The sequence below is a fragment of the Schistocerca piceifrons genome, chromosome X (assembly GCF_021461385.2).
Source record: "Schistocerca piceifrons isolate TAMUIC-IGC-003096 chromosome X, iqSchPice1.1, whole genome shotgun sequence".
Taxonomy (NCBI): Eukaryota; Metazoa; Arthropoda; class Insecta; order Orthoptera; family Acrididae; genus Schistocerca; species Schistocerca piceifrons.
This window is the reverse complement of record NC_060149.1, coordinates 790,348,290-790,420,378: the sequence shown is the minus strand read 5'-3', so window position 1 is coordinate 790,420,378 and position 72,089 is coordinate 790,348,290.

The following is a 72,089-nucleotide window of genomic DNA, read 5'->3' as shown; positions in this document are numbered from 1 at the left end:
AAAAACCAACCAACCATAAATAACCTTGTGGATAACATCGGAAGTTCACTAAGGCTTTTTGCGGATGATGCTGTAGTATATCGAGAGGTTGTAACAATGGAAAATTATACTGAAATGGAGGAGGATCTGCAACGAATTGACGCATGGTGCTCGGAATGGCAATTGAATCTCAATCTAGACAAGTGTACTGTGCTGCGATGACATAGAGAGAAAGATCCTTTATCATTTAGCTACGATATAGCAGGTCAGCAACTGGAAGCAGTTAATTCCATAAATTATCTGGGAGTACGCATTAGGAGTGATTTAAAATAGAATGACCCTATAAAATTAATCGTCGGTAAAGCAGATGCCAGACTGAGATTCATTGGAAGAATCCTAAGGAAATGCAGTCCGAAAACAAAGGAATATGTTACGGTACACTTGTTCGCCCACTGATTTAATACTGCTCACCGGTGTGGCATCCGTACCAGATAGGGTTGATACAAGAGATAGAGAAGATCCAACGGAGAGCAGCGCGCTTCGTTACAGGATCATTTAGTAATCGCGAAAGCGTTACGGAGATGATAGATAAACTCCAGTGGAAGACTCTGCAAGAGAGACGCTCAGTAGCTCGGTATGGGCTTTTGTTGAAGTTTCGAGAACATACCTTCACCGAGGAGTCAAGCAGTATATTGCTCCCTCGTACGTATATCTCGCGAAGAGACCATGAAGGTAAAATCAGAGAGATTAGAGCCCACACAGAGGCATACCGACAATCTTTCTGTTCACGGACAATATGAGACTGAAATAAAAGGGAGAACCAGTAGAGGTACTCAAGGTACCCTCTGCCACACACCACCAGTTGGCTTCCGGAGTATGGATGTAGATGTAGATTTAAATGTAGAACTGACTAGTGAAGCGCACAATAGTGCTGCACTCGTTTCAGAATTCAGCAGCTTCAATGTCTCTAAACAGTCATAGCAATCTCAAAGAGAGGAGTAGTAGTTTAAATTCTCCGCTACGCCGAAGCACTCGACATACAGGATAACGAGAGCAGTATGACAAAGATGAGGGAGAGTTTCGGCTGCGGTTGCGAACTTCTCGAATAAGCGATCAGTGCCTGAGCAACTGGAAGTCAACGTTCTGAAAGTGGCAACTACAAAGAGGATGATGGAAGATTGGCGCTTAACGTACCATAGACGGCGAGGTCAGTAGCGATGTAGCAGAAGCTCGAATTGGGGAAGGGTCGCGAAACAGGTCGATCGTGTCGTGTTGACAGGAGCCGTGCCGACGTATGCCTGGAATGATTCGAGGAAACCTCAGAAAATCTAAATTTGTGTGCCAGGCCGAAGATAGAATCCTCCTCTGAGAGAGAAGACAGGGAGTATCTGTTAGGTCAATTACTTGGCACGGTTATAGTGAGGTGGAAGCAGACGACAAGGTGGTGTGGCGAGGGTGAGTCAACGGTCTACTAGACGCAGGGGGGTATGAGCGTCCAAATCTTTTTTAAGGAGTAACACTCTCCACTGCTGGATGAAAATGTGTGACGTGTTCAAAGCCGACACACTGACCGATTTGGCGGCCGGAGGAACCCATTCCACGCTACGACGAGACAAGGGTGCGAGCGGCGTAATGAAAGCTCGCATCCAGGAGGTTCACGTAATACATAACAACAGGAAAACAAATGAAGTGTTTTAATGTAGTAATGATAATTTGTTTACACTAATGCTTATTACATCGCTTTAGTGTAACTTACAATTATAATTATTTATACCATATAAACTTGAAGTGTGCAGTCAGCACTATCAGTATTTTACAATCCGCAGGTCTCCACACTATGGCTATGAGGTCGTGTAAATGACAGGAATGCTGTTTCAGCCTGGGGTCAGACCTGCTTGTGCCTTCCCGATTCCACCTGTGGAATGAATAACCATTCCGGATTTCTTGTTGATTGCAAGCTGTGAATGACCACCTTTACCAGGCTCGAAACAACTCTGCAGGCGATTAAAGCCGTAAGCCCATCCGTGCAGGATAGATCCCAGCGAGCGACTGAAAAGTGACATGAGTCAAAGAAAACAAGGGATATTCGAATGGAATCGATATACTCTACTGGCCATTAAAATTGCTACACCAAGAAGAAATGCAGAAGATAAACGGGTATTCATTGGATGAATATATTATACTAGAACTGACATGAGTTTACAATTTCACGCAATTTGGATGCATAGATCATGCGAAATCAGTACCCAGAACAACCACCTCTGGCCGTAATAACGGCCTCGATGCGCCTGGGCATTGAGTCAAAAAGAGCTTGGATGGCGTGTACATGTACAGCTGCCCATGCAGCTTCAACACGATACCACAGTTCATCAAGAGTAATGAATAGCGTATTGTGACGAGCCAGTTGCTCGGTCACCATTGACCAGACGTTTTCAATTGGTGAGAGATTTGGAGAATGTGCTGGCCAGGGCAGCAGTCGAACATTTTATGTATCCAGAAAGGCCCGTACAGGACCTGTAACATGCGGTCGTGCATTATCCTGCCGAAATGTTGGGTTTCGCAAGGATCGAACAAAGGGTAGAGCCACGGGTCATAACACATCTGAAATGTGACGGCCACTGTTCAAAGTGCCGTCAATGCTAACAAGAGGTGACCGAGACATGTAACCAATGGCACCCCATACCATCACGCCGGGTGATACGCCAGTATGGCGATGACGAATACACGCTTCCAATGAGCGTTCACCGCGATATCGCCAAACACGGATGCGACCCATCATGATTCTGTAAACAGAACCTAGATTCATAAAAAAAAGGACGTTTTGCCATTCGTGCACCCAGGTTCGTCGTTCAGTACACCATCGCAGGCGCTCCTGTCTGTGATGCAGCGTCAAGGGTAACCGCAGCCATGGTCTCCGAGCCGATAGTCCATGCTGCTGAAAACGTCATCGAACTGTTGGTGCAGATGGCTGTTGTCTTCCAAACGTCCCCATCTGCTGACTTAGGGATCGAGGCGTGGCTGCACGATCCGTTACAGCCATGCAGGTAAGATGCCTGCCATCTCGACTGCTGGGGATACGAGGCCGTTGGGATCCAGCACGGCGTTCCGTATTACCCTCCTGAACCCACCGACCCCATATTCTGCTAACAGTTTTTGGATCTCGACCAACGCAAGCTGCAACGTCGCGATACGATAAACCGCAATCGCGATAGGCTACAATGCGCCCTTTATCAAAGTCGGAAACGTGATGGCACGCATTTCTCCTCCTTACACGGGGCATCACAACAATGTTTCACCAGGCAACGCCGGTCAACTGCTGTTTGTGTACGAGATATCGGTTGGAAACTTTCCTCATGTAAGCACGTTGTAGGTGTCCCCACCGTCGCCAACCTTGTGTGAATGCTCTGAAAAGCTAATCATTTGCATATCACAGCATCTTCTTCCCGTCGGTTAAATTTCGCGTCTGTAGCACGTCACCTTCTTGGTGTAGCAATTTTAATGGCCTGCAGTGTATATGGGAAAAAGTAAGTGAACTGTTTATCATTTTAAAGTAGTTGTCATAATTGTTAATAGTCGTACATTTATCCTTCTATGACACAAGACGGCCAGTGTCTTCATGGAATAATGTTTCAGATGCCTACACAGGCGCCCATCGCTTCGTCAAAAACGAATCGACGGCGAAGAATGTCTTTCTTCAGGGTTCCAAAACCATCCAAATCGCATGGGAAGGGATTGGGATTCTATGGAGGATGTGTAAGGGCTTCTAAGCGAAACTTCTGCCGCGTAGTAGAAACTTGTGGGCGGACTCACATGTTCCCAAATTTGTTTCAACTATGCTGCCATTGCAGAAGTTTCGCTGGGAAACATTAACACATCCTCCACGCAGTCACGAACTCTTCCCATATGATTTCCATTTTTTTTTACTGGTGATTTGCCAATTCTTAATGTGTTGGGCTTTCAGGAACATGTTTTCCGCCCAGTTCGTTATGTCACCGACACGAAAACAAAATGACGGATTCTAGGACAAAGTATGCGAGGCGGAGCACCTGATCCGCAACCAAGAGCTCGCGCAGAGAACTTCGTAACAGCGTAGAATCCGATTTTTTAAAGAAAAGGCAGAAGGGGGATTATTGGTTAATATCTCTGAGGTAGAGCACTAACTAATATTAACTACAATGTGGAGACAATCGACAGTAGACGTGCTGAAGGAACCGTTGCGTCATTGGCCAAAAGCGAATTACGCAAATCAGTAGAAACTAAAATCATAATAGCCTGCAAATGATTGGACTCCCACGTCTTCGGTATTTTATGTCAGTCACGTCGACTGTACTACCTCTGTAAAGAATTACATACGAACCTCTAGTGGTTCTAGGCGCTCAGTCTGGAACCGCGCGACTGCTACGGTCGCAGGATCGAATCCTGCCTCGGGCATGGATGTGTGTGATCTCCTTAGGTTGGTTAGGTTTAAGTAGTTCTAAGTTCTAGGGGACTCATGACCACAGATGTTAAGTCCCATAGTGCTCAGAGCCATTTGAACCATTTGAATATAAGAACCATACACAGAATATTCTGAAATTTCGTTTGCAAATTGCTGAAACTTTTATAGGGTACTCAGCACACATAGGAACCCACGCGCAGAAACGTACCATTTCCGTTCTGCAACCATTTCATATCAGTCCCCTTTCGCTGGGAAAAAGAGCAGTCTCCAACTTGCCGCTTGTTGTATGGAGTAGGGTAGATAAGATTAAGGGTACGAGGTCAAATGATTACCTATTCCGAGACATCTCAGCCTATGCTTTGGGATAAGGCAGACAGATCGAGGTGGTAGAACTGCGTGGCCTCCGCGATAGCCCCATTGAATGCCACTGGACTTTCGCTTGTGAGGTCTTATGAAGAATATTTACGAGAGAGCTGTAAAAACTGATCTTCTGGCACGAGTTCTGGTCAATGCAGAGCATACTGACGAGACACCAGGTATCTACATGGATACTCTGCAAATCACATTTAAGTGCCTCGCAGAGGGTTCATCGAACCACCTTCACAATTCTCTATTATTCCAATCTCGTATAGCGCGCATAAAGAATGAACACCTATATCTTTCCGTACGAGCTCTGATTTCCCTACTTTTATCGTGGTAATCGTTCCTCCCTATGTAGGTCGGTGTCAACAAAATATTTTCGCATTCGGAGGAGAAAGCTGGTGACTGGAATTTCGTGAGAAGATTCCGTTGCAACGATAAACGTCTTTCTTTTAACGATTTCCAGCCCAAATCCAGTATCATTTCTGTGACACTCTCTCCCATACAACACTCTCTCCCATATAATGCAAAACGTGCTGCCTTTCATTGAACTTTTTCGATGTACTCTGTCAGTCCTATCTGGTAAGGATCCCAAACCGAGCAGCAGTATTCTAAAAGAGGACGGACAAGCGTAGTGTAAGCAGTCTCCTTAGTAGGTCTGTTACATTTTCAAAGAGTCCTGCCAATAAAGCGCAATCTTTGGTTACCCTTCCCCGCAACATTTTCTATGTATTCCTTCCAATTTAAGTTGTTCGTAATTGTAATACCTAAGTATTTAGTTGAATTTACGGCTTTTAGATTAGACTGATTTATCGAGTAACCGAAGTTTAACGAGTTCCTTTCGCACTCATGTGGATGACCTCACACTTTTCGTTATTTAGGACCAACTGCCACTTTTCGCACCATTCAGATATTTTTTCTAAATCGTTTTGCTGTTTGTTTTGATCTTCTGATGACTTTATTAACCGGTAAATGACAGCGTCATCTGCAAACAATCGAAGACGGCTGCTCAGATTGTCTCCTAAATCGTTTATATAGATAAGGAACAGCAAAGGGCCTATAACACTACCTTGGGAAACGCCAGAAATCACTTCTGTTTCACTCGATGAGTTTCCGTCAGTTACTACGAATTGTGACCTCTCTGACAGGAAATCACAAATCCAGTCACATAAGCATTAGGTATGATCGAGAGAGCGTACAAGAACATGAGTCGTACGTACGATGTCCTTACCGACGTTGATGATCCACACACTGGGCCGCTATTCTAGTTCAGTGGTACCGTATTCTAACCACGGTGTACTAGTTTCTTTTCTCCTTTGGAATAATGTACTCAGATTTTTAGTTGTACTACAGGCAATAATGTAAAACTAATAAATGAATTAGTTTCTTTGTTATTCCTCAGAAATATTAAGTAAATGAGTCACGTTCTTGCAAACGTTATGTACTGAGTCTTAAACAAAATTGGAGAGTGGAAAGCCCAATTTGAAACTGTTTTAATGGAAACAAGGGTTCCTATTCTAAATATTGTTTAGTCATTCCCCTATACATGGGAAAAAATCCGTCATCCGAAATCCCACGTAAGTGTCCCTAATGGTGGCACATATTTCTTGAAAAAGTAAGATTAAGAATAAGGTGAAACACATGTCGTTTCTGAAAAATTTCTCAGTGAGAATCATGGATTTGTTAATTCGAAATATTAAGCTGGAGTTTTTAAATACACTACTGGCCATTAAAATTGCTACACCAAGAAGAAAGGCAGATGATAAAGGGGTCTTCATTGGACAAATATATTATACTAGAACTGACATATGATTACATTTTCACGCAATGTGGGTACATAGATCCTGAGAAATCAGTACCCAGAACAATCACTTCTGGCCGTAATAACGGCCTTGATATGCCTGGGCATTGAGTCAAAAAGAGCTTGGATGGCGTGTACATGTACAGCTGCCCATGCAGCTTCAACACGATACCACAGTTCATCAAGAGTAATGAATGGCGTATTGTGACGAGCCAGTCGCTCGGCCACTATTGACCAGACGTTTTCAATTGGTGAGAGATCTGGAGAATTTACTGGCCAGGGCAGCAGTCGAATATTTTCTGCATCCAGAAAGGCCCGTACAGGACCTGCAACATGCGGTCGTGCATTATCCTGTTGAAATGTAGGGTTTCACAGGTATCGAATGAAGGGTAGAGACACGGATAGTAACACATCTGAAACGGAACGTCCACTGTTCAATGTGCCGTCTATGCGAACAAGAGGTGACCGAGACGTGTAATCAATGGCACCCCATACCATCACGCCGGGTGATACGCCAGTATGGCGATGACGAATACACCCTTCCAATGTGCGTTTACCGCGATGTCGCCAAACACGGATGCGACCATCACGATGCTGTAAACAGAACCTGGATTCATCCGAAAAAACGACGTTTTGCCATTCGTCCACCCAGGTTCGTCGTTGTGTACACCATCGCAGGCGTTCCTGTCTGTGATGCAGCGTCAAGGGTAACCGCAGCCACGGTCTCCGAGCTGATAGTCCATGCTGCTGCAAACGTCGTCGAACTGTTCATGCAGATGTTTGTTGTCTTGCAATGTCCGCATCTGTTGACTCAGGGATCGAGACGTGGCTACACGATCCGTTACAGCCGTGCAGATAAGATGCCTGTCATCTCGACTGCTAGTGATACCACGCCGTTGGGATCCAGCACGGCGTTCCGTATCACCCTCCTGAACCCACCGATTCCATATTCTGCTAACAGTCATTGGATCTCGACCAACGCGAGCAGCAATGTCGCGATACGATAAACCGCAATCGCGATAGGCTACAATCCGACCGTTATCAAAGTCGGAAACGTGACGGTACGCATTTCTGCTCCGTGCACGAGGTATCACAACAACGTTTCACTAGGCAACGCCGGTCAAATGCTGTTTGTGTATGAGAAATCGGTTGGAAACTTTCCTCATGTCAGCACGTTGTAGGTGTCGCCATCGGCGCCAACCTTACGTGAAAGCTCTGAAAAGCTAATGATTTGCATTTCACAGCATTTACTTCCTGCCGGTTAAATTTCGCGTCTGTAGCACGTCATCTTCGCGGTGGCCAGTAGTGTACGTTCCGAATTTTTGTTGCTCCGTTTGAATTTCATACTGCACGTATGAAAAGCCACACCATTACGTAAAGCACTTGAGAAGGAGACGAAGTTATCTAAAACGAACTTCCTCATCAGTTACCGAAACAACAGGGATAGGTATTCGATATGTTGATGACCAACACAAGCTTTATTGCATGTCAGTTAATGTCAGCGGAGACCGAACCAACGCAAGGCGCTACTTAAACATCGGTTTACGATACGTTTTCATTGATGGGAAGGCCCTTTACTGGCCTACTTAGAGATAAGGCAAGCGGTGTAGTGACGCACAATACGGCTGCTGTAAGCTGATCGTTGATCCTATTCGGAAAGCGAGTGTAAAAATACAGTTTTCAAATTGGCACCGTGACAGAGTGGACCGCGCCCCCGGCCGCCGTCGCAGCACTAGCGTCTGCTCCCTCGTCACGTCTATCGCGACAACGAAACTTAAATTTTATCTTTAAGGTAATAAATGAAACTACTACAGAGAATGATGTATTTATGACGGAAATCGTTGATTAGATTTTGAAAATATAAAAGTATGAAAACATTCTAACAGATTATAGATTTTGCCGCCGGGATACGAGCCCGGAAGCTTTGACAAGTGCTCTACAGACAGAGCTATCACATTCTATGCAATCTTTTATTGTGCTGAAATAATATGAATAACAATATTGCACAAACGTTGATGCAATGGAAAATGTTCACCAGCCTGGATTGCATGAAATATTTCTTTGTTTAAGACAACCGGTTTTAACAGACTCCGCTGTCATCTTCAGATCTGTAACAAAGTGCATATACATGGAATATGTCTCTTAACATGAGTTACGTCAACGTAAAATAAACTCTTTTCACAACAATAAGATTTTTAAGGTACGTAAATGTACAGTTCCACTTCCAGTTTTTGTAATGATAAACTGAAACTTTTATTCCTAATATTACGTCTTAACTCTTGTTACGGGACGTGTTCCACGCATATAATCGTTTATTAGATTTTGAAAATATAAAGTTTGCCGCCGGGACACGAACCCGGAAGCTTTGCCTTACGTTGGCAACTGCTCTACAGACAGAGCTAACACATTCTATACAATCTTTTATTGTGCTGAAATAACATGAATAACAATATTGCACAAATGTTGATACAATAGAAGACATTCAATTGCCTGTATTGCATGAAATATTTCTTTGTTTAAGACAACCGGTTTCAACAGACTTTGCTATCATCTTCAGATCTGTACCAAAGTGTATATACATGGAATATGTCTCTTAACATGAGTTACGTCAACGTAAAATAATCTTTTTTCACAACAATAAGACTTTTAAGGTACGTAAATGTACAGTTACACTTCCAGTTTTTGTAATGACAAACTGAAACTTCTATTCCTAATATTACGTCTTAACTCATGTTACGAGACATATTCAATGCATATACATTTTGTTACATACCTGAAGATGACAGCAAAGTCTGTCGAAACAGGTTGTCTTAAATAAAGAAATATTTTATGCGATCTAAGCTGGTGAATTTTTTTAGCAAGTAAAACAGATGGATCCTCCATCACTCCCAAAATGAGAAAATACAGTCAAAGTTGATGCAGTACTTAGGCCCTGCCAACACGTCCTTCAAATTACTACATTAAGGGAATAATTAATAAAATATTAACAAACAAGAAAAGGAAATTGCTGCAGATATTTTTCCAAATTGTTGTTATTTAAACTGTACATATAATAAAGTCAGATGTGAAACGTAAAACGTATCATTCCATGCTTACACCAAACATCACTTTGTAGACTAAAAATATTTGCATTATAATACATTTCTTTTCAGTTTTGCACGATTTTCCCAACTGTCTTGTTCCATCTGTTGAGTTCCTGGTTTGAATGCGAACTCATTCAGACGAGACTCAAAAGCCGTCCTCACAACTTTACTTCCAGCACTACTTCCCTCTTACCTTACAATATTTATGGAGGCTCACCTACACGTCTTCTGGGTTCGAGACCCTGTCCGACAAGCAGGAAGTTTCATATCAGCTCACACTCTTCTGCTGACTGAATATTAATTTTGGATTCCAACATACAGCTCGAAAAGTTTTCCTCGTCCAGAGTAAACACTAAACAGCTATCACTTTCTGAGGAAGAGAGGGCTGTCGTTGTCATTTGTGTTTCCGGAGTGCTCTCTGTTATAATTATATAAGACTGCGTCCCGCTTTCAGCGACTTAATTTCAGTTCTTAGCGTTGTTGTAGAATCACTATAGTTCTCTTCTACATACTTCATTTCTCGCTTCTCCTTTTTGTTGCATGTTTTAACATGGGGTCTCCACCATGTGTCCTAATGTAAAATATTTGAGGGATCTTTGTCAGAGAGTTCTTGACTCACAGTCATTTAATAAGAAATGTTACATGTTTTCTATACTTTCAATTTTCAATTTGGTCCAGGGGCAGATTCCAAGTCACAAGCGAAATGAAACACTTCAAACTACATTTAAAACTGAATTTGCCCATTTCAACGCAGTGAGACTGCTAAAACTAGTACAGGGCTATCCAAATTGTGAAAATTTGTGGTAAGGATGGTCATGACTTACGGACTTGAAGTAGTTTGATTTCATAACATGATGACATGTTTGAGAACCACATAAAGAGTACATTATTTTAAATGTGGGTATGGAAGGAATATAATAACCATTTTGATTCGGAACCGAGTTTATTCGATATCTAAGCATTCTTAAAGTAGCCTCCACAATGTGGTTTTAAACTAAACAAAAATGTTTGCTGTAAAATTCAGATTAAGATAAATCACACAACACTACGTTAGTCGTTTTCTTTGGAACCAACTGGAGGGGGTCTCTTGAATGTGAAAATAAGTCAAATATACACATTTTGATGAAGAGCAATACAACAATGCGGTTGATTATTATGGAATAGTAATATATTGCAGTGCTAGTTTTAACAACACAGCGTAAACAATTTTTTGAATTTCTGCAAAGATTCTGTTCGATGGCGAAAGAGTTACTAAACAGGTTTTAAGCTTTTTTTTTTCAGTCTTCAACTTAACCGCATCATCAATAAAACGTTTTATGTGATCTGGCTTATGATTAAACCAAACAACTTGGGGACAATATGTATATCAAACTTAATATAAGGTAATAACTTTATTTACCTTGAAGGTTGTCAGCATTGTCAAAGCAATAGTCCAGCCCAAGGATCTCAGTCACCATTTTCTTGAATTTGAGTTGTGACAGACAATAAAATTAGCCTTTGACTTTGTAGGCAGGATATGAAAGTTCCTCCCGAACTGCATACGTTGGTCATTAAAAAAAAACTATCTTTGTATGCTAAACTGAGCGCATCAGATTACTGAGTTCCACACAATGCAGATGTGTATCTCTTGTAGATATACCTCCAAGTCACCCAAGTTGCTGTCCTAAAGCTCTTCATAGTAATAAGTGGAAGTTAGAAAATACGTACAGTGGAAGAATTATGGATGTTCGCAAATATCATACAATTGTACCTAAATGCATACACATGGTCGAGCAACCAGTAACCTGTAAGCAGTTAGCTACGACAACAAAAAGGGAAAAAATCAACAAAAAAGGCTTCGTGTCTATCGTAATTAAAGGGCGCAAAACACGAAAAAGATAAACAAAGATGGTTAAAACAAGCTCTATACGGCTTAAAGTGGCGTATGGAGAAGCAAAAACTCTTCACTAGCTAGTTGGTTGGTTGGTTGGTTTGGGGAAGGAGACCAGACAGCGTGGTCATCGGTCTCATCGGATTAGGGAAGGATTGGGAAGGAAGTCGGCCGTGCCCTTTCAGAGGAGTCATCCCGGCATTTGCCTGGAGTGATTTAGGGAAATCACGGAAAACCTAAATCAGGATGGCCGGACGCGGGATTGAACCGTCGTCCTCCCGAATGCGAGTCCAGTGTCTAACCACTGCGCCACCCCGCTCGGTCACTAGCTGGTGCTGTTGTCTATGGAGAGAAGTGGTCTTCATCACTGCCCAAACATTTAGGGCCGTTCAGAATTTAATATGAAGCCCAACGCTCGTTTTAACTTCAGCTTAAAGATCGATATCCGGTTCGCTTTGAACTTTCGTTAGCGGTTCTCTTCCAAGTCGTACCTGCACATCAGACACTTTGTAACAATAACAGAATTCGGTTTTGGACTTTAATATTACAGTACTTAAGGTGATCCTTTCCAAAGCTATTGTAACATAAATAACGTTTCTGTCTCTAGTAATTGGTCATGACTATCTCATCTAATTTAATCTAATCTGTTCTCACAGTATGGTGATAGTGTGTGTCCATCGTCACAGCTATGGAACACACAACTTATCATGCTATTATGTTTCACATGTTGAGTGAACACATATTTGAATAATTTTGTGATAGTTGAAATGGCTTAACACTGTACCTCAAGGCTTATTACTTTTCGAACAGTAACTGAACTCAGATGTTGAATAAGATCTATAAATGTGACCTCCAATTTAGGTTCTTATCAATAAAACCAACTAAGCATTTTGAGTATTCTGTTTCGTTTATTAATTTATACTCATGTATTAATTTTAGTCAGGTGGTCAGTTTCAAAGAAAACTTGAGTCTCTTTTCAAATACTTACCCTCTCATACTTTTATATATGGCGGTGACTGCCACCTATCCTCCATATGACGGCGAAAATACACGTGTAAAGTTGGTGATAGGTTTAAAACACTGTCCGATATCATACTAAATGCTTTCGCCGTAAATTACTTTGAACAATTAGTCCAAAGTGTAAATGGCTGTTAAAACATTCTTGAGCTCTTAGCAACAAATAATCATGGGTAAATATGGAGCATGATGACGGATGCAGCGATTAGTGACGAGCGATTAGGTCGTTGTAGCGAGACTGAATACCGTAACGTCCAAACCCACCTCCCTAAGAGACTGCAAACTTACTATGCAATCGTAGACCACATGTAGCATCTATTCACAGAGCTTTATACCAAAATGAATAGATAAGAGGTTGAACTGATAGTCCATAACACACAAAATCGGTCAGAACACAGGTAAAGAAGGAACAAAAATAAGATGTCAGATTTAAAAGAAAGCAAAATCTCCAAGATCGGCAATGTTTTACTGTAGCTTAGCACTGAAACTTAACACGTACTTCAATGATGGCTGTTTTTAATAGTTGACACAACGAAACGCTGTCTCGAAATATGTATAAAACTCAAAGAGATTCTGTTCGTGTGTAAAGTACACCAACGGCAAGACACAATCAATATTTTCTCTGCACTATAGAAATGATAATGTGACAGATGATAGTGCCACTAAGGCCGAGTTACTAAACACGGTTTTCCGAAATTCCATCCCAAAAGGAGATGTGGGTATCTAAATCAGCATTTGAAACAAGAACGGCTGCCAACATAAGAAATTTAGAGGTAGATACTCTCGGTGTAGCGAAGAGACTTAAGTCATTCAATAAAAGCATGTCCAGGCTGTATACGAGTTAAATTTCTTTCACAGTATGCTGATGAAATAGCTCAATTTTTGTTAGTCGTATACAACCGCTCGCTCGACGAAAGATCAGCACCTAAAGACTGGGAAGTTACACCGGTCACACAAGTGTACAAGAAAAGAAATGGAAATAATGCACTGAATTATAGATCCATATCGCTGACATAGATTTGCAGTAGGAGTTTGGAAAACAGTGAAATACATAATCAGCACGTATTCAGAAAATATTGTTCTTGTGAAACAAAATTGTTTTTTGTTCACACGAGGTATTGCGTGCTATCGACAGGGGCTTTCGAGTTGATTCCATATTCCCAGATTTCCAGACGGTTTCTGACACCGTTCCTCACAAGCGACTTCTAATCAAATAGCCTGTCTATGGAGTATCGTCTCATTTGTTCAACTAGATTCGTGATTTCGCGTCGGAAAGGTGATAGTTCATAATACCTGACGGAAAGTCGTCCAGTAAAACACAAGTGATATCTATGGTCCCCAAATGCAGTGTTACAGACCCTCTGCTGTTCCTAATCTATATAAACGATTTAGGAGACCATATTAGCAGCCCTCTTAGATTGTTTGTAGATGATGCTGTCATTTTCCGTCCAGTAAAGTCATCAGAGGATCAAGACCAATTGCTAAACGATTTAGACAAAATATCTGTTTGGTACGAAATGTGGAAATTGACTCTAAATAAAGAAACATGTAAGGTCATCCACATGAGTACTAAAAGGAATTGTTAAATTTCGGTTGGACGGTAAATCACACAAATGTAAAGCCTGTCAATTTAACAAGATTCCTAGCGATTACAACTATGAAGAATTTAATCCTAGGCGACACAATAGGTAATGGTCTGGAGAAGGTGAACTAAAAAGTGCATTTTATTTGCAGAACATTTGGAAGATTCTAGAGGTCTACTAAGGAGACTGCCTACACTACGCTTGTCCGTCCTCTGCTAGGATATTACTGTGCTTTATGGAATTCTTACACATAGGATTGGCAGAGGACATCGTAAAATTTCAAAGAAATGAAACTCGTTTTGTGCTATCGCGAAATAAGCCATAAGAGAGTGTCACGGATATGTGATAGCCGAGTTCTGGTGGCAATCATTAAAACCAAGGGATACTTACAAGGGAACCTCCCCATCGCATCCCCCTCAGATTTAGTTATAAATTGACACAGTGGATAGGCCTTGAAAAACTGAACACAGATCAATCGAGAAAACAGAAAGAAGTTGTGTGGAACTGTGAAAAAATAAGCAAAATATACAAACTGAGTAGTCCATGTGTAACATAGGCAACATAAAGGAGAACGCTAGCAGATGGGCGCCGTGGTCTCGTGGTTAGAGTGAGCAACTGCGGAACGGAAGGTCCTTGGTTCGAGTCCTCCCTCGAGTGAAAATTTTCGCAAAGTTACGATCTGTCCGTTCATTCATTGACGTCTCTGTTCACTGTAATAAGTTTAGTGTCTGTGTTTTGCGACCGCACCGCAAAACCGTGCGATTAGTAGACGAAAGGACGTGCCTCTCCAATAGGAACCAAAAACATTTGATCGCAAGGTCATAGGTCAACCGATTCCTCCACAGGAAAACACGTCTGATATATTCTATACGACACTGGTGTCGGCATGTGCGTCACACGACAGGAATATGTTGTCGACCCACCTAACTTGTACACTTGGCGAATGGGTAAAAAGATTCTTCTACCTTGCCCGATTTAGGTTTTCTTGTGGATGTGATAATCACTCCAAAAAAAGTGAGGAAAACATAAGAGTTTGTCACATAAACTGCATCAAATGAATGCAACAGTTTCAGAGTCGCACAGTTTTCCCTGTGCTCTGTCAAAACATATGTTTTTTACGTTTTCAAATGTTTCTGTGCGTAGACCATCAAATTCTGTATATGTCCAAGCAAATCTGAACATGTCCTGGAATTTTGGAGAGCGAAGTTGATTATGTGTGAGTGGCTGAACTTTGATAATTATCTGAAAATAAAAAATTAAAATTTTCACCCGAGGGAAGATTTGAACCAAGGACCTGTCATCTCACAGCTGCTCACGCTAACCACGGGACCACGGCGCTCGTGAGCAAACATTCTCCTCGATGTTGCCTACCTTTTGCATGGACTACTCAGTTTGTATATTTTGCTTATTTTTTTCATAGTTCCACACAACTTCTTCCTGTTTCCTCGATTGATCTATGTTCAGTTTTTCAAGGAATATCCCTGTGCCAACTTATAACTAAATCTGAGGGGGGTGCGATGGGGAGGTTCCCTTGTTAGTTTCGGTGAGTTGTTTTCACGAAATTTCAGTTATGAAATTTCTACTCCGAATTCCAAAAGTTGTTGTTGACGCCAACCAGAATGGGTAGAAATGACCATATTAATAAAGTAAGAGAAATCAGAGCCCGCACAGAAAGATTTATGTGTTTGTTTCTCCGCGCGCTGTTCGAGAGTGGAACGCTTGAGAAATGGTCTGAACGTGGTTCGTTGAACCCTCTGTCAGACACGTAAATAGCTGACGCATAGTAGTGATGCTGATGTAGATGTGTGCTGTGTAATTGCATTTATTGTGTTTTGTCTAACTTCAGTGAATGTTCATTTGCAGAGAACGAGGCATTTACTTTGAAGAAAATTTTACTTGCTTTTTCTGATGAAGTTTCGCCACTAGACTCGATTATAATATTGCAGCATCGATAAGAGAGCTAATTATGCTCCTTGGACGTTTGATGGCAGATCACTTATACAGTATGTGACAAGAACATGACCAGATCCAACATCTATCCCTGTGTTAAATCTGCAGTGAAAACGCTGTTTGGTATAACGCAATCCCAGGATTTTTAATGTGTAACTCTGCACGCTTTTAATTACGTAATAGGGAGACCAGTTACCACCAAGAGCTCTTTTTCTCCAGCAGAAGACTGTGAACCGTCTCTAATGACCGCATTGTGGACGGGACGTTAAACTCTATTCTTCCTTTTTTTGACACTGTGAATGGAGAAGGAAATCTTTTCACGAATCAGAGACAATAACAGCTTTGTGTGAGACTTTTAATGGTATCCGTCCGATTCCACACCCTTCAGTGGCGATTGTCAAAAAAATGTTCAAATGTATGTGAAATCTTATGGGACTTAACTGCTAAAGTCATCAGTCCCTAAGCTTGCACACTGCTTAACCTAAATTATCCTAAGGAAAACACACACACCCATGCCCGAGGGAGGACTCGAACCTCTGCCGGGACCAGCCGCACAGTCCATGACTGCAGCGCCCAAGACCGCTCGGCTAATCCCGCGCGGTGGCGATTGTCAGATGTCAGATGTCAGAAAAATCCAGTCAGTGAAGAAAAGTCGACGCATTTGATCCACGTTCCATTCCAGGTGTTTTCTTGCTCACATTCGCTGGGCAGGTTGTAATGTTTTCCGTAATGGACAACCAGCGGCCAGGTTGAATGTGTGGAGGCGGTGCGTACTGTATGGGCCGAAATTGCCGTTCCAGTTGCTTCCAGAAAGGTAGCACACAGCTCTGTTGCGTTCTCTCCGTGATACCTACAAGCCACAATTTGCAGGTATGTGGAATTGTTGATCCGGGTGACCGCTATGATGCAGATCTTCAGTATCTTGATGTTTTATGTCTCACAACAGTGGTTCAACGTTCAAAAGACGTCACTCTGGTGTACGTCAATTTGGCGTGCCACTTGCCATGCTTACAACCCATCTCGCCGCAGACTGGCAGCTGAGGCACGGTCTAAGTCAGAAATCAGGCTGTTGACTTAAGACCTAAATACAAGTGGCATTGAGACACAGTGCGCTCTACTCAAGTGCATTCACAAGTTGGATTTGCTTTTATTTCCATTAAACAGGTGTCTGTACGTAGCAATATACTGTGGTCAAAATAGTCTTGAGGATAATGCAAAGCTCTATTGAACCGTTTATTATCGATAAAATATTTATATAATGTATTGCTTCGGAGGGCTCGTTAGTTGTACAGCGAGTGTTGTCTTTCTTTTGAAATTTTAATATTTATATAATTTGAAACCAATCATTATTCAAGAACAAGACTGAAATTTTAACAATGTCTTGTTGTACATTAGTTAATCCATCTCGGGGTAACACATTGTCTTAGTGAATTGAAACAGCGGCCCTTGCACGTAACCGGTCTTTTCTTTGGTAACTTGTAGTACGATAAATAGTTCTTTGTGTTTCTAAAATCAAAGAACACAGTATCAGCATAGAACTTAGAGGATCGTAATCTAACATTGTCATAATTGTGTGCGTAGCAGGATAAGTATGCATTTCCTCTAAAATTTTCGCATTTCAGTCGCTACTATCTATAATAAAAGCATTACGTCGAATAGCACACACTGTGTTAGAGTAGGAGATTCTAGACAACCTCAAACGTGTGACCGTAGCCTATCTCTGGGAATGATGATGAACAAACCCCCTTGAAGATGTTTGTACTGTAAACACAACGTTGTGAACTGTAATTCAAGAGTTTATCTTGGTGTTTGTGTTAAGTTTTTGTAAAATATTTACAACTGAAGTAACAACTTAGATTTAATAAAGTTTTCAGAACGACAAAGAAAGTTAGACACAAGTTTTAGATTCAAGGACTGCGATAACGAGGCAATGAAATCTGTTCCCACCGCATAGGAAGCAGTTATTCGTGCTGGTTGTTACTTCTGTGACTTACAGTGTGATCACAATAATTTGATTCTCAGATATCTTGCATATATACTTAGACTGTAGCTCACGCTAGTGTTCTTACTTTTTCAAGTGGTCGGCTATTTAAGAGAGGGCAAGAAAACGAACCGAAAAGCCGGTTTGTAATACACAAAACAAAAAGAATACATAATACAGCTGTGCTGTCTGTGGTAATTACCACATTCATAATAATAATAATAATAATAACTAAAAAAATACATCCTGTCTGTGGAGAAAAGTGTTTGATTTTAGACATAATGACATAACATTCAGATGAAAGCAAGGGGAAACTACAGCCGTCATTTTTCCCGAGTGTATACAACTCCGCTGTATGGGTAAATGATGATGGAGTCCTCTTGGGTTAAATATTACGGAGGTAAAATAGTTCCCCAGTAGAATTTCCGGGAGAGACAGCTCAGAAGGATGTCGTCCTAGGGAGAAACAAAACTGGCTTTCTACGGATCGGAGCGTGTAATGTTAGATCACTTAATCGAGTAGGTGGGTTAGAAAATTTAAAAAAAAGGAGATGGATAGGTTGATGTAGTAGTGGCAATTAGTGAAGTTCGGTAGCAGGAGGAACAGGACATTTGGTGATAATGTTATCAATACAAAATGAAAAAAGTGGTAATGCAGGACTAGGTTTAACAATGAATAAAAATAGGAAGTCGTATAAGCTCTATGAACAGCATAGTGAACGCATTATTGTAGCCAAGATAGACACGAAGCGCACACCCACTACAATAGTGCAAGTTTATATGCATTGTAGCTCCGCAAATAGGGAGGAGATTGAAGAAATGTATGAGATAAAAGAAATTATTCAGGCAGTTAAGGGAGACGAAAGTTTAACAGTCATGAGGGACTGGAATTCGATAGTATGAAAAGAAAGGGAAGGAAAAAGAGTGGGTGGGTATGGACTGGGAGAAAGTAATGAAAGAGGAAGCCGCCTGGTAGAATTTTGCACAGAGCAGAATTTAATCATCGCTAACACTTGGTTTAAAAACCGTGGAAGAAGGCTTTATACGTGGGAGAGACCTGGAGACACTGGAAGGATTCAGATAGATTATATAATGGTAAGACAGGGATTTCGGACCCCAGGGACAGACGTGGACTCTGACTACAAGTTATTGGTTATGAACTGTAGATTAAAACTAAAGAAATCGCAAAAGGGTATGAAATTAAGGAGATGGGGTCTGGTTAAGTTGAAAGAACCAGAGACTGTTGAGAGTTTTGGCTCTTTAGCACTATGGGACTTAACATCTTTGGTCATCAGTCCCCTAGAACTTAGAACTACTTAAACCTAACTAACCTAAGGACATCACACACATCCATGCCCGAGGCAGGATTCGAACCTGCGACCGTAGCGGTCACGCGGTTCCAGACTGAAGCGCCTAGAACCGCACGGTCACACCGGCCGGCCTGTTGAGAGTTTCAGAGAGGCATTAGAAAACGGTTGTCCAGAATAAGGGAAAGAATTACAGTAGAAGACTAATTGGTAGCTTTAAAAGATGAAATAATGAAGGAAGCAGAGGATTAAATAGGTAAAAAGACAATGCCTAGTAGAAACCTTTGGATAACACAGGAGATATTCGAGTTAACTGATGAAAGGAGATAATATAAAAATGAAGAAAATGAAGCAAGCGAAAGGGAATACAAACGTCTAAAAAATGAAATTGACAATACAGTGTGACTGTGGAAGGCAGGGGCAGTAATGGCTGGAAATTCTAAGTACATTTCACACACTGCACTCAGTTCTAATATACAGTGACGCTTCGGTAGTAAGCATGAGTCCTAGTTGCAAGTGTCCTTTCATTGGTACCCTAGCAGCAAGTGTTGTCTGCCTCACTCTTCATAAGGAAGCTGTTCCTGCCAGGATAGAAACCTTGCTGACCAACTGCAGCTGACTTCGTGAGTTGCGATCAATAATAATTTTCTAAATAAGTTTGAGAAACTCCTGCTTTCACAGATTTTGTCATGGTTAACCAACAATGGTCTGGCGTGGGGAAGACGGTAGAAAATCTCTCCCACCCTGTGTAAGATGTCAACCCCCAACCAACAGAAGGTCTTTACAGGTAGACACATACTGAAAAACGTGCTTTCTACAGAAATAATAAAAAAGAATAAAAATACTAAAAGAAAAGGGAGAAATGAAGTAATTAGTTCATAAATCACTGACAGAATTGAATATGGTCTGCAGTTAGGATGTAGCGTGAAAGGATCGACAACCTTGACTACTGGGCATGCATCTATTACATTATAAAACATGTTGCATGACAAATTGTGGATAAACTCCGATGTAACATAGTACCTCAGGAACATCTGGATAAATACAAGTACTGGAATCAATACATTGCTTGATACATTTTGTCCATCGCTTAAATGATGATTTTTTTTTTACTAATGAAATTCTCAGATAAACCTCGAAATTCTTTGACTCACAAAGAATATTACGAGTAAATGGGAACTCACGTATGCATTGTTCTCTTTTCATGCAATTCTTATTTGAAACTGGAAGTATAACTGAATCTACATAGTGCACCACCTGTAATATTTGCTTACAATGAACCTGAAGGATTAGTAGAATACATATTCGAGTTGGTTGAATCTTATCTCGAAATATCTAAAACCTGATTTTTGATGGTAGTACCGGTATACTGTACTGGTACCTCCGACGAGAAAAATTCAGAATCGTAGGTTTTGAGATGTGGTATGATAGAACTTCTGTTTCACTAATCTCCAGGCTTAGAGAGAGAGAGGTATAATCGAATAAACATGGAGACAGTAGTCCGAGAACTGCACAAACCAACATGTAAAACACCCTCATAGGCACGTTATGATTAAAGGCTTGGATGACTTATGGCACGCTCATCTTGTAGATATACGGGAATATTTACATGCAAATAATGGGTTCAAATATATTTTAATGGTCATTGATACATACTCTAAATTCACTTAGACATTACCCGTTAAAACAAAAACAAGGAGAGACGTTTCAGAGGTGTCTGACTGCTTGTTTGCAGACAGGGACGAATCGATTCCTGGACAACCACCAAACCGATCATAGTGGAAAGTTTTATAATAGATATTTCAAGACCATGATACGGCAGTATGGAATGTATCACTACTCAACATTCAGCCACCTTAAAACGAGTTTCATGGAACGTATGAACAGAACAATAAAAGCTGAAATGTGTATGCATTTTAATCATCGTGATTCATCCCAGAAATAACTGCACAGCGTAATTGAACGAAACATAGCACAATGAAAATTACATCAGTCGATGATCGTAGTAATGAACCCATGGGCACGGTATAATATCGTATTAAAATGCTGGATCCAGGTAAATAGAAATTTAATGTGGGTGACATCATTAAAAAAGTGATACCTCCCAAACTGGTCGAGTGACATATTCAAAGTTTCCAGAGCATAAAGAACAAACCCCAGAACTTATATCTTAAAGCATAGCATGGCACTGAAATTTCAGGATGCTTTCACGCGGAAGAGTTGCAGACGAGCTCATAAACACACGTATTTCTTATACAGAAAGTCATAAAACGTCGAGGGAACTGAGCACTAGTTAAATAGTTTCGTTTGCCTGCAGCACAAAACAGCTGGATTGACGCTGATGATTTGCTATGTAATGGGGTGCACTGAGCACAACCAGTATAGTAGCATAAGATGCGCGATAGGAATTAGATTATAACAGTTGGTGGTACTCTCGACAAACTTCCAGCCGAATTGAATATTTCGGGGGACAATTACTGTGAACCTGGTGAAAAGCGTCAAAAACGTTTGGCTCGTGGTGATAAGAGTATTAGCCTGCTTGACGAGGCGTATTTGGAACACGACACTGCATATGCAAAACATAAAGATCTCCCAGGATCGTTGTTCATGCGTGGTTGTTTACATCTTTGGGCGGGTTTAGTGACATCTCTGAACAGTCAAAGGGACTGTGTCTGTGATACAATATCCACAGTCGACGTCTATCTTCAGAAGTTCTGGGAACCGGAGTGATGCAAAACTTTTTTTGATGTGTGTAAATTAAAACTGTGTCAGAATGAACGTTGCTCCCCTACTAACAAATTCAGGGTGAAAAGGACTGCGCAATTTTCATGGTTAAAATGAACTAGTATTGAATTATAGAACACACGGTCGCTGGTGGGTAACTGAATTTAAACCAAACGAATAAACGAATATCTAACTCATGGAGAAACAACAGGCACTGCTCAGTGCAAAGGAGGCTACACAAGGCACCTAAAACTATCGCGAAATTAACACAAATCAGCTGCGGTTTGTGAATATTACATACCATTGCAGTGAATAACCGATCTGAACTCAGTGAAATAACAAATCGAGATCGCTTTACAGAATATTTTGTTTCCTAAGAGCAGAGCAAGCCAAACATATCCATTACTTTCCATGCCAGGGTGGACAGTGTGCCAAAACCTTTTTCCCTGCACGCCAGGTTTCCAGGTGGCTGCAGGGTGACGGAAAAGGCTCCTGTTGCTAATAGCTGCACCTTGTGCCAAATCGAAAAATTACTTCCTATCCCTGAGTCTATCGTTCCCACCAGCTAATCTAAAAGCTAATTCGGCATCACAGCCCAGTGAAACTAGGATACTCTCTTACTGCAGAGTAACATACGTCAAAACATTCGCTACTTCCCATTTACACACACACACACACACACACACACACACACTACTGGGAGAGGAGGTGAACAGGAACTGTGTCAGGGGTAAGTAAATACAGGGTGAGTAGAAGGGAAAGGTACATGCTTAAAGGGGTGATAGTATTAGTGATTAAGAACAAAAGACTTCATTTGCAAATATGCCCTATTTCGAATGCTTTCTGATATAGAATACATTTAATGTACACTGATATTTATTGGTTGTATTTTTCAAACATTGTCATTGCTTACAACGTGCTACAGTAGTGTTGAGGAAGTTGAGACGAAGTCACATACAAGACGCCTGTGCCCTGTCATGTCGGGAAGATACTCAAATTGGTCTACAAAAACTACTTACGCTACAGTGCATGCATGTTACGTGAGATTTTCTACACTACTGGCCATTAAAATTGCTACACCACGAAGATGACGTGCTACAGACGCGAAATTTAACCGACAGGAAGAAAATGCTGTGAAATGCAAATCATTAGCTTTTCAGAGCATTCACACAAGGTTGGCGCCGTTGGCGACACCTACTACGTGCTGACATGAGGAAAGTTTCCAGCCGATTTCTCATACACAAACAGCATTTGACCGGCGTTGCCTGGTGAAACGTTGTTGTGATGCCTCGTATAAGTAGGAGAAATGCGTACCATCACGTTTCCGACTTTGATAAAGGTCGGATTGTAGCCTAACGCGATTGCGGTTTATCGTTTTGCGATATTGCTGCTCGCGTTGGTCGAGATCCAATGACTGTTAGCAAACTATGGAATCGGTGGGTGCAGGGGGAGGGGGGGTAATACGGAACGCCGTGCTGGATGCCAACGGTCTCGTATCACTAGCAGTCGAGATGACAGGCATCTTATCCGCATGGCTGTAACGGATCGTGCAGCCACGTCTCGATCCCTGAGCCAACAGATGGGGACGTTTGGAAGACAACAACCATCTGCACGAACAGTTCGACGACGTTTGTATACGAATGGACTGTCAGCTCGGAGACCATGGCTGCGGTTACCCTTGACGTTGCATTACAGACAGGAGCGCCGGCGATGGTGTACCCAACGAAGAACCTGGGTGCACGAATGGCAAAACGTTATTTTTTCGGATGAATCCAGGTTCTGTTTACGGCATCATGATGGTCGCATCCTAATTTGGCGACATCGCAGTGAACGCACACTGGAAGCGTGTATTCGTCATCGCCATACTGGCGTATCACCCGGCGTGATGGTAAGGGGTGCCATTGGTTACACGTCTCGGTCACCTCTTGTTCGCATTGACGGCACTTCGAACAGTGTTACGACCCGTGGCTCTACCCTTCATTCGATCCCTACGAAACCCTACATTTCAGCAGGATAATGCACGACAGCATGTTGCAGGTCCTGTATGGGCCTTTCTGGACACAGAAATTGTTCGACTGCTGCCCTGGCCAGCACATTCTCCAGATCTCTCACCAATTGAAAACGTCTGGTCAATGGTGACCGAGCAACTGGCTCGTCATAATACGCCAGTCACTACTTCTGAAGAACTGTGGTATCGTGTTGAAGCTGCATGGGCAGTTGTGCCTGTACACGCCATCCACTCTCTGTTTGACTCAATACCCAGGCGTATCAAGGCCGTTATTACGGCCAGAGATGTTGTTCTGGGTACTGATTTCTGAGGATCTATGCAAAATTGCGTGAAAGTGCAACCACATGTCAGTTCTACTATAATATATATATGACCAATGAATACCCGTTTATCATCTGCATTTCTTCTTGGTGTAACAATTTTAATGGCTAGTAGTGCATATTTCGCGCTCTCTCCGTGCAAACTATTAGTCCTACAGCAAAAATGTTTAGTACCTTTTTCATAGGAAATTTAATGCAGTTTAATTTTGTACTGTGCCACGTTTTCGCTTGAGGACATAGCTTTCGAGTTAATCAAGAAAACGTCAGAAGTGGTATTGTATGTGTTCTATCTAGGAAACTATTCGGAATAAGTCCTTACGAAGTCTTTTCTGCGGCACCAATATCACCCTTCAAAGGATGTACCTTTCCTCCTGACATATTTATATTCTTCCTTCCCAGAAGCCGGACGAATAGACCTTTGGCGAGAAAGCAATTAGGGAGAAAAATGTGGGAAACAAGTTGCTGAAAAAAAGTTATAGCACATGTCACACATAGCTTTAAGAACGGGGGGCATTCTGTCACCTCGCAGGGTTACCTGATTTACACAGAGTGAGTCAGCTACCCGCACTGATGTCGCTTTACGCAATCTGCAATGTCGTATCTGGCCTCCGAAAATCGCGCGAGATGTTGATTTTCATCCCCCTCAGGAAGCATGTACCCTGCTGTTGGTAGGGAGGTTTGTGTGTCTCAGCGGTACAGATAGCCGTACCGTAGGTGCAACCACAACGGAGGAGTATTTGTTGAGAGGCCAGACAAACGTGTGGTTCCTGAAGCGGGGCAGCAGCCTTTTCAGTAATTGCAGGGGCAACAGTCTGGGTGATTGACTGATCTGACCTTGTAACACCAACCAAAACGGCCTCGCTGTGCTGGTACTGCGAACGGCTGAAAGCAAAGGGAAACTGCAGCCGTAATTTTTACCGAGGGCATGCAGCTTTACTCTATGGTTAAATGATGATGGCATCCTCTTGAATAAAGTATTCAGGAGGTAAAATATTCCCCTATTCGGATCTCCGGGCGGGGACTAATCAGGAGGACGTCGTTATCAGGAGAAACATAACTGGCGTTCTACGGATCAGAGCGTGGAATGTCAGATCCCTTAATCGGACACGTAGGTTAGAAAATTTATAAAGGGAGATGGATTGGTTAAAGTTAGATATAGCGGGAATTTGTGAAGTTCAGTGGCAAGAGGAACAAGACTTCTGGTCAGGTGAATACAGGGCTATAAATACAAACTGAAATCGGGGTAAGGCAGGATTAGGTTTAATAACGAATAAAAACATAGAAGCGTGGATAATCTGCTACCAACAGCGTTGTGAACGCATTTTTGTACCCAAGTTAGACACGAAACCCACACCAACCACAGCAGCACAAGTTTATATGCCAACTAGCTGCACAGATGATGAAGAGATTGAAGAAATGTATGATGCAATAAAAGAAATTGTTTAGATAGTTATGGGAGACAAAAGTTTAATAGTCATGGGGGATTGGAATTCTATTGTAAGAAAAGGAAGAGAGGGAAAAGTAGTAGGTGAATATAGAATGGGGGTAAGGAACGAAAGAGGAAGCCACCTGGTAGAATTTTGCCCAGAGCACAACTTGATCGTAACTAACACTTGCTTTAAGAATGATGAATAAAGGTTGTATACGTTGAAGAGGCCTGGAGACACTGGAAGGTTTCAGATAGATTATATATTAGACAGCGATTTAGGAACCAGGTTTTAAATTGTAAGACATTTCCCCAGCAAGATGTGCACTCTGACCATAATTTATTGGTTGTGAACGGTAGACTAAAACTGAAGAAGAAACTTCAAAAAGGTAGAAATTTAAAGAGATGGATCCTGGATAAGCAGCAAGAACCAACGGTTGTAGAGAGTTTCAGAGAGAAAATTAGGCAACGATTGACAAGAACGGGGGAAAGAAATATAGTAGAAGAAGAATGGGTAGCTTTGAGAGGTGAAACAGTGAAGGCAGCAGAGGATGAAGTAGGTAAAAAGACGAGGGCTAGTAGAGATCCTTGGGTAACAGAAGAGATACTGAATTTAACTGATGAAAGGAGAAAATATAAAAATGCAATAAATGAAGCAGGCGAAAAGGAATACAAGCGTCTCAAAAATGAGATCGACAGGAAGTGCAAAATGGCTAAACTGGGACGGCTAGAGGACAAATGTAAGAATGTAGAGGCATATATCACAAGGGGTAAGATAGATACTGTCTACAGGGAAATTAAAGGGTCCTTGGGAGAAAAGAGAACGACCTGTATGAACATCAAGAGCTCAGATGGAAAACCAGTCCTAACAAAGAAGGGAAAGCAGAAAGGCAGAAGGAGAATATAGACGTCTATACAAGGGTGATATACAGGGTGATTCAAAAAGAATACCACAACTTTAGGAATTTAAAACTCTGCAACGACAAAAGGCAGAGCTAAGCACTATCTGTCGGCGAATTAAGGGAGCTATAAAGTTTCATTTAGTTGTACATTTGTTCACTTGAGGCGCTGTTGACTAGGCGTCAGCGTCAGTTGATGCTAAGATGGCGACCGCTCAACAGAAAGCTTTTTGTGTTATTGAGTACGGCAGAAGTGAATCGACGACAGTTGTTCAGCGTGCATTTCGAACGAAGTATGGTGTTAAACCTCCTGATAGGTGGTGTATTAAACGTTGGTATAAACAGTTTACAGAGAATGGGTGTTTGTGCAAAGGGAAAAGTTCTGGACGGCCGAGAACGAGTGATGAAAATGTAGCACGCATCCAGCAAGCATTTGTTCGCAGCCCAGGATAATCGACTCGCAGAGCTAGCAGAGAGCTGCAAATTCCACAATCAATTGTATGGAGAGTCCTACGAAAAAGGTTAGTTATGAAACCTTATCGTCTGAAATTGGTTCAAGCACTGTCTGCAGCTGATAAGATTAAAAGAATCGATTTCTGTGATTTTATCCTTGCTCAAATGGAAACAGATGAATCTTTCGTTTCAAAGATTGTATTTAGTGATGAAGCAACTTTCCACACTAACGGGAAGTCAACCATCACAATGTCTGTATATGGGGCACTGAGAATCCGCGGGAAACAACTCAGTATGAACGTGACTCGCCTAAGGTGAACGTTTTCTGTGCCATTTCAGCCAATAAAGTTTTTGGTCCCTTTTTCTTCGAAGGTGCTACTGTAACTGGACTACAGTATCTGGAGATGTTAGAGAATTGGCTGTTCCCTCAGCTCGAACAAGAAGCACAACAATTCATATTTCAGCAGGGTGGAGCGCCACCACATTGGCACTTATCTGTCCGTAACTACCTGAACGTCAACTACCCGAGGCGATGGATCGGCCGCCAGGCAGCCCGTGACAGAGCACTTCATCACTCGCCTCCAAGAAGCCCTGATCTTACCCCCTGCGATTTTTTCTTATGGGGGTATGATAAGGATATGGTGTTTTGGCCACCTCTCCCAGCCACCATTGATGATTTGAAACGAGAAATAACAGCAGCTATCCAAACTGTTACGTCTGATATGCTACAGAGAGTGTGGAACGAGTTGGAGTATCGGGTTGATATTGCTCGTGTGTCTGGAGGGGGCCATATTGAACATCTCTGAACTTGTTTTTGAGTGAAAAAAACCTTTTTAAATACTCTTTGTAATGATGTATAACAGAAGGTTATATTATGTTTCTTTCATTAAATACACATTTTTAAAGTTGTGGTATTCTTTTTGAATCACCCTGTACTTGAGGGCAATATTATGGAAGTGGAAGAGGACGTAGACGAAGATGAAATGGGATATATGATACTGCGTGAAGCATTTGACAGAGCAGTGAAAGACGTAAATCGAAACGAGGTCCCAGTAGTAGACAACATTCCATTAGACTACTGACAGCCTTGGGAGAGCCAGCCCTGACAAAACAATTCCATCTAGTGAGCAAGATGTATGAGACAGGTGAAATCCCCTAACACTTCAAGAAGAATATAATTCCAATCCCAAAGAAAGCAGGTGTTGATAGGTGTGAAAATTACCGAACTATCACTTTAATAATTCACGTTAGCAAAATACTAACACTAATCCTTTACAGACGTTTGGAAAAACTGGTAGAAGTTGACCTTGGGGAAGATCAGTTTGGATTCCATAGAAATGTTGAAACACGCAAGGCAATACTGGCTCTACAGCTTATCTTAGAAGATAGGTTAAGGAAACGCAAACTTACGTTTCTAGCATTTGTAGACTTGCAGAAAGTTTTTGGCAATGTTGACTGGAATACTCTGTTTCAAATTCTGAAGGTGGCAGGGGTAAAATACAGGGAGCGAAAGGCTATTTACAATTTGTACAGAAACCGAGTCGAGGAACATGAAACGGAAGCTGTCATTGAGAATGGAGTGAGACAGGGGTGTAGCCTATCTCCAATGTTATTCAATCGGTGTATTGAGCAGGCGGCAAAGGAAACAAAAAACTTTGAGGTTTGCCGGCGACATTGTAATTCTGTCAGAAACAGCAAAGAACGTGGAAGAGCAGTTGAAGAGAATAGACAGTGTCTTGAAAGGAGGATATAAGATGAACATCAACAAAAGCAAAACGAGGATAATGGTATGTAGTCGAATTAAATCAGGTGATGCTGAGGGAATTAGATTAGGAAATGAGACACTTACAGAAGTAGATGAGTTTTGCTATTTGGGAAGCACAAGAACTGATGATGGTCGAAATAGAGAGGATATAAAATGTAGACTGGCTGTGGCAAGAAAAGAGTTTCTGAAGAAGAGAAATTTGTTGACATCTAGTATAGATTTAAGTATCAGGAAGTCCTTTCTGAAAGTATTTGTCTGGAGTATAGCTATGTATGGTAGTGAAACGTGGACGATAAATAGTTTAGACAAGAAAAGAATAGAAGCTTTTGAAATATGGTGCTATAGAAGAATGCTAAAGATTAGGTCGGTATGTCCTTTAACTAATGAGGAGGTACTGAATAAAATTGGGGAGAAGACGAATTTGTGGCTCATCTTGACTAGAAGAAGGGGTCGGTTGGTAGGACACATTCTGAGGCATCAAGGAATCACCAATTTAGTATTGGAGGGAAATGCGGAAGGTAAAAATCGTAGAGAGAGACCATGAAATGAATACACTAAGCAGATTCAGAATGATGTACGCTGCAGTACTTACTCGAGGATGAAGAGGCTTGCACACGGTAGAGTTGCGTGGAGAGCTGCATCAAACCAGTCTCTGAACTGAAGACCACAACAATAAAAACAACAACTACGCTCGAATTATTAGGCCTACAGAAAAAATGAGCTGGATGTTTTTGCAGGAAATTTAATGTAGTTAAGTGGGACAAGTTTTCTCTACAGGCCGTAGTTGTCGAGTCGTGAAGGAAAACGTACGGAAGTGACCGTCATACGCACCTCCACCCCCACAATCAGCTTTCAATAATCAGGATTTCTAATATGTTATTCGTGGCACTACCTCCTACCACTGTACAAAAATTTCTGACTACACGAAGTGTTCCCGATTTTCGACTTCTCTGGTCGCCATTGACTGGGCTATTGAGCCACCAGAATAGTCGTCTAGTTCGTTAACATGATTCACTTAAACGTACCAGTCAAGGTGATAAAAGACAGACGACTTTGGTAAACGTTCCACTAAAACTAATTAGACTGACAATTCTATCCAAACTTATCCCTTACAAGCACAGTAGTTTCGTAGCCAGAAGTCCCGACGACTACAATGAAGTAATTGTTTATTTTATGCTCTTAAAATTCACAAAATTGTTAGGTGAAATTTACGCAAAGGACAGTTTTATTATTTTTATGTGCCCGATTCAGCCGGTGGCATGATAAGGGCAATCAATTAAGACCGAAAAAAGTCGAAATTGGGATATAATTCGTGCAGCCGCAAATTTTTGTACGGTGGTGAGATACAGTGCTGTGAGCAACATACTAGAAATCCTGACTGGTGGGGAGTGAGTGTGGGAATGGGTTGCGTTTGAAGATCACTTTTGTACGTTTCTCTTGATTAACTCGAAAACTACGGCCTGTAGCGTAAACCTATACCAGTACAAAAATTAACTACATTAACTTTTCTACAAAAACTTCCCGCACAATTTTCCTGTAGGACTAGTAGTGCGCAGCGAGTGAGAGAATGTGAAAAACCCGCGCGTGGTTTTTGAAGGCAAGATATAAAATTGTGGGTTACATGAAACGACATCGGTAGTGGTAACTGAATGACCCTGTATTTCTACATTGTCATCTTTCGCCTCTTCTTTATCATCCACTGTTTTCGCCATATATCTTACAACTGAAACTATTTATTTACCACGACAGAAAATCGTATGTTTTTCATTATTGTAAATGTTGAAATCGATAGTGTCGGAAGCGCTGCTGAAAGTGAGAAAAATCGTTTCTACCCATAACCACAGCGTCATATAGTCTCTCACTTTGGTAACGACAGTTGTAGTACTTATTGCGATATTCACGAAATCCAGAGTAACATATGTCAAATGTTTCATTCGCCTTGAAGTAATCAGCCAACTGATCACACACAATGTATTTGTGTGTTTTCGATGACTCAGGAAGGTGATACACTGCAGCACGGGTGTGGATGGAGATTTATGAGGCAGGTCCAGCGAAGAGTGGGATATTGTACTGGATTGGTGTAATTTATTTATGTTCAGAATAAACACCATTTTATTTCTCAAGTGATAAACAGCATGACGTTCTTCGTTAAGGCAATTTAAGCTGTAGTTACATACGTTACAATTTGACGCAAAAAGCGGGTACAGTGTAAGAGTCGTTTATATGTAAGGAAAATAAATTGCTCTAGTAATGATCTTTAGGTTATCTGATTTTATATTTCACCATTGTGTACTTTGCTTATGTTTCATGCTGCGCTTGGGAATACATACAGGGTGTCCCTTCCCCCTCCCCCTCCCCCTCCAACCCCCCCCCCCCCCGCCAAGGAAACGGACGATCTTTAGGGACAGGTTCCTTACACAGAAACAAGAAAAAAAGTCTAGAAACATTGTCTCTAAAATGCATACCTTAACAGCTGTGACCACTTGTTCAGCAGAAGCGATGTGTTTCACACTAGCACAGATGAACAAATGCCCATAGCTATTAAGGTATGTATTTTAATGGTTCAAATGGCTCTGAGCACTACGGGACTTAACGTCTAAGATCATCAGTCCCCTAGAACTTAGAACTACTTAAACCTAACTAAACCCAAGGACAGCACACACATCCATGCCCGAAGCAGGATTCGAACCTGCGACCGTAGCAGTCGCGCGGTTCCAGACTGTAGGGCCTAGAACCGCTCGGCTACCCTGGCCGGCCTATGCATTTTAGAGGCCATGTTTACTGTACGTTCTAGGCGCTTCAGTCTGGAACCGCGCTACCGCTACGGTCGCAGGTTCGAATCCTGCCTCGGGCATGGATGTGTGTGATGTCCTTAGGTTAGTTAGGTTTAAGTAGTTCTAAGTTCTAGGGGACTGATGACCTCATATGTCAAGTCCCATAGTGCTCAGAGCCATTTGAACCATTTTTACTGCACGTTTTTCTTGTTTTGGTGTAAGGAGCCTGTCCCTAAAGCTTTTCGGTGCTTTTTGGGACACGGTATATAGGCAATACTAAAACCAAGGAATCTTAAGTTTTCCATTACCTCAAATCACTAAATCGATTGTGTCGAAAGTGTTGTTGAAATAGAGAAGAATCAATACTGTAGCGCATTTCGATCCGTAGCCGCAGGCCGGTGTGGCCGAGCGGTTCTAGGCGCTTCAGTCTGTAACCGCGCGACCGCTACGGTCGCAGGTTCGAACCCTGCCTCGGACATGGATGTGTGTGATGTCCTTAGGTTAGTTAGGTTTAAGTAGTTCTAAGTTCTAGGGGACTGATGACCTCAGATGTTAAGTCCCATAGTGCTCAGAGTCATTTGAACCATTTGATCCGTAGCCATTCCACATCGTCTCTCACTTTGATGACAGCTGTTGTAATATTGTTATTTTGACTCATGTGTGACATTCATTTGCCCTTAAGAAATCAGATGAGTTAACATGCACAAGGCTTTCACGTACCTTGGACAACACTAGAAGAAGTGATACTGCAGCATGGGTGTGAGAGTAAATGTAAAGGTAGAGGTTGTGACGAAAGTTGGGGTAATGCACTGGATTCGTGTAATTTATATATGTTCAGAATAAATCTCATTTGGAAACTTCCTGGCAGATTAAAACTGTGTGGTCCCGAGTTCGAGTCTCGGTCCGGCACACAGTTTTAATCTGCCAGGAAGTTTCATATCAGCGCACACTCGACTGCGGAGTGAAAATCTCATTCTGGAAACATCCCCTAGGATGTGGCTAAGCCATGTCTCCGCAATATCCTTTATTTCAGGAGTGCTAGTTCTGCAAGGTTCGCAGTAGAGCTTCTGTAAAGTTTGGAAGGTAGGAGACGAGGTACTGGCAGAAGTAAAGCTGTGAGGACGGGGCGTGAGTCGTGCTTGGGTAGCTCAGTTGGCCGGTAACTCAGCGTGTTCGGTCAGAGGGTTAGCTACCCTCTGTAATAAAAAAACTGAGTTAACCGATCAACGACGAACTTAAACGGGTGTTCAAATGTGTGTGAAATCTTATGGGATTTAACTGCTAAGGTCATCTGTCCCTAAGCTTACACACTACTTAACCTGAATTATCCTAAGGACAAACACACACACACACACACACACACACACATGCCCGAGTAAGGACTCGAACCGCCGCCGGGACGAGCCGCACAGTACATGACTGCAGCGCCCATGACCGCTCGGCTAATCCCGCGCGGCTTAAACGGGTGTCTTACGACGTCCTCCCCGAGCAGATGCAACGAACGAAAGCGAACAAAATGAGATTAAAAAGAAGTTGGTTGGGCACTTGCCCGCGAAAATCAAAGGTCCCGAGTTCGAGTCTAGCAGGCACGGTAGCTCAGTATGTTCGGTCAGAGAGCTGGTTGGCCTCTGCAATAAAAAACTGAGTGGAAGGATCAACAAACGAACTTGACCGGATGTCATGTGACGTCCGCAACGACCAAACACAACGATCAACAACGGAAAAAAAGAAAGTCTCGGTTCGGCACACAGTTTTAATCTGCCAGGAAGTTTCATGTCAGCGCACACTCCACTGCAGAGTGAAAAATCTCATTCTGGAAATCTCATTTTATTATATAGGTTGTAAACTGCCAGGAGTTCATCATTAAGGTAGTTCAAAGTGCCTTGACAATTTCTGGTCTGGCACGTAAATACTACTGAAGTTTGTTCTGATGCAGAATGTGGTTACTGTGTGAGGGTCGTTTATATGGAAGGAAAGTAATTGGCCCTAACATTGATCTCTGAGGATCAGGGATTTACATTTTTCCGCTGTGTTTTTTGCCAACCCTACACCCTGCACATATATTTCACGACTCAAACGATTTCTCGGCCGTAACATAGTATCGTATATTTTTCATTATTGCAATGCCGAAATCGATAGTGTCGAAAGTGTTGCTGAAATATCGAAGTATCAATTGTTGTTGTTGTGGTCTTCACTCCTGAGACTGGTTTGATGCAGCTCTCGATGCTACTCTATCCTGTGCAAGTTTCTTCATCTCCCAGTACCTACTGCAGCCTACATCCTTCTGAATCTGCTTAGTGTATTCATCTCTTGTTCTCCCTCTACGATTTTTACCCTCCACGCTGCCCTCCAGTACTAAATTGGTGATCCCTCGATGTCTCAGAACATGTCCTACCAACCGATCCCTTCTTCTAGTCAAGTTGTGCCACAAGCTCCTCTTCTCCCCAATTCTATTCAATACGTCCTCATTAGTTATGTGATCTACCCATCTAATCTTCAGTATTCTTCTGTAGCACCACATTTCGAAAGCTTCTATTCTCTTCTTGTCTAAACTAGTTATCGTCCACGTTTCACTTCCATACAAATACTTTCAGAAACGACTTCCTGACACTTAAATCTATACTCGATGTTAACAAATTTCTCTTCTTGAGAAACGCTTTCCTTGCCATTGACAGTCTACATTTTACATCCTCTCAACTTCGACCATCATCAGTTATTTTGCTCCCCAAATAGCAAAACTCCTTTACTACTTTAAGTGTCTCATTTCCTAATCTAATTCCGTCAGCATCACCCGACTTGATTCGACTACATTCCATTATCTTCGTGTTGCTTTTGTTGGTGTTCATCTTATATCCTCCTTTCAAGACACTGTCCATTCCGTTCAGATGGTCTTCCAGGTCCTTTGCTGTCTCTGACAGAATTACAATGTCATCGGCGAACCTCATAATTTTTATTTCTTCTCCATGGATTTTAATACCTACTCCGAACCTTTCTTTTGTTTCCTTTATTGCTTGCTCAATATACAGATTGAATAACATCGGGGATAGGCTACAACCCTGTCTCACTTCCTTCCCAACCACTGCTTCCCTTCCATACCCCTCGACTCTTGGAACTGCCATCTGCTTTCTGCGCAAATTGTAAATAGTCTTTCGCTCCCTATATTTTACCCCTGTCACCTTCAGAATTTGAAAGAGAGTATTCCAATCAACATTGTCAAAAGCTTTCTCTAAGTCTACAAATGCTAGATACGTAGGTTTGCTTTTCCTTAATCTTTCTTCTAATCAATATTGTGGTGTACGAGGGCTATCCACAAAGTACATTACGTTTTGGAATTAAAAATAAATAAAGTATTGGAAATTTTTTTTATTATGTACAGATGAAAGCCACACTTAAATACTACTTTTCTACGTAGTTGCCATTTAAATTAAGGCACTTATCGTAGCGATGGACGAGCTTGGAAATTCCTTCGTCGTAAAATTCGGCCGCCTGCGCCTTCAACCACGGTGTTACCTCTTCTTGAAGCTGTGCGTCGTCATCAAAACGCTGCATAGCCAACCACTTCTTCATTGCTGGGAATAAGTGGAAGTCGCTCGGTGCCAGGTCGGGACTGTACAGCGGATGCGGAAACAATTCCCACTTAAAAGATTCGAGAACTTCACGAGTGGCATTTGCCGTGTGGGCCCGAGCGTTTTCGTGAATCAGCAAAATCTTCGAGCCCAACTTTCCCCTGCGCTTGTTTTGTATTCTTCTGAGGTTGTGCAGAGTTTGGCAATACCTTTGAGAGTTTATTGTAGTGCCTCTTTCCAGGAAATCCACAAGAATCACACCTTTTCTGTTCCAAAGGACAGTCGGTTGAAGGGGCAGGCGGCCGAATTTTATGACGAAGGTATTTTCCAAGCTCGTCCATCGCTACGATAAGTGCCTTAATTTAAATGGCAACTATGTAGAAAAGTAGTATTTAAGTGTGGCTTTCATCTGTACATAATAAAAAAAAATTCCAATACTTTGTCGGCCGGGGTGGCCAAGCGGTTAAAGGCGCTACAGTCTGGAACCGCGCGACCACTACGGTCGCAGGTTCGAATCCTGCCTCGGGCATGGATGTGTGTGATGTTCTTAGGTTAACTAGGTTTAAGTAGTTCTAAGTTCTAGAGGACTGATGACCTTAGAAGTTAAGTCCCATAGTGCTCAGAGCCATTTTCCAATACTTTATTTATTTTTAATTCCAAAACGTAATGTACTTTGTGGATAGCCCTCGCATTTCGATCCATAGCCAGTTTCGTGTCACCTCTCACTTCGATTCGGGCAGATATAACACTCGGATATTTACGGAAACGTTCATTCGTCCTTTAGAAATCACTTCACCGATCGTGCACGCGGTATTCGAGTGGCTTTGTCAACACAGGACGTGGAGAGATACTGAAACAGGGGCACGGGTGTACGTGTATAAGGTAAGGCCGGCGAGGTGCGTTGGGGCAGTGTACTGCAGGGCGAGGGAAAGCGAGTATTTCCCGAAAATAGTCGTGCGGAGGGCGAGGGCGGCTGCGGGCATGCGCACGTGGCGGCCGGCCAGACCGACTCCGGCGTGCTCCCTTTTGTCCGGCCGCGCCGGCGCTGTTGCTATTTCTACCGGCCGCTGCGATACAACGGCTGCGGCTGGCGCTGCGGCGCTATTTTCATGCTCGCGCCGCTCGCGGCCCCGGCGCGCGGCGACACCCGTATTAGAAGCCCTCGCGTGCCGCCTCCAATGAGCGCGAATCACGCTAGCGTGCCGCGAACACGCTCTCCTATATTAGTGACGTACGAATAACGAGAAATCGAGAGGATCTGGCTGCAACGCAGCCGTGGGTCGAATTTCGAATACATCTACATCCATACTCCGCCAGCCACCTGACGGTGTGTGGCGGAGGGTACCTTGAGTACCTCTATCGGTTCTCCCTTCTATTCCAGTCTCGTATTGTTCGTGGAAAGAAGGATTGTCGGTATGGTTCTGTGTGGGCGCTAATCTCTCTGATTTTATCCTCATGGTCTCTTCGCGAGATATACGTAGGAGGGAGCAATATACAGGGTGTTACAAAAAGGTACGGCCAAACTTTCAGGAAACATTCCTCACACACAAATAAAGAAAAGATGTTATGTGGACATGTGTCCGGAAACGCTTAATTTCCATGTTAGAGCTCATTTTAGTTTCGTCAGTATGTACTGTACTTCCTCGATTCACCGCCATGATTTCATACGGGATACTCTACCCGTGCTGCTAGACCATGTGCCTTTACAAAATGGCTCTGAGCACTATGCGACTTAACTTCTGAGGTCATCAGTCGCCTAGAACTTAGAACTAATTGAACCTAACCTAAGGACATCACACACATCCATGCCCGAGGCAGGATTCGAACCTGCGACCGTAGCAGTCGCTCGGCTCCAGACTGTAGCGCCTAGAACCGGACGGTCACTGCGGCCGGCGTGCCTTTACAAGTACGACACAACATGTGGTTCATGCACGATGGAGCTCCTGCACATTTCAGTCGAAGTGTTCGTACGCTTCTCAACAACAGATTCGGTGACCGATGGATTGGTAGAAGCGGACCAATTCCATGGCCTCCACGCTCTCCTGACCTCAACCCTATTGACTTTCATTTATGGGGGCATTTGAAAGCTCTTGTCTACGCAACCCCGGTACCAAATGTAGAGAGTCATCGTGCTCGTATTGTGGACGGCTGTGGTACAATACGCCATTCTCCAGGGCTGCATCAGCGCATCAGGGATTCCATGCAACGGAGGGTGGATGCATGTATCCTCGCTAACGGAGGACATTTTGAAAATTTCCTGTAACAAAGTGTTTGAAGTCACGCTGGTACGTTCTGTTGCTGTGTGTTTCCATTCTATGATTAATGTGATTTGAAGAGAAGTAATAAAATGAGCTCTAACATGGAAAGTACGCGTTTCCGGACACATGTCCACATAACATCTTTTCTTTCTTTGTGTGTGAGGAATGTTTCCTGAAAGTTTGGCCGTACCTTTTTGTAACACCCTGTACTACTTGACTCTTCGGTGAAGGTATGTTCTCGAAACTTCAACAAAAGCCCGTACCGAGCTACTGAGCGTCTCTCCTGCAGAGTCTTCCACTGGAGTTTATCTATCACCTCCGTAACGCTTTCGCTATTACTAAATGATCCTGTAACGAAGCGCGCTGCTCTCCGTTGGATCTGCTCTATCTCTTCTATCAACCCTATCTGGTACGGATCCCATACTGCTGAGTAGAGATGGGAAAACTGAAAACTTAACTGTTTCGAAACAAATGAAACAGTACAATGTAATGTTTCGATACGCTGTTTCGAAACAGTGAATCGGTTTGTGTTTTGTAATCTAATAAACCTACACATTTTATCATCTTGAATGTCTACTGTGTAAGTATGTCCATATAAACACAAATGAGGTGCGAGAGCGCTAATCATTTCGCGGAAAGTATGAAACTATCACTTGGGCGTCTTGGCAGTTTCGTATTTCCTGCAGCAAATGCGTTGCTTCCGTGTTGTGTGACTTTCATACTTTTCAGTTGGCTGAGGACAGCCATAGCTCAAGACAGAAGAACCACCACGAACGGAAATGGTGGTAGAGCAAACTGCAGAAACAACGGATATGCTACTGGGATTCCCACATTCCGTTAGTATGGGTAATATACCCATCCCGCTAATTTCTATGCACACAAATGGAATCATTGTGGATAATAGGCACAGTGACTATAGACTCACAAATAACGCCAAATAATGCGAATAAATAACAAAATATAACAGAAAAAAATTTGTCTTTCAAGGTGTTTCGAACCGTTACTATTAAGTCACCATGCTTCCCAGCCCTTCCCGTTCACCATTACACTATTAGTGATGTTTCGAACAGATTGCTTGCAATTATACCTAGATCAAATTTATGTATATGTCTAATAACTGTCACTCTACGCCTTTTTTTATTCAAAATGTTGTAGGCTTACTTGCGTTTCTTAATAAGATTACTGTATATGGAAAGAGAAGCGTATGTTATAAAAAAAAAGTGTAATTTAATCGAATGATTTTCACATATTAATTATTTTGAATGTGAATATTTATTGTTTGGTTAGTGTTTATAAAGCATTTCGTAATAGGACAGTCAGCTAGAAACGAAGCTTTATTTTCGGATATCTTAAGCTTCATTCTATTGCTTGTCAAAAAGATTTCGACACTCTTGAAAGTGTTTCATGAAGTGTTATGTTGTGTTGCAGTATCTGTGCCGAGTTCGAATCTCGTACGACACATAGCGGAATGAAACATCACTGTTTCGATACAATTAGTCCGTTCCAAGCGCAGGTGGACTGAAACAGCCTTATTTTGAAACAACGATACAGTTTCTGTGTCTGGCTCGAGATCGAATCTGGTGCGGTTATCCGAGACAGGGGCGGAATGAAACACCACTGTTTCGAAACAGTGAACCACAGCCGTTCCGAAACACTGAAACAGTTCCACGATACATTGTATCGAAACATAGAAACAGTGGCCAAGTCTACTGCTGAGCAGTATTCAAGCAGTGGGCGAACAAGTGTACTGTAGCCTACTTCCTTTGTTTTCGGATTGCATTTCCTTAGGATTCTTCCAATGAATCTCAATCTGGCATCTGCCTTACCAACGATCGACTTTATATGATCACTCCATTTTAAATCACTCCTAATGCCTACTCCCAGATAATGTATGGACTTAACTATTTCCAGTTGCTGACCTGCTACATTGTAACTAAATGATAAGGGATCTTTCTTTCTATGTATTCGCAGCACATTACACTTGTCTACATTGAGATTCAATTGCCATTCCCTGCACCATGCGTCAATTCGTTGCAGATCCTCCTGCATTTCAGTACAATTTTCCACTGTTACAACCTCTCGATATACCACAGCATCATCCGCAAAAAGCCTCAGTGAACTTCCGATGTTATCCACAAGGTCATTTATGTATATTGTGAATAGCAACGGTCGTACGACACTCCCCTGCGGCACACCTGAAATCACTCTTACTTCGGAAGACTTCTCTCTATTGAGAATGACATGCTGCGTTCTGTTATCTAGGAACTCTTCAATCGAATCACACAATTTTTCTGATAGTCCATATGCTCTTACTTTGTTCATTAAACGACTATGGGGAACTGTATCGAACGCCTTGCGGAAGTCAAGAAACACGGCATCTACCTGTGAACCCGTGTCTATGGCCCTCTGACTGTGGTGAACGAATAGCGCGAGCTGGGTTTCACACGACCGTCTTTTTCGAAACCCATGCTGATTCCTACAGAGTAGATTTCTAGTCTTCAGAAAAGTCATTATACTCGAACATAATACGTGTTCCAAAATTCTACAACTGATCGACGTTAGAGATATAGGTCTATAGTTCTGCACATCTGTTCGACGTCCCTTCTTGAAAACTGGGATGACCTGTGCCTTTTTCCAATGCTTTGGAACGCTACGCTCTTCTAGAGACCTACGGTACACCGCTTCAAGAAGGGGGCAGGTTCCTTCGCGTACTCTGTGTAAAATCGAACTGGTATCCCATCAGGTCCAGTGGCCTTTCCTCTTTTGAGCGATTTTAATTGTTTCTCTATCCCTCTGACGTCTATTTCGATATCTACCATTTTGCCATCTGTGCGACAATCTAGAGAAGGAACTACAGTGCAGAATAGGTGTTCTAGGTGAGCCTGGGAATTTTACGTAACTGTAGAGCTGATACCTTCCCCACTTTCTGTGAAACTCTTCATCTCTGTTTGAGAAAAGCACTTCGAAACGTAACCGTACAGAATTGCGACTCCTTGAGAAAGAAGATTTGATTTTAGCGAGTAGAACTAGGATATGGGAACCGGAGCAAAAAAAAAAAAAAAAAAAAAAAATGAGGTGATTGTTGGCGGGGGAGGGGGGGAGGAGGAGAATAGGAGAGAGACAATGAAGAGGGAGGCTAAGGATTGGAATATACTAAAACGGGAAGGGAATGGAGAACTACGGTAACAAATCTGGAGAAGATTCAGATTTGACTGAAGTCGAGCAAAAGTTCTATAAGACCTACCACTCTCTTGTGAATAGGCGGTAGAGACTTGTTTACGACTAGAATGAGATTTTCACTCTGCAACGGAGTGTGCGCTGATATGAAACTTCCTGGCAGATTAAAACTATGTGCCGGACCGAGACTCGAACTCGGGACCTTTGCCTTTCGCGGGCAAATGCTCTACCATCTGAGCTACCCAAGCACGACTCAGAGCCCGTCCTCAGCTTTACTTCTGCCAGTACCTCGTCTCCTACCTTCCAAACTTTACAGAAGCTCTCCTGCGAAACTTGCAGAACTAGCACTCCTGAAAGAAAGGATATTGCTCAGACATGGCTTACCAAAAGCCTGGGGGATGTTTCCAGAATGAGATTTTCACTCTGCAGCGGAGTGTGCACTGATGTGAAACTTCCTGGCAGATTAAAACTGAGTGCCGGACCGAGATTCGAACTCCCCAGTTCGAGTCTCCGTCCGGCACACAATTTTAATCTGCCAGGAAGTTTCATTGTTTACCACTGCTGGACAGAGTGACTCTATGACAAGTGAACCATAGCAGCGCAAGTGTAAAGTCAATATTTTGGTGTTATGATTGGAGATGAAACAATGAAAAAAATCCCGTTGTTGTTGCAAGCTACACGGTTTTGACAGTGTGTTCTGTATGTCTGAATTCCTAACATTCAAAAAACAGTTGTTTCAATGCGCACCTTTTACGTCATTGCCGTCCGGGGTGGCCGAGCGGTTCTAGGCGCTACAGTCTGGAACCGCGAGATCGCTACGGTAGCAGGTTCGAATCCTGCCTCAGGCATGGAAGTGTGTGATGTCCTTAGGTTAGTTAGGTTTAAGTAGTTCTGAGTTCTAGGGGAGTGATGACCTCAGAAGTTAAGTCCCATAGTGCTTGGAGCCATTTGAATTTTTACTTCATTGTGAAGTCGTATTGATCTCAATAAACAGGATAAGCAGCGATGAGAAGTAAACAAAAATGGATTGATGTCGGTTGGAGAGAAGGGCGGAGGTGAAGGACGGAAATTCGAAGTTTGTCTCAAAACAGAGTTATCGGATTACGGAAAAACGCAAACCTTAGTCACCCTCCCGTACCGAAAACTAAGTCTCGTTCTTCCCGGATTCGATTCCAGTGCCAAACTAATATGTAACGTCGCCTGGAACTATGGTTAAAAACCCGAATATTTAGTTGTAGGCAAACGTCGGAATCCTGAGTTGGATGACGCTGTAGCTCCTTATTTCTCACGCCTTGACCAACTTCATAGCAGCCGGCCGCGGTGACCGAGCGGTTCTAGACACTTCAGTCCGGAAGCGCGCGACTACTGCGGTCGCTGGTTGGAATCCTGCCTCGGGCATGGATGTGTGTGATGTCCTTAGGTTACTTAGGTTTAAGTAGTTCTAAATTCTAGGCGACTGATGACCTCAGATGTTAAGTCAGAGCCATTTGAACCAATTTCATAGCGGAAGAAACGCTGAAACGCAAGAGTAAATAAATAGAGCTTGTTGGTGGCGGAAATTAACACTCATATTTCGTTTTTTTTATGACAAGCGATCATATATGGATATACGCAAGCACCTAAAGAAGCGAAAAGCAGTCAAAATACAAAACTAAGGAGGATGAGGAGAAGATTAGTTTTTAATTTTCCGTAGACAAGCTCGAATTAGGGAACGATGGGAAAAAAAACCGGCCGTGCCCTTTCGAAGGAACCATCCCGGCAAAATTACGGGATTTACGCAACTTTTAATAGTGTCTTGGCAACGTTACTCGTAAGACATCGAATACCTCGTCAAATACTGCTATGGGATTTTAATATCTCGTCGTTTTGTGTGTCTTTAAAGCAGATTCCTAAACGCGTAATACTACAGTTACTTTTTGTGCAACCTTTAAAAAGAATCAATACTTCGCAAAAATGTGACTGGCGATTCCAAACAGAAGTGCGACTAGCTGTATAACATAGTTAACAAATGCCAATTTTGTAAGAAAATTCCTATTTACGGTAAACATTACGAAGCCCTAGCGAGTATAGGGGTTACACACTTCAAGGTCTTGTATTGAGGACCAAATAAACATCACTTTAAATAAAAAACTACGTGTCTGTAGTATCGTAGTTCATTGTAATGTAGTTATAGTGGGGTAGAGTTCTTGAAATTTTATCATTGGTACAAAGATATTTCATTGAGACTACAATTTGCTGCAAAAAGTCATATAATGGTAAAATAATATACTGGGTGTTTCACAGTTCATGTTACACTCATATAGAGGTTGTAAAGGGGCTTAGTAGACTAACTTTTATACAAGAACCCATGTCAGGAAACGTCTCAAAGGGTGATTACAGAGCGTCATAGCCATAGGCACGAGCACCTGTAAATGTATGTATGTATATACAAGGTGATTAGATTATGATGTTACAAATATTCAATGACGATGGAGACGAATAATGGAACAAGTGTTCAAAGCTCTTGATGCATGCATTTAAAGATCATGTTTACTTGATGTAGGATCCGTGTGCTGGAAACGAACGAGTCGAAAGTTACAAGTGAAAGTCATTCTGATATTTATGGATTCTTCCATTGCTTCTTGATAGAACAATTCCATATTGAGGAGTGAATAACACTTAGGCGCCTTTTCGTTCTACTGATTTTAGTTTGTATGAACTAGTTTTCGGCTTATTAAGCCATCTTCAGATAACTACTGGCTTTTGTTTACAAGGAGCTTGTGTTCTTACGAACCAAACATTCTGGACTAAGATACAACGCACTTACATACGATCTTTAGTTGTGGTATTGTCTTTGGAATTGTCAAACGGGTCTTTTGACTTTTCGTTCTGTAAAACTGTTGTTTAACGTAAAAGCCAACGAAGGCAGAAAACTCAGCCTACTAGAAGCACTTGAAATTAACAAACACTTAGCTCTAAATCCTCAGCTGGTCCTAAATGACCAACTGCAACTGAGCACATCACCACTCTTAAACTTTACAGCCGGCCGGTGTAGCCGTGCTGTTCTAGGCGCTTGAGTCTGGAACCGCGCGACCGCTACGGTCGCAGGTTCGAATCCTGCCTCGGGCGTGGAAGTGTGTGATGTCCTTAGGTTAGTTAGGTTTAAGTAGTTCTAAGTTCTAAGGGACTGATGACCACAGATGTTAAGTCCCATAGTGCTCAGAGCCATTTGAACCATTTTTAAACTTTACACAATAATGTAAACCTGCTAATAACCACAAAGTGTACCAATAGTAAACAAATTCACACCCCAATATAATGTAATATCCCTATGTGTTTACATTCATAACTGTAACTCAACTGTAACAATGTAATATTTTGTAAATATTAATGCACAATTTCTAATAACAAAATGTAAGCGCCAAAGAAAACATCGCTGTTGTACAACCAACAATTAAAGTCCAGTGCAACTGTTCACAACAAATACCAAAAAATTGTAAATTTGTAATCATGTGTATTCTAAATAATTCTAATTGTTGTCATACATGGAACTGACAAACCATAAAATGTGATTTTTTATGTTAAAGAATAGTTTTACAGAACAAAGAGTCAAAAGACCCGTTTGACAATTCCAGAGACAACACCACAACTAAAGATCGTATGTAAGTGCGTTGTATCTTAGTCCAGAATGTTTGGTTCCTAAGAACACAAGCTCCTTGTAAACAAAAGCCAGTAATTATCTGAAGATGGCCTAATAAGCTGAAAACTAGTTCATACAAATAAAAATCAGTAGAACAAAAAACCGCCTAAGTGTCATTCTGATACCTCTGACAGTGGAATACATGTACCGATACTGTTGTTTCTAAGAAGGCAGGGTATGCAGCTTTCAGAGGTGGTAATACAGACCAAGACAAGAAAAAATGTCTGCTAAACATGGGCTCTAAAATGCATACCTGAGCGCCTATGAGCACTTGTTCATCTTCGCTAGTGCGAAACACATCACCCCTATTGAACAAGTGTTCATAGCTCTCAATGTATGCGTTTTAAGACCAGTTTTACTATATTTGTTTCTTTTTTGGTTAATAATACGCTCTCTGAAAGTTGCCTCCACTACATTCTTACTGAGGTGTCACAAAGGTTTTCGCTTATAACATTCGACTCGTTCGTTTACAGGACAGGGACCCTTACCTCAAATTGATTTCCTTATCCTTCTCCAATCTTGAAAGTTTGTAACACCATCACGGAATCACCTTTTGTATACATTCATTTACAGATGCCGGCAGACATGGGTTCCTATGTAAAACTTGATGTACTAAGTTCCCTCTACAGCCTCTAGAAGTGTGTAACGTGAATTGTGAAACACCCTGTAAATTTACAGAATACATGCAAAGCAGCCTACGATGTCATAAAACAGGAAATGAGGAGAAATAAACAAAAGAGTAATGGTCAACAGCAATCCCCTAAACAAACATATCACCCGTAAACAATTACGCACTAAGAACAAGGGCTTGGGCTGTACATTAAAAAAAGATCGCAGCCATACTACCCGACGGACCACTTACAAACATAGATCTGATTAAACTCTGAAAACTAAAAATCTCGATTTGGAGGGGTTTTTATGCGAGGTACATTGCCAGAGGCGACGTGGAATTCCAAAGAATGTAGGATTGCCAATTTAGATGCTGTGGACGGATATAGAACTCACTAGGTTGCGTATGTGTAAAAAAAAAAAAAAAAAAAAAAAAAAAAAGAAACCATTTAGTACTCCGACTGATTCAGTGGTTTAAGACCACCAGACGAACTGTATTGTTACTTTACAGACAAGAACAAGGTGTTCCATAATTCTCGGTGTTAACAAGGCTTCAATTCATACTTCTTCGGAAATTTCTGTCTAACGTTTCTCCTGCCAATTGCATAAAAACAAGCAGTATGTATAACATTGTATCATTTGAGGTCGAGATGTGAGGTTGAAAGGGTACAGTACCTCCCGACATTGAAAATAGGTACAACATACTTCATTATTCTTGTCTGAACAACATATTCTTTCTAATAATAACTCAATTTCAATTAATACAGCGAAGCCGGATACCAGTGTGGGAAAGAATGACAATTTATTTATTTAATTGATCACATGTGCACTCCCACAAAATAAATCCCTACATCCAGTTTGGTGAGATCTGTGAAATGAATCAATGTATGGTCGTCTGCTAACTGCAGATAGTGAATGTGAATATATGATCATCTTTGAGACGATCCTTTGGCCACCTTTGGTGGAACCAAAGAGATGAAACTTACCGGAGCTTTGAGCGCCTGAAATGTGGCTGACCAATACGGTAGCATGGTCTTCCCCCACCTCGACAGAGGTGCGACATGACCTGAAGAACGGCCATGTTTCAGCACTCTGCCACTGGATCTAATGTTGGTAAGACCTGTCTTATGCGTGCTCCGTAAGGACAAAAGAGTGGAGACATGGTATGCATGTGAAATACTTAAGAGCAGTTTAGAATAGTAATTTCTCTATTCCAGGAACTTTTGTGGGGAGAATTAAATGTCAGGCAGGTAATATTAAGGGGATCGTACTAACCTTCGGAAGTGACCAACGGTCACAATGAAACCACGTGTAGCAATAAGTTGAAATACTTCCGAGTGCTTAAGTTAAGCTGAATTACTAGTGTGTGTACTATAAGTTGGAAATATTTAAGAAATGGCGTGTGCAGGACTCGAAATTAGAGACGAGTACTTCCACGTGGTGAGTACTGTGTGAGTCTCAATCTGTGTATGAGACAAAGGATAAAGAGAAGTACTCGTCCATGGTATCAGTTGAGGACTCGCGTGTGTGACGAATATGTTCTTAATATTACTTTGCGTGTTATGTTTCCGTGTGACGCTTGATTCAAACTATAATACTCTGAGAGAGAAGCAAGGTGAGTCAGCCGTCTATCCAGCAACGCCACTTGGCTTGTATTGCAGATAGTCAGATGTGCGTTTCCGTTGCGTAATATTCATACAGGAGGGCAATTTGTAACTTAATTGTGAGTACGAGAGTTCATGTTACTTGATAAATAAGAATGAATCCACTCGCTTGGCAGACCACTCATCTCGCAGGCCTGACTGCTTGATGCCACAGTATGAGCAAGGCATGTGGGTGCCTCTCGTAATTTCGACCCTGCCAGGATTTTGCTGTTAGGGTTTGCTGTTAATATTTTTTTTTAATGGAAGATATTGTGATAGCACTAAGAAGTAAATTTTTTTTGTTTGCAATTTCTTTCTGGATTGGTGATGATCTTTTATTTTTTTATGGAATTAATTGCTATATCGTCAAGGCTGGAAGATCGTTGCCTAATTTTTTTTTTTTGCGTAATGTCCGTAGTAACTAGGTCGCAGTCGAAAAGTGTAGTCACCATGGAGAATAGTGATTCTGGGGTGAACATAGCAGTGCAGCAGGAAGTAGGTGTCGACCTTGGGTTAATGAGCGAGAACGGCAAACACTCGGAAAGGGGCTGAATTGGTCAGCGGACCGTTGCTAGGTGATCCTTTAAGCAGCGGGCTTTGTCCACAACTGGGGGCTTTTCCCGACGATGCGGGCGAGCTGGGACTAGGTCAGGTATGCAGTGAAAGTGTAGCTACCCTTAGCGAAGCTACGGTTTCTCAGGTGAACGAGGTGAGCGCACCGAAAGTAGCAAATGACAATGTGCTATTGCAGTTTTTACAGAGAATGGATAGAGATAATAAGGAAAGATTGGAAGCGATGGATAGAGATAACAAGGAGAGAGATAAGGAGACTAAGGAAAGATTGGAGGCAATGGATAAGGGAAATAAAGAGGCAATGAGGAAGCTACACACAGTTATCGATGAGCGTTTGTCCACAGTTAATAATCGGTTAGATGAGGGGGAGAAGAATCTGGATGCGTTGAAGCAAGTATGTGATGCCGTGAAAGAAAAAGCCAATAATTTGGAGGTACGAATAAGTGCAATAGAGAGTGATATTACAGAACGTAGGGACGTGTTGCCGGCTGAGCGAATCAAACAGATAAACAGATAAACAAGCGGCATTAGACAGCGTGGAAGCTCAAGTCACCCGGCAGGAAGTGGCGCTAAATAAACACAGGGATGAAGTTGCGGAGGTAGTGGTCAGAATGAATACGATTAGTGCAGATGTAGAAAAGATCAGTATAACAGGCGAAACAGACTCTGACAGTACGCATCGAGAGATTTATGCCGACCAGGAGGAAATACAATCACTATTACAGTTTAAAGAGGCACAATTAGAAACAAATAGGAAACATAGGGAAGAACTAGCACAGTTGCAATTAGCGTGCAGAAGCGAAGGTGAAACACCACCAGGTAGATTGCAGAGGGAGAGTGAGATAAATTCAAAAAACGAATATAGGCAGAAAGAGGAAGACGAACTCAGAGAGTTAGAAGAACGGTTGTGTCGGATAAAACAGGTGGCAAACCCAACTGGGTATAGTCCAAGGTCGGAAAACATAAATGCGGAAGAAGAATGTAGGAGGCACTTCGTGTCGGTACAAACGTACACTTGTTTTCCGGATCCTGATAACTACCAACATCCATGCCTGTGGCTGTCTCAGTTTCAAGATTCATTACCTTCATCGTGGGGACCGCTCCTCAAAATGAAGTTTGTGTGTAGCCATTTGAGGGACGAGGCTAGAGCGAAAATGCAGGAAGTTATTAAAGACTGTAGTAGCTACAAGATATTTTGTGACAAGTTTTTAAATGAATTCTGGTCGAAAAGTAAGCAGGACCACGTTAAGCAAAGCATATTGATGATGCCAAATTGTAACGAAGGTGGTATAAGAGATCCAGTGGCGTGCTATCAGGAAATTCTGAGACGAAATAGGTATTTGGATGTGCCATACGAACCTGGGGAGCTCATTAGGATCTGTATAACGAAATTGCCAGTGAAATTGCGCAGAGATATAGTGATAGCAGGCAGAGGCTTAGATGATTCCGCGTCATTTCAGCACATGTTACAGGAACTGGGTAATGAGAGCAACATTGTGAACGGAGACAAAACTCATAGGTCAGACAGAGTCGAGGATAGGAACGGCAGAAACTATCAGAATGACAGGAGAGCATGGAATCAGAGGAATGACGGAAATGGAAGATGGCGAGGAAACAGGGGGCAGAATTCATGGGGATATCGACCGGCAAACCGGGAAAATAGAAGATGGGACAGAGATGGAAGAAGAAGGGAAAATGAAAATGATGGGCGAAGAGAGGATAGGCAGTCATTGGGATCACGACAGGACAATCACTGTCACAACGACGGAGGGACAAGAAGGTGACTACAAGATAGACGGGTACAAACCAGGACTATTAATGATGTAAATATTAGGTATATCGATTACGGAAAACTAAGGGATAATCTGTTAGAGGAGGTAGGAGATGTGGGGAGTGAAGTCCACCCAATAATTAGCGTAGAAATAAATAATATAATCGTACCTTGTGTCATCGACACAGGCAGTGTAATGAGTGTTTTGAGGGAAGATGTGTTTAAGTGTTGTAGTCTTACAAAACCATGGCCAACGTTGCCATTGCAAAGGACAACAGTGAGAGGGGCAGTTACAGGAAAGGGAATTGAGGTGAAGTTACAAGCGCAGGTAGACTTTGTGTGCCAGGCGAAGAGGTTTAGTACAGTGTTATTGATTGTGTCATCTCTAACTATTGAAGGGATATTAGGCGTAAATTTTTTGAACCAATATAAAGCAGTCGTTAACATGAGAAATGGTTCGATGGAGTTGAAACGAGATTCGGAGGAAATTACATTAAGATTCGACGATTGCTTATGTGCTAAAGATAACGCACACTTAGCATTATGTCTCGCGGTAAAGTCCGGTAGACAGGCACAGAATAAGAGGTTCGAACAAGAGAAGGAGGAAATTCATAAATGTTTGGAGGAGGAGATCAAGGAGAAAATATGGCATTTACGAGGGACCACGGTCTACGGCGAATTGCAGAAAATTTTATACGAGAACAGGAAGGTATTTAAACATGATGGGGGTACAATAAGAAATTTTGTGCATAGATTCAACGTCAAGCCCCATAAACAGTTTAGGGCCAAGTGTACCCGATACCTGTTGTGTACAAAGAAAGGGTAGAAGCTGAGATCGAAAGCATGCTGCAACAAGGGATTATCGAACCAGCATCCAGTCCGTACAACAGCCCTTTAGTTTGTGTTGAAAAAAAGGATGGGTCAATTAGATTAGTTTTGGACGCAAGAAGGATTAATAAGATAATAGAGCCAGAGACAGATCGGCCACTGACACTTGACGAATTGCTACAAAAGTTTCACGGGGTTAAGGTTTTCTCAGCTCAGTTGATTTAGTTCTCAGCTCAGTTGATTTGAGAATGCGTTTCTGGCAGGTGGAGTTAGATAGAGGGTGTAGAAAATACACTGCTTTCTTGTGCTACGGGAAATCGTATCAATTCCGGAAACTACCATTTGGGTTAAATGTATCATCCGCGGCATTTATCAGAGCGCTAAATACTGTCATTCCTAATGAAATAAAAGATAAGGTAACACAGTACGTGGATGATGTCCTGATAGCAGAAAGAAACTGGTAAGACCACAATAGAACGTTAAGCATATTGCTCGGTGCATTGGAGAGACATGGGGTAACCGTGAATTTGGGAAAGTCAGAATTTGGACGAAAAGAAATCGAGTTTCTAGGTCACATTGTGACACCAGAGGGAATAAGACCAAATCCAGACAAACTCGAAGCAATCAGAGATTTTCCAGTGCCAAGAACAAAACGTCAGCTACGGGGTTATTTAGGATTAATCAATTTTTACAGGAGGTTTATTAAGATTGGGGGTGCAGCGACACCCAGACTATGTCAGTTGACTGGAAAGAAAACGGTATGGAATTGGGACCCTGTCGCGCAGGAAGAGTATGAGGCGTTAAAGAAGTCACTGCTATCGGCACCTCTTCTCGGGCATCCAGACCTAGGGAAAGAGTTTTGTATGGCCACGGACAGTTCCCGTAGTGGACTTGGGGTAACATTGTTCCAAGAGCAAGAGCAAGGAGGAGAAGTAATACAACAACCTATTGCATTTGCGAGCCGAGTGCTTAGCAAAGCTGAGAGAATTTACACGGTAACTGAGCTTGAAGCTATGGCAATAGTATGGGGTTTTAGTAAGTTTAGATACTATTTGTATGGGAGGCATACTAAAATCTATACTGACCACAAGTCACTACAGTTTCTCATGTCGGCCAAACTTAACCATAGACGACTCGCTAGGTGGGCACTCTATTTACAGGAGTTTCAGTTTACGGTCATGTATATTCCTGGGCCACAGAATATAGTGGCAGATGCGTTGTCAAGGAACCCAGTAGGTCACGGTCAATGCTTTGATGAGGAGGTAAACGAGAACAGATATGATATATTGTATATGCAGGGCATGCCGTTCGAGAAATGCATAGGGGCGGTACTCACAGATATCGCGAAAGAGCAGGATAAAGACGCGTCATGGAGAATGGTGAAGGACAGGGTTAGAGCGAACTTAGATGCCAATATAGCGCGCTTTAATACAATTCAGAACGGGGTCCTTTTCTACCGTAGAAATCCGAACACACAGGACTGGGTGTTGTGTATACCAAATGAAATAGTCAACAAGCTGATCTGGTACACGCACCTAAGTTACAGGCATTACGGGGCAAGGAAATGCTGTAAGAAGTTAAGGGAATCAGTTTATTTCATTAGTATGGAGAGGAGGATCAAGAACGTGCTTGGTAGTTGCAAATTGTGCCAGAAGGCAAAATCGTTAACTATCTCATGCAAAGCACCGCTTTTTCCGATAGTGCCAGGTAGATTGAGGGAATTCGGAGCAACAGATTTGTTTGGCCCGCTACCTAAGTCAGTGCAAGGATATAGATATGTTTTAGTAGCAGTGGAATTGGTGTCAAAGTATGTGACTTTTACCGCATTGAAACGTGCGACGGGAAGGACAGTAGCAGCAGCGATCGTTAAAAACTTTTTGCGAGAAGTAGGAACTGTAGAAAAGTTCATAGCTGACAATGGACCACAATATAGATCCAGACAATGGCTAACCACACTGAAGAGAAGAAGGATAAAACCGGTGTTCATATCCCGATACCATCCTGCAAGTAACCCCAGTGAAAGAGTGGTAAAAGAACTGGGAAAGTTGTGTAAGATCTATTGCCATAGGCAACATAGAAGTTGGAGTATTTTTCTCAAAGATTTACAGGACATCCTCAATGAGCTACCACATGGAGCAACTGGTTTATCACCAATTACGGTACTAAAGAATGAACCACCACCAGATCGAGTCAGGGAGCTGGTAGATTTTCCGCGATCAGGAAAGCAGAGGCACACAGAAATTGTCAAGGTTGCGATAGAGCGTATTAAGATAGCAGCTAAGGATAGGCAGGAGAAGCAGAAAGGAAAGATCCGTAAGATCGAATTGGCAGTAGGAGACAAGGTTCTAATTAAAACTCATCGATTATCAAAGAAGCACAGATTCCTAACTAGCAAATTCTTTACGGTGTAGAGTGGACCATTCAGAGTGAGGCGGATTGTCCATGAAAATGCTGTACTGATTGAGACGATCAAGGGAAAACAGTCTCGTGGGCTTCATCACATTTCTAACATCAAATTATGGAAAAGTTAAGGATAGATCGAAAGTAGGCAATTTATGGTAGATAGTCAGTGGTGTGTAACGTTGTGCAGGGTCAAATCGAACATAACAATTTTCAGGAAGTATGACGGAATAGACTGGTCGAATGAGTCATGAACAGGAGTCGACAGAGTGGTGTATGTACGTATTTTTTGTCATATGAATAAGGATCAAGCAGAAACGACGTCATGATTAATGAGTGGATAAAGATGGTAGATAGAGAGAGAAGCGACGTGATAAATAGTAGTGGATAAAGGTGATATTTAAGGAGAGAAGCGACGTGAAGCAGCGTGATTAATAAAGAGAGATTCGACGTGATGAAACAGTGGTAAATAAAGGTGAGTAGAATTGAATAATGTGGAGATGTCTTAGATGTATGTTACAGAGAGGCCTGTGTATGCTGCAATCGAGATTGATGCGAATGGCAAAGGAAGACCAGGAAATGATGGAGTAATGGACGGACGGAGAGCCGAAATACGAATGAAGAGATGAGGACAACTGCACAATGTGAAGGGACATAAAAGGAGTATGGGATCCAGATGGTGAACGTTGTGGAATACTGACGTAAGATGTAATATAAGTGTAAATATAATTCTTACCATAACATTTGCAATATAAAAAAAGAAAATAACTTTTGTTGTTGTTGAAGCCTGGTACCAGTATAACTAATCAAAACGGTACCAAGAATGTGTACAGTTATTTTGCAGGATGAATAATTTGCATATTTTTTGTTCTTAGATGAACTGTCGCAATTCTAAGTTGATATTTAGCAGGATGAATAATCGGTAAAGTGAATGCAGAGGTAAGCCGATGGAGAGAGGTGCCAGAGTGAAAGGACGAATTCGGAGACTGGAATGCTATCTCCGAAACAGCTTCATGTGTTATGTGGTTGAGTATAAGGGAGCGAAGATATGTTATGTTGTCGTGAGTGCGGTGGTGTTAAGGTTAGCTGACTTCTAGACCTATTCTGTTAGTGTATTAATGGATTGAATGAGAAGGAAAATGTGATGTCTGGTGAGTGAGAGTCGTAGAGTAGTGTGATCAATGCCTACACTCCTGTAAAGGGGATTCTACCGACCCATAACTAAAACATTATTGTGCTTTATTGTTTGATTTGGATGAACCTCGATGGCAGGTCAGGATCTGACAACATGTGGTTGGTGCATACATGTCCTAGAAATGTTGTTATATATAATAAAAAGGTAAAATATATAAAGAGATACTAATTTCAGTCTGTCACAAGCACAAAGGTGCGTTGTATATTGTAGTTTTAGAATCAACAGTTTCTAATATTTTCACTGTGATAGGATGTTAAAGTAGTCTACTATTTGATATTGTAATTGTGAGCTGTATAGATTGTTTCTTATACCTTTTTTGTTTTTTTGACACTTTCATGTTTTGTATGAAGGATGACAGGTACAATCAATAGCACAAGTGTGGGCTGTATATAGAAAAGAGATTAATGTTGATGTTGTATGTGTAGAAAACTAGGGTGTATGATTTAACGTTTTTTAGAACAAAGATTCTTTTATTACCAATGTATCTAATAGATGATACATGTAATCAATGAGTATTTAAATACTGTAAGACTATCCTTTTGTCTGTAATGTTGCGAGATGCACGGAAGGGTCTGACTGATTGGGAGTCGTAGCGCTGAGGTGCCCACACAGAGCGCGCCCATAACTACAAAAAAATGCGGGAGGCCAAGCTGACGTCGCCATGGGAGAGGTGACAAAGCTGCGGTGCTCCCCACTCCACTGTCGGTCGGGGTACACTCCACGCGCCCGCTACAAAAGGTCAACGGCCTGGGGCGATACGCACCTACCACTGGCTGCCATTCATAAGTTCCGCCACCCTTACGACTGGGGACAGTATCCCGCAGAGGCAACAGCGGGTGGTTTTTTCTGCTTAAGGACTCGCGCTGTGGCGGGAGGGCAGAACGAACGACGCGCGACAGAGTCCGGCGGGCATTTTTTACCAGCAACTATTAACTAGTACTGGACTGTGGAGCTGTGAAACAAGATGACTGCTCGTATGTCTCCATAAGGTGGAAAGTGAAGGACTGGTGTTTCCACGTTGTGAGTAGGACAAAAGATTTTGTCTTTAGCAGACAGGACGATTGTTTTGTTTTGTCTGGACCACTGAACGGTGGGATCCATAAACTTTTGGCAGTGACTTGTTAAGTGTGCTTTGTGAATTGCATGTGGGACGCTTGGTATACTTAAAGAGGACAGTTGTCGTTTGCTGACTAATTATTGTATGAACGCAAGAAACTAAAGTGGGACATTGACATTTGCATTTGTAGTGGGAAACATTTCTTTAATTGGTGCGGGAATAAGTGCTGGTTGTTGGAACTTACGACTTTTAATTACACCATGAACTGAAAGGACAGAGCCATGGGTAATAGTAGTTGTAGGGCCATTTCTGGACGACCAGATTCGTGTGGTTGGTACTCTGAGAGTGACTATGACATTTGTGTTTAATGTGAGATACAGTTTACTGTTCAGTGCGTGTTCGAAATGCCGATTTGAGTGACCTAAAGACTTTCGTCCGGGTAACCATGGGAGAGCTTTGACACCGAGACAGTGTTTCTAGGAAAACTATCAGCAACTTTTTGACCCTAAGAAAATCACAGAATGAAATGTTTCCGTGTGACTCGCAAGATAGGGAATAATGTATCTGTAATTGTGTAAAATTTGTAAAAATTTTTTATATGTTTCATTCCTGAAGGGACAGCAAGTGTAATTGTATTTCATTAACGTATGTGTTTAGAATAGTTAGTGTGTTTTTTTGTTTGTTCTGGGTTATCAAGTCCACGTAGCATGTTCATTAGAATATTTGGTACAATGATGCTTTAATTATTAGCCAGTGGCGTAATACTAACGTAGCGGCTCTTGTTGCATTGGTCAGTAAGGTTGTCACAGGGGACAAGAGTTTGCATTGCACAACAAATATCGGAATTAACTGATGCATTTTGATGTCGTGGACAGTAATGATCTTGTTGGGGTGTTGACTGAAGCCACTTAATTGCATTATTGCAGTGGTGATATTTCACATTAAAGTGTAACGAAGGCTAGTCGAAATGCAAGTTCTTCTCGTCTAAATGTGTAACAACAGCGAAATGAGCAGTAGAGTAAGATACGAGAGCTATTGGTGGATTCAAGCACTTATTGCTAACTATTTACTGCATGTATTGATAAAAGTTGATGGACTGACTAGCTCAGCAGCAGGTATTTGTACTGGTGGACAAGGATAAGGTTAAACTCACAGTCCAGTAGTGGTGGCAATTGCTTAAGTGATGATAGTTAATTAGGTATGACATGATGTCTTAGATGAACTATATTACGTAACCAGTATGTAACTTGTGGTATATTTCATTGTTTTTCTTCTCAGTTTTATTTCTCTGTAGGTTTGATGTATATTTTAGAGTAATGGTATGGAGCCTGACATTCTACATCTAACTAGTGTACGCAATGTTTTTCTTTTGTTGATTTTGTTTTGTATTTAGACTTTGCTGTGTAAAGGTTTTTACCCCACAATTTATGAATGTCAGATTACTTGCTCTGTGTTTGGACGGTGAGCTATTTAAAATTTCATGAGTACAATTAGTATTTTTTTATTTGTTTTAGAATTATTGAAGTTTGGATTACTCCTAAAAATAACGGAGATCCCGGTAACTAAGCCAATTTTTATCTCACCATTATTTTTTATTTGTATGATGTGATGTTTTATCTGTCATTTGGATTGTTGTAAATATGTATGTGTACGTTACTCCGGATTGTGGAGACTACAATAATGCAACAACTGTGTCAATAATTTGGTAAAGTAACAGCATTTGGTCGTCTATTTGAGGTCACCATGGGCTAAGGTCTCCTCCTGGTTATTATGATGACTTGCTACGTTTGTTCTAATACAGCTTTCTTAAAAAAAATGTTCGGAACTACCCTCACATTGCAAGGATAGTACCGTGCCATTTTTTTCTGCATGGGTAGCCGGTGGTGAAAGGGTACAGTACCGCCCGACATTGAAAATAGGTACAACATACTTCATTATTCTTGTCTGAACAACATATTTTTTCTAATAATAACTCAATTTCAATTAATACAGCAAAGCCGGATACCAGTGTGGGAAAGAATGACAATTTATTTATTTAATTGATCACATATGCACTCCCACAAAATAAATCCCTACATCCAGTTTGGTGAGATCTCTGAAATGAATCAATGTATGGTCATCTGCTAACCGCAGATAGTGAATGTGAATATATGATCATCTTTGGGACGATCCTTTGGCCACCTTCGGTGGAACCAAAGAGATGAAACTTACCGGAGCTTTGAGAGCCTGAAATGTGGCTGACCAATACGGTAGCATGGTCTTCCCCCACCTCGACAGAGGTGCGAGATGAACTGAAGAACGGCCATGTTTCAGCACTCTGGCGCTGGATCTAGTGTTGGTAAGACCTGTCTTAGGCGTGCTCCGTAAGGACAAAAGAGTGGAGACATGGTATGCATGTGAAATACTTAAGAGTAGTTTAGAATAGTAATTTCTCTATTTCAGCAACTTCTGTGGGGAGAATTAAATGTCAGACAGGTAATATTAAGGGGGTCGTAGTAATCTTCAGAAGTGAGCAACGGTCACAATGAAACCACGTGTAGCAATAAGTTGAAATACTTCCGAGTGCTTAAGTTAAGCTGAATTACTAGCGTGTGTACTATAAGTTGGAAATATTTAAGAAATGGCGTGTGCAGGACTTGAAATTAGAGACGAGTACTTCCACGTGGTGAGTACTGTGTGAGTCTCAATCTGTGTATGAGACAAAGGATAAAGAGAAGTACTCGTCCATGGTATCAGTTGAGGACTCGCGCGTGTGACGAATATGTTCTTTATATTACTTTGCGTGTTATGTTTCCGTGTGACGCTTGATTCAAACTATAATACTCTGAGAGAGAAGCAAGGTGAGTCAGCCATCTATCCAGCAACGCCACTTGGCTTGCATTGCACAGGAAGACGTGCATATATCGTCCAGAGTTCGTAGTAGGAAAGAAAAGTTACGAAGTGGGGCAGTGTCGTGTGAAACTGGGATGAATACTAATTGAAGTGGGAAAGCTGAAAGTGATGTGATTATAATGTTGTGACTATTCCTTATGTTGTATTCCACTTTGCAGTGTGGTGTATGTCATGTAATTTAAGTATGTGTGGTTTGCATGGGAGAGTAGCAAGGTAGTTTCAGAGGTAGTGGGTTATACATGTTCCTTTTGTACCGCTCGGTCTGGAGGAAAGTTTCGTGATGATAGTTGTGAGAGTCGAAGTGTGAGATATAGCAAAAGATCCACCATCCTATCCAGAAAGTGCACTGTAGCATTAAATAATTACGAGACCATAAGATAATCACCAATGTAAAGCCATGCCCACTGGGTGGAATTTCTAATGTGTTATTGTTGTAGGTTATGGAATTTGTGTGTTTAGGTTATAGAATTTATCGGAATAAATATTATAGTGAAAAGAAAAAGATTGGTGGCCTTTTCCTTCGAATTGTATGTTGTCATGATATCCAGAATTTATAATGTGTGCGCCATTCATATTCAGTGCAATGGCCACGTGATGATCAAAGCCGTTAAATAAGAAAGAAAATGTGGTATTGCCAGTGCTTAGTGAACAGTCAGAGTTCTGTAAATTACTGATAGTCAGATGTGCGTTTCCGTTGCGTAATATTCATACAGGAGGGTAATTTGTAACTTAATTGTGAGTACGAGAGTTCATGTTACTCGATAAATAAGAATGAATCCACTTGCTTGGCAGATCACTCATCTTGCAGGCCTGACTGCTTGATGCCACAGTATGAGCAAGGCATGTGGGTGCCTCTCAATGTTATACACTCTTATGTTAAAGGAATATTCATCTAGTTTAAAAGTGAACTACTTTTCTCCAACAGATCTAAGCAAGGGGAACTGGAGTATTGTATTGATCGGTCTGGAAACACAGTGGCATAGCTAACGTCACTGAGGCAGATAATGAATTGCGACTAAGATGTGGAAAAGTTGTGGTAACACCTCTCTGCTCCTACGATTTTGACGATTTAAATGTGTATATAAAACGATTTGCAAAATGATATGAGTTTAAAACTTTTAAAACAGAGATAGAAACAACAGAAGAGACAGTGGAATACAGTCACGAAGGTTCAGCAGGATCAGTACTAGGTTTCTCGCGGTGGTCTAGTGCTGGAACATAATACTGATAAAACAGCGCGACAAAATTGTTCATTAACGACAGATTACTCCATACAATATACACATTTTACCCTCCAGTGGTTATAAAACTGCAGAGCTTCCCAGTAATCCAACATACCTCCTAATGAGTGTTCAGACATTAGACTATCTCGAGCTGAATATCATAGATCAGAACACGAATCTAGTCGATTTTCACTGTAAGGAAAGTATAGTATATATTCAACTGAAACAACATTATAATCATAGGGAATAAATACGGCATACCCAGTCATCAGAAGATCACTTTTCTGTGGAAGGAGAATGTGATAACACGTGATAATTACGAGTTTCTTAAATCAAAAAAATTGTTCAAATGGCTCTGAGCACTATGGGACTTAACATCTATGGTCATCAGTCCCCTAGAACTTAGAACTGCTCAAACCTAACTAACCTAAGGACATCGCGCAACACCCAGTCACCACGAGGCTTTCTTAAATCCATTGGACTGGAACCTCACATTGATTTCATTTGATTTAACAGCTACAGTTAAATATGATGAGCGTATCATTAGCTAGAAACATTTTTCCCAGAATCCATTCGCCTCAGTAAAGTTTCATAATAACGACGAAATACGAATTTTTTATTATTTAACTTCAAAACGGATTGACAATTCTAAGTAAGAGCTTCCTATATTTGGAAGGAGTAAAAATGCTTCTTCAGCATCAGTAAAATCTCACCTTACATGTAACGTATTCGCATTTCTGTTTCAAGAAATAAGATATGAACAAAAGTAGGTTAAAACGGATTGCACCAGAAACGTTGATATCACAACGAATCTCGAGACATACAACACTGGTTTTCAGTGCCCTACAAAACACTGGATGGTTCGTAGATGGATCGGTAAATAACCTCTTTAGGGTGTGCATTCCGCTTCTTTGAAGATAGTAATCGTTATTATGAACGCTAAGCAGGAGTGCGTAGTACTACTGATGATAACTTGTAAATTCTACGACAAGGAGAAGACGAGCATATGATTGTACTGTATAAATTGAAGGGGAAAGAACCTCACTCATCTCTATCAGACGAAGAGAATATGAAACTTTTACGTTTACTGAATTTCAGGGTTCAGATGTCATTGTTTCTCCGTTTATGGGGGATGCTTGAATACTGAATCCTTCCACAATCATTTCGCCAAGCAGGATGACCAAGACTTCTATTCAGTTATGAATACCTCGCTTTATTATTCTAGCGCTGTAAACAGACAGGAAGGGGAACCTCAAAAAGAATTCGAACATATTTCACATCTGTGAACTAGCTAAAGCTAGAGTTTACCTAGACCCCAATTTCTTCCATACGAAAAATTACATCTTGACTGGAACAGAAATGCATGTGGCTTTGTACGACATGTACGCAAGACTTTGCACATCCTATTTAGAGACTGACGATAGTTTCGAATGCACACACAGCCCACAGAAGTTTAAGGAATTCTCATCCATATTTGTGATAGATTGTTCAAAGCTATGTGAAATGGTGAAAACTGGAACTATGGGCGTACATACTGATTCAAATCATTGCAAAACTTCCTTATGGTCACTGCAGCATATGCATCGATACTGCATGACCATCTCATAAGCTACTCGCTGTTTACAAGACCGCTGCATACACAAAAGGATTTTATAATTGGATACAGACAATTTGTTTTTAAAGACATTACGTTCATTGCATTCTGCGACGCTGGATAAGTATTAACAAGGTATTCTACAATCATTGTTTCACTCAAACTCTTGAGCACAGTGCGGTGTAGTGTACTCGAAAAACGGCGGCATGGCTGACAAGATTTTACCATGCAAATCGCTGGGATGATGGAGGAGTGGCGGATGTAGATATGGTGTCATCGTTCTGAATATACACTACTGGCCATTAAAATTGCTACGCCAAGAAGAAATGCAGATGATAAACGAGTATTCATTGGACAAATATATTATACTAGAACTGACATGTCATTACATTTTCACGCAATTTGGGTGCATAGATCCTGAGAATATCAGTACCCAGGACAACCAACTCTGGTCCTGATAACGGCCTTGATACGCCTGAGCATTGAGTCAAACAGAGCTTGGATGGCGTGTACAGGTACAGCAGCCCATGCAGCTTGAACACGATACCACAGTTCATCAAGAGTAGTGACTGGCGTATTGTGACGAGCCAGTTGCTCGGCCACCATTGACCAAACGTTTTCAATTGGTGAGAGATCTGGAGAATGTGCTGGCCAGGACAGCAGTCGAACATTTTCTGTATCCAGAAAGGCCCGTACAGGACTTGCAACATGCAGTCGTGCATTATCCTGCTGAAATGTAGGGTTTCACAGGTATCGAATGAAGGGTAGAGCCACGGGTCGTAACACATCTGAAATGTAACGTCCACTGTTCAAAGTGCCGCCAGTGCGAACAAGAGGTGACCGAGACGTGTAACCAATGGCACCCCATACCATCACGCCGGATGATACGCCAGCATGGCGATGACGAATACACGGATGCGACCATCACGATGCTGTAAACAGAACCTGGATTCATCTGAAAAAATGACGTTTTGGCATTCGTGCACCCAGGTTCGTCGTTGAGTACACCATCGCAGGGGCTCATGTCTGTGATGCAGCGTCAAGGGTAACCGCAGCCATGGTCTCCGAGCTGATAGTCCATGGTGCTACAAACGTCGTCAAACTGTTCGTGCAGATGATTGTTGTCTTGCAAACGTCCTCATCTGTTGACTCAGGTATCGAGACGTGGCTGCACGATCCGTTACAGCCATGCGAATAAGATACCTGTCATCTCGACTGCTAGTGACACGAGGCCGTTGGGATCCAGCATGGCGTTCCGTATTACCCTCCTGAACCCACCGATTCCGTATTCTGCTAACAGTCATTGGATCTCGACCAACGCGAGCAGCAGTGTCGCGATACGATAAACCGCAATCGCGATAGGCTACAATGCGACCTTTATCAAAGGCGGACACGTGATGGTACGCATTTCTCCCACTTACACGAGGCATCACAACAACGTTTCACCAGGCAACGCCGGTCAACTGCTGTTTGTGTATGAGAAATCGGCTGGAAACTTTCCTCATGTCAGCACTTTGTAGGTGTTGCCTCCGGCGCCAACCTTGCGTGAATGCTCTGAAACGCTAATCACTTGCGTATTACAGCATCTTCTTCCTGTCGGTTAAATTTCGCGTCTGTAGCACGTCATCTTCGTGGTGTAGCAATTTTAATGGCCAGTAGTGTATGACCATAGAGACAATAAAGCTTACGTCAAAAGCCATGAGAAGACGTCCTGGTTGCGAGATATTTATAAATGAACGACCATCCAGAATCTGCGCTGTCCTGCCCACAAGCAGATGGAGACGGGATCTGGACAACATTTATCAACGTTCCAGAAAATGTCAACTACTACTAATTTGGTTTACTAATAAAAAGCTTTGTATGTGTTTGTTCACTTCCCATTTTCTGCCGCCTCACTTACAGGCTTCAGGTAAGTACTGTATCTTACATGCGTCATCCAAAGCGCCAGGGGCGTCTGCAAGCCATCTCCAGCAGACGTGATGTAGTTGTAGCTGATAACCAGATACGTTGCACGCTGGAGACCCCAGGAGTCACCAACAGGTCCCGACAGGCCTGATACCAAGTCAAACGATTCTCTTGTTTTTGACCTCTGTTAATACCTGCGAGAACCTTGTGGACACAGCCTGTCTCAAGTTACGTTGCTGATAACATCCTGCTCTCTGCACCTGTCGATGCATGTGTACCCACAACCAGATGCACTGCTCCTACAATCCACATCTCTCTACGGCTCCTTCTCACTTCAGTTTGATCAGCGCCAGTCATGGAACCTTCTGCACAAGCTGATGGTAGTAACGCTGGTAAGTGTTTCTGGGGTTTTGCTCCGATTATGAAGAATCGGATATGTAATGAGTAATATCTTTTTTTAAAAAAAAATCTTATTAGACTTAACTGCGAAGGTCATCAGTCCCTAAGCTTACACACTACTTAACCTAAATTATCCTAAGGACAAACACACACACCCATACCCGAGGGAGGACTCGAACCTCCGCCGGGACCATAATGAGCAGTACTACTAGTAGTAGTAGAAGTAGTGCTAGTGATGGTAGCTGCAGCAATAGTACGTATTTCTGCTTCTGCCACAGGTAATCCTATTTACGCTTCTATGTAATACTTATGATGTGTGTTTCTTCCAGATACACTTGATGTTGAATTAATGATGGATGTACATGTCTATTGTGTGTATATGTGCGCAATAAATATGGTTCCCACTTGTTATTTGTAGAAGGATTGGCACCTTATTAGGTGGGCTTGCCGCACCACCGCCGGACCTGCCTACACTATGTGATCAAAAGTATGCGGACACCCCCAAAAATATACGTTTTTGATATTAGGTTCATTGCACTGCCGCCTTCTGCCAGGTACTCTATATTAGCGACCTCATTAGTCATTAGACGTCGTGAGAGAGCAGAATGGGGCGCTCCGCGGAGCTCACGGACTTCGAACGTGGTCAGGTGATTGGGTGTCACTAGTGTCATACGTCTGTACGCGAGATTTCCACACTCCTAAGCATCGCTAGGTCCACTGTTTCCGATGTGATAGTCAAGTGGAAACGTGGAGGGACACGTACAGCACAAAAGCGTACAGGTCGATCTCGGCTGTTGACTGACAGACCACCGCCAGTTGAAGAGGGCCGTAATGTGTAGTACGCAGACATCTAGTCAGACCATCACACAGGAATTCCAAACTGAATCAGGATCCACTGTAAGTACTATGACAGTTACGCGGGAAGTGACAAAACTAGGATTTAGTGTTCGAGCGGCTGCTCATAAGCCACACATCACGCTGGTAAATGCCAAACGACGTCTCGCATGGTGTAAGGAGAGTAAACATTGGACGATTGAACAGTGGAAAAACGTTGTGTGGAGTGACGAATCACGGTACACAATGTGGAGCTCCGATGATAGGGTGGGGGTATGGCGAATGCCTAGTGAACGTCATCTACCAGCGTGTATAGTGCCAACAGTAAAATTCGGAGGCGGTGGTGTTATGGTGAGAACATGATTTTCATGGAGGGGGCTTGCACCCTTTGTTGTTTTGCGTTTTACTATCACAGCACACGCCTACATTGATGTTTTAAGCACTTTCTTGCTTCCCACTGTTGAAGAGCAATCCGGGGATGGCAATTGCATCTTGCAAACACGATCGAGCACCAGCTCATAATGCACGGCCTGTGGCGGGGTGGTTACACGTCAATAACATCCCTGTAATGGGCTGGCCTGTACAGAGTCCTGAACTGAATTCTATAGAACACCTTTGGGATGTTTTGGAACACCGACTTCGTTCCAGGCCTCACCGACCGACATAGATACTTCTCCTCAGTGCAGCATTCCGTGAAGAATGAGCTGCCATTCCCCAAGAAAGCTTCCAGCACCTGACTGAAAGTAAGCCTGGGATAGTGGAAGCTGTCATCAAGGCTAATGGTTGGCCAACACCATTTTGAATTCCAGCATTACCGATGGAGGGCGCCACGAACTTGTAAGTCATTTTCAAGCCAGCTGTCCGGATACTTTTGATCACATAGTGTAACTACCGTCCCCTAGACAGCGGTAGGAAGGTGGCACAGTCGACGTCGTCACCTCTGGGTGAGATGGAATTTTTAGTATCCGTCTAGATATACTGGTGTGTGTGTGTGTGTGTGTGTGTGTGTGTGCAACTTGACATAATACTTATAAACTGTTGTGTTGTGTGTGTGCATGTTTAGAACCTCTCGATGACCTGGTATTGCCGCCTTTGCGAGATGTTTCTGGAGGTGGGCTTGCCACACTGCCATCCCATATGTCATTGATGGAGTTATCAATGACTGTGTCACCTTGTCCAGTTCTGTCTGGCTGTCGCCCCCAGCCTCGCGGTAGCAGAGCTAGACCGTCCATGTCTGCGTCACATCGGTCATGGTCGTTTGACTACTGCCTACAGCCTAGCGGTAGCAGGGTGGTACTGTCGACTTCCGTGTCACCTCGTCTGGGGCAGTCAGGCTACTGGCCACAGAACAGCGCTAGCAGGATGATTCTGTTGACATCCCTGTTACCCTGGGCGCATTCAAGAAGCAACAACCCCACAGCCCATCTAATACACAGACACAAGGTAAACCATGCAGCCCCATTAGACTACTCAGTGGTTGCAGGTGCTTTTAGGGATAGTATCCTGGCGTCCTATATCGATAATGGAAATTCTGGATTTTGATTTCCAGCTACCTTCCTTCGTGTATGCCGAGCAGCGTTGGAAAGGAAGCTCCCTGAACTCATCATCACCCAGTGGTATCCTACCATCAGGTGCAAGGCTGTTTTGTTCTGACAGTTTATGCACCCCCATAAAGATGACAATAATTATACTCCTGAGAAAGCATTGTCAAACTGGGAGAAGTATGGAGTGATTTCGCAGGACTTGTCAATTGAAGAGAGTCTTGGAACTTTCACTGAGAGTGTCATACTGAAGCATTTTTCCAACAAGAAGGTTCAAAATGGTTCAAATGGCTCTGAGCACTATGGGACTTAACATCTGAGGTCATCAGCCCCTAGAACTTAGAACTACTTAAACCTAACTAACCTAAGGATATCACACAGATCCATACCCGAGGCAGGATTCGAACCTGCGACCGTAGCAGTCGCGCGGTTCCAGGTTGAAGCGCCTAGAACCGCTCGGCCACTTCGGCCGGCCAACAAGAAGGGAAGAATGTCTGTAAGGTGCTCAGCCACGTACTCCACCTTGGTGTGCACTCGCACGCATTTAATCCAGTTAATGGGGGGTTCAGTTTCATTCAGCTTCCTCCAGATATTGCAACTAAAAAGGCCATTATTAATGTCAAGAATCTATATGAGAACGATAGATATTGTTTAGCTTTCTCGCTTCTGGCTTGCAAAAGAAATTACCCATAACATATCTATCTTACAGATACATACAAGACATCAAATATCTGCAAGCATTATAACTTCCATGGTTTCTCATTCCCCATCACAATCCCAGACCTGCAAAAATTAGAGAGTGATAACTATAATTATCTGGTACACAGTTACCGGTTGATTGTTAATTAGAAGAAAAGTGAGCTGGGAGGTGTGAAGCATAAGGTAGTTGGACCCCTGCACTTTTCCAAAATAGCCTGTTAGCCTACTACACACACAGAATTATTGCTATTCTCCAAAGACAAGAAGCAACGCTGCGTCTGGATCAAAAACATGTGCCATCAACTTCCCGCCAAAATGTCGAAATACGGTGACATTAGGCACTTTCGGCAGGGATGCCTCAACTCATTTACTACAAGTTGGTATTTAGAAAGACTTCTGAGTGATTGCTGGAACCAGAAACCGGTAAATGTTGAAATGCCAATGCCTCAACTCATTTACTACAAGTTGGTATTTAGAAAGACTTCTGAGTGATTGCTGGAACCAGAAACCGGTAAATGTGGAAATGCCAACTAAGGATAAAAAGTTCTTAAAGTTTAACAATTTCCACCACCAGGAACAGTGTCTCTTTGTTGTGTACACTGACTTTCAGTACTTACTAGTTCCGGTGGTGCATTGTGAAGGTTATCAAAATGCCTCTCAAACCACTTTCATAGAACGACACATACCGTATGCAGCAATGTATCAAATCGTATGCTCATATATTGGGGATAATCATGCGAGATGGTTACTCTCTAAGCTCGCAACACTTACCCGTAATGTTGGCCTTTAGAGCAAAAACATTCCAATTACTAACTCCCAGGAAAATGATGCCCTATAAAAGTAGGCAGGTAAATGTCATATTTGTGCGCTGTCTTTGGATAGATAAGAGAAACACCCTGAAGATATTACTGTCATCTAACAGGGAAATTACGGGGTGCAGTCCACAGCGTATGAAACTTGAAGTACAAACTGGCATGACACATACCCGTCTTCTTCCATAATTTGAGTGGGTATTACGCTCTCCCCCTTAATGATCACTTCAGTCATATCCAGTATCTCCTCACACCACGATTAAAGGAGTTGGAAGATATGAGCTTCGAGATTCGCCGCTTCCTGTGGTTTTTCACCACGTTGTGTATGGACAGGTTTTCGTCGATGGTACAGCCACAAACAGAAATGGTATCCATAAGTGAACACTAGAGACTGTTGCTCAGTGTCCCACTTGCGTATTGTACTACAGTATGTAAGTCTCTGTTCTCTATGGTATGGTATCAGCGGTGAACGATGCATGGAAGCTAGAGATCTCAACTCCTCTTCCACTAATCTGCTCCTGACGGTTAGAGGTGAAACTCTGCCGGCAGCAACCTCTGCTCGGACAGTTCTTGTCATCCGTCTATTCTGCTTGTGTTCATCTGGAGGAACTCATGCCTACTCTGCTTGCCACACTGTTATTCAGAGTCCATCTCATTACCACTGATTCAGCAGGCATTGCACGGAATACGAACCATGAGTGTGAACTGCCGGTATGATGCTCCCACGTCCCCCATCCAACAGTTCCACTTTTTTCAAAATCTTAGAAGCATTGTACACGAAATAGAGCTTTACTATTAAAATTCCAAGAACACACTCTCCAAGGAGAGTCAGTCGCCATATTACTTGACGACATAGTTCACGGGAGAACCGACGGATGTCAGTGTCCAATAATATCCCTTCAAGCGACCACCTTGCCATTGTCAGGTCCATTGATGAACTAATTACCTAAGCACTGGGGCAGGGATTATATACTGGCGAGCCAAAACAATATGACCACCTGGTTAATAGCTTATTGGGCCATCCTTCTAAGACAATGTATCACAGATTCTGCGTACCATTGATTCTGCAGGTCGTTGGTAGATTTTTGAAGCTATGTGGCACCAGGTATGTACGCGCAAATCATGTAATTCCTGTAAATAACTGGTCGCTGATTTTTGTACGCGGTGTTGCCCCTCGATAGCGACCCAGATGGGAACCATCGTATTTACATCAGGTGAGTTTGGTGGCCAAGACCTTAACATAATGTCACTATCATGATCCTCGACCCACTGTAGCACTATTCTGACTTCGAGACATGGATAATTATACTTGTGAAAGATAACATAGTCGTGAATGCTGAATATTAGATGTGTAGATCATATAACTAATGAGGAGGTACTGAATAGAGTTGGGAAGAAGAGAAATTTGTGGCACAACTTGACTAGAAGAAGGGATCGGTTGGTAGGGCATATTCTGAAGCATCAAGAGATCACCAATTTAGTGTTGTATGGCAGCGTGGAGGGTAAAAATCGTAGAGGGAGACCAAGAGATGAATACACTAAACAGATTCAGAAGGATGTGGGTTGCAGAAGGTACTGGGAGATGAAGAAGCTTGCACAGGATAGAGTAGCACGGAGAGCTGCATCAAACCAGTCTCTGGACTGAAGACCACAACAACAACATCGTCGTCAGGGAAGACATGAAGTATGAAGGAATGCAGGTGGTCTGCAGTTTCGATTACTACCACAGGTCTCACTCAAGCGCAGGAGAATATCTATCCTAGCATAATACTGCTCCCACCAGCGTGCGACCGTTGCGCGGTGCACGTTTCGAGCAGTCGCTCGCCTGTATGACGGCGTTTGTGAAGACGACCAACGACCTGGTGTAGCAAAAACGTGATTCACCCGATGGGCATACACGTTTCCAGTGGTACACGGTCCAATCTCGATGATCCCGAGCCCACTACAATCGAAATTGACGATGTCGTTGAGCCAACATGTGAACACGTCGTGATCATCTGCTTTGGAGACCCTTTTTCAACAACGTGCACTGAATGGTGTGCTCCGAAACACAGGCGCGTCCAGTGGTGATGTGCTCTTTCGCCAGAGGTGCCACAGATCCCCATCTATCCTGCTTTCCAGAACAGACAAGTCTCCAAGCCCCAAGTTCTGTGAAGAGTCGTGGACGCCAAAACATTTAGCGCCTAGTTGTAGTTTCACTGCCCTTCAACCATAGATGCTCACACAGTAGCATGTGAACATTCGACTGGCTCTGCCGTTTTCGAGATACTCGTTCACAGCAGGCTCTGTATTATAATAATCTGCCCTTTGGCAAAGTCGCTTATCTCAGTGGATTTCTCGATTTGCAGCGTATTTCTTCGCTACGATAATCCCCCAGACTTCCCAGCTCGGCTTACATACAGGGCTATTACAAATGATTGAAGCGATTTCATAAATTCACTGTAGCTCCATTCATTGACATATGGTCACGACACACTACAGATACGTAGAAAAGCTCATAAAGTTTTGTTCGGCTGAAGCCGCACTTCAGGTTTCTGCCGCCAGAGCGCTCGAGAGCGCAGTGAGACAAAATGGCGACAGGAGCCGAGAAAGCGTATGTCGTGCTTGAAATGCACTCACATCAGTCAGTCATAACAGTGCAACGACACTTCAGGACGAAGTTCAACAAAGATCCACCAACTGCTAACTCCATTTGGCGATGGTATGCGCAGTTTAAAGCTTCTGGATGCCTCTGTAAGGGGAAATCAACGGGTCAGCCTGCAGTGAGCGAAGAAACGGTTGAACGCGTGCGGGCAAGTTTCACGCGTAGCCCGTGGAAGTCAACGAATAAAGCAAGCAGGGAGCTAAACATACCACAGCCGACGGTTTGGAAAATCTTACGGAAAAGGCCTTACCGTTTACAATTGCTACAAGCCCTGACACCCGATGACAAAGTCAGACGCTTTGAATTTTCGGCGCGATTGCAACAGCTCATGGAAGAGGATGCGTTCAGTACGAAACTTGTTTTCAGTGATAAAGCAACATTTTTTCTTAATGGTGAAGCGAACAGACACGATGTGCCAGAACTGCGAGCTTGCATCAATGATGCTTTCGAACTCATTGATGGGGACATGCTGCACCGAGTGTGGGAGGAACTTGATTATCAGCTTGATGTCTGCCGAATCACTAAAGGGGCACATATCGAACATTTGTGAATGCCTAAAAAAACTTTTTGAGTTTTTGTATGTGTGTGCAAAGCACTGCGAAAATATCTCAAATAATAAAGTTATTGTAGAGCTGTGAAATCGCTTCAATCAATTGTAATAACCCTGTACTTTGGCGTCGTCGAGCTGTCGCCGCATATGTTACGAGAAAATCAGATCAGATACTTTTCCAAAGTGAATGAATGTGGATGGTTTGATTGACAATGATTAATCAAAAAACTAACAGGCTTGAATGTTCGGCAACACTTAGCTTGTTTGGCCGGCCGGAATGGCCGTGCAATTCAAGACGCTGCAGTCTGGAACCGAGCGACCGCTACGGACGGAGGTTCGAATCCTGCCTCGGGCATGGATGTGTGTGATGTCCTTAGGCTAGTTAGGTTTAATTAATTCCAAGTTCTAGGCGACTGATGACCTCAGAAGTTAAGTTGCATAGTTCTCAGAGCCACTTGAACCATTTTTTTGAACTTAGCTTGTTTGTTACAAACACGGCACATTTCTCGATTAGTGTTCATGCAGTGACTGTACAGGGTGGTTCATTGAAATATGAATGTTTTAGTTCGACCCCTTTTTTCGCTTTGTGATAGATGGCGCTGTAATAGTCACAAACGTATAAGTACGTGGTATCAAGTAACAGTACGCCAGTGCGGACGGTATTTGCCTCATGATACTCTCCCCGTGCTACAATGGATCGTTTACCAATTGCGAAAATGATCGATATCGTGTTGATGTATGGCTATTGTGATCAAAGTGCACAACGGGCGTGTGCTATGTATGCTGCTCGGTATCCTGGACGACATCATTCAAGTGTCCGGACCGTTCGCCGGATAGTTAGGTTATTTAAGGAAAGAGGAAGTGTTCAGCCACACGTGAAACGTCAACCACCACCTGCAACAAATGATGATGCCCAAGTAGGTGTTTTAGCTGCTGTCGCGGCTAATCCGCACATCAGTAGCAGACAAATTGCGCGAGAATCGGGAATCTCAGAAACGTCGGTGTTGAGAATGCTACATCAACATCCATTGTACCCGTACCATATTTCTATGCACCAGGAATTGCATGGCGACGACTTTGAACGTCGTGGACAGTTCTACCACTGGGCACAAGAGACATTACGGGACGATGACAGATTTTTTGCACGCATTCTATTTGGCGACGAAGCGTCATTTACCAACAGCGGTAACGTAAACCGGCATAATATGCACTATTGGGCAACGGAAATCCACGATGGCTGCGACAAGTGGAACATCTGCGACCTTGGGGAGTTAATGTATGGTGCGGCATTATGGGGGGAAGGAAAATTGGCCCCCATTTTATCGATGGCAATCTAAATGGTGCAGTGTATGCTGATTTCCTACGTAATGTTCTACCGATTTTACTACAAGATGTTTCACTTCATGACACAATGGCGATGTACTTCCAACATGATGGATGTCCGGCACATAGCTCGCGTGCGGTTGAAGCGGTATTGAATAGCATATTTCATGACAGGTGGTTTGGTCGTCCAATCACCATACCATGGCCCGCACGTTCACCGGATCTGACGTCCCCGGTTTTCTTTCTGTGGGGAAAGTTGAAGGATATTTGCTATCGTGATCCACCGACAACGCCTGACAACATGCGTCAGCGCATTGTCAATGCATGTGCGAACATTACGGAAGACGAACTACCTCGCTGTTGAGAGGAATGGCGTTACACGTATTGCCAAATGCATTGAGGTTGACGGACATCATTTTCAGCATTTATTGCGTTAATTTGGTATTTACAGGTAATCACGCTGTAACAGCATGCGTTCTCAGAAATGATAAGTTCGCTAAGGTACATGTATCACATTGGAACAAACGAAATAAAATGTTCAAACGTACCTACGTTCTGTATTTTAATTTTTTGAAACGTACCTGTTACCAACTGTTCGTCTAAAATTGTGAGCCACATGTTTGTGACTATTACAGTGCCATCTATCACAAAGCGAAAAAAGTGGTCCAACTAAAACATTCATATTTCTTTACGTACCACATGAATATGTAATAAAAAATGGGGGTTCCTATTTTTAAAACAACGCAATTGATATCCGAGTGACCTATGGCAGCGCCATCTAGCGGGCCAACTATTGCGCCATCTGGTGTCCCCCTTCAAGGTAGACAAGTTTCGTTCTTTGTAGTTTTTTCGTTTGACGCTGATTTCGTGAGATATTTGGCCCAGTCACGATCAATGGACCACCCTGTATTACTGACCGTAGTGCTATCGAAGTTACAGGGCTGTCGGAATACACCAAGAAACTCACGAAAGAATTTATTTCCGTGAACAGGACGAAAAGTGGTATGCTCCATTTTAGTCAAGTATAGGGCTGATTCACAATACGAATAAGCCCTGGTGCTTCGTTACAACTGGATTACTCGAAATGACGTTTGAAAAACTACTGCATTGAGACTCAGACAGGGGCAGAGACTGCTGCACGACAAGCTTAAAACAAAGGACTGATTGGCAGACAGCCAGA